At 37.0% G+C, this 63,344-nt stretch overlaps 3 protein-coding genes and 1 non-coding gene across 5 annotated transcripts; 2 read left to right on the top strand and 2 right to left on the bottom strand.

Annotated features, from left to right (window-relative positions):
• Positions 1–15,969: 15,969 nt before the first annotated feature.
• On the bottom strand, positions 15,970–16,042 carry TRNAE-CUC. The gene has a single exon. It is a non-coding gene; the product is annotated as a tRNA-Glu (tRNA).
• Positions 16,043–16,125: 83 nt separating this feature from the next.
• LOC110703807 (peptidyl-tRNA hydrolase 2, mitochondrial-like) lies at positions 16,126–20,440 on the top strand. 2 transcript variants are annotated; one of them, XM_021881588.1, is made up of 8 exons: positions 16,126–16,203; positions 16,290–16,484; positions 17,269–17,329; positions 17,423–17,459; positions 17,995–18,072; positions 18,148–18,220; positions 19,599–19,638; positions 20,035–20,440. In XM_021881588.1, the coding sequence occupies exons 1-8, from the start codon at positions 16,177–16,179 to the stop codon at positions 20,082–20,084; spliced, it is 561 nt and encodes a 186-aa protein (XP_021737280.1). In that variant the 5' UTR covers positions 16,126–16,176; the 3' UTR covers positions 20,085–20,440. The 2 variants fall into 2 exon arrangements, with proteins under 2 accessions (XP_021737280.1, XP_021737282.1); XM_021881590.1 differs by having other exon boundaries at positions 16,143–16,203; positions 16,293–16,484.
• Positions 20,441–21,138: 698 nt separating this feature from the next.
• Positions 21,139–25,915, top strand: LOC110703806 (3-dehydrosphinganine reductase TSC10A-like). The gene is made up of 4 exons (XM_021881587.1): positions 21,139–21,770; positions 23,112–23,259; positions 24,253–24,543; positions 25,473–25,915. The coding sequence occupies exons 1-4, from the start codon at positions 21,234–21,236 to the stop codon at positions 25,478–25,480; spliced, it is 984 nt and encodes a 327-aa protein (XP_021737279.1). The 5' UTR covers positions 21,139–21,233; the 3' UTR covers positions 25,481–25,915.
• A 776-nt stretch (positions 25,916–26,691) lies between these two features.
• Positions 26,692–31,972, bottom strand: LOC110703801 (probable phosphoribosylformylglycinamidine synthase, chloroplastic/mitochondrial; the record flags this gene model as incomplete). The annotated part of the gene is given in 5 exon segments (XM_021881583.1): positions 26,692–27,585; positions 27,587–28,106; positions 28,109–28,472; positions 29,398–29,749; positions 29,751–31,972. Coding segments are annotated over 5 exon segments (3,921 nt in total), but the record flags the coding sequence as incomplete, so codon positions are not given.
• Between the last annotated feature and the right edge of the window lie 31,372 nt (positions 31,973–63,344).

Genomic DNA, 63,344 nt, shown 5'->3' on the forward strand with positions numbered 1-63,344 from the left:
TGCGGGAGAGTTACAATTCCGAGACTGGAACGGACGCCTGTACCTGCAAAATAACGGAGACTCCTGAGAGCTCCGCTCCAACGGTCAAGTTAGTACCTGATTAAGGAGTAATAAATACGGAAATTAAAGTAATAAGATCTCTCTAGGTGAGAGTGTTTAGTGTTGGTAATCTGCGTTGTTAGCGAGATTAGCCGGTTATTAGTGTTCCGTAATGTTTCTGTTCTTCTCTGTTTCTTCAGGTGAGATTAGTTGCTTGATGTTTGCTCTCTCAATTGCCTGATGTTTTCTTGATTTCTTGATCTCTGGATTAATGAGGATTAATTAAGTATTTATAGTCTTGAGAAGCGTGCCACTCTCTAGGTTTAGGGTAAACCTAGGGCTGACCGGGCCTCTAGACAAGGATTGGGCCTTGTTGGCCGGTTTTCCGATTTGGCATGGGTGGACACGTGGCGTGTCTCAATTGGTCCGTAGAGGACGTATCTGTGATTGACACGTGGCAGGCTCCTATTGGCCTACGCGAAGGACACGTGGCGGAACCTGGTTGGTCCACTTGTCAGACGGTGATTGGTGGATAAAAAATCCCCTAATCATTTGCCCCTCACAGGTGGCACGTGACTGGTCACGTGTCGCCTGTGACAGGTGTCGCACGGTGACAGGCGACGGCCTGCTACAGGTGTCACCTTGCAAACGGCCGAGAGATTTTCCCGCCCAAATTTTGAATTTGAAAGCGACCCTTCGCCTTCTCACTTTGCCTATATAAGGAAGTGCTGACTTCGGTCATTTTCACATTTGAGAACTTTGCGAGAACATTCGGACCCCTGAACTTGCTTTGACATTTCGGACCTTTTTCTGCCTACCGCCTGTTCTGACAAGCCGACTGCACCGGATTTCCAGAACTTCATCAACTGTCACTCGTTCAGGTAACTCAGTTCTCTTACTCTTAATTTTCTTTTTATTTTTTGAAATGGCACCACGGAAGCACACGACACGACCTAAGTTAGTGATCAGCCGGTCACCGGGGACGGCTGAATCTAGGACTAGGAGTGCCGCCTGCCCTTTTCTGGACCCATCTTTGCCCTTTATACAAAGTCCGACTGTATCTGTGGTCTATGCAGAACGTGATGGCCAGAACAAAAAAGACTGCTATGATCTCAACTCAGACGGCTCCTCCCAAAGGGTGCTCATTAGTGAAACATCTGACCAGGCGCCAGATGTAGAATTGAAACGAGGCGGCTGCCAAGCCGACAGTTTCTGAGAGAGGGGCCAAGGTGGTCCCTTCCCATCTTACCGTTGATATGTCTAATTTTCCTCCTGCTCCTTCTAAGGGAGAGGAGGCGGGCCCCTCTGGGAGAGGGGAGGAGTCGTCCTCTTCGGACTCGTCAGAGGACGAGTCCGAGTCCAGCTCTTCTGGCCACAGTTCTCCAGGCTCAGAAGAAAGAAAACAGCCGCCTACAAGAGGCGAGACTTTCTCATGCAGTTGAGAAGGGGGACAATTGGGCGGAGCCGTCCGCCTCTTACAGAGAGGAAAAACGCCCCCTACTACTGCATGGTACCCCGGGGCCGGATCGCAACCATGCAAGACAAAGTGGAGAGCTTTATTGCTAACCACAGAATGGGCCCGGAATTTTTACTGTTCGTGCCGGATCCAGAAGACACTGTCGTCTGGCCGGCTGGTACCAGCTATGATGACGGCTGCTTTGGCTGCTATGTGGCGGCCATCAAAGCTGGACTGCGCTTCCCATTACATCCGGCTGTTCAGCGGATTTTAGATGGGTATGATTTGGGGTTATGGCAGTTAGCCCCCAACTCTTGGGTAAACGTACTCGGCTATGTGGCCGGGTGCGAAATGTACGGGGTGGAGCCAAGCTTTGAGGCTTTCGCCCACATGAACTATCTCAGCTGGACCCCTAAGTCGGGAGGTACCGGCTGGTATCAATTAACAAGCCATAGGGGTTACCTCATGACGAGAGGTAAGGCGAACAAATGGAAGGATTGGCGGAACACCTTCCTTATCATTGAGGGTTCAGACACGGAGCTGAACCAACGTTTTAACAAGTGGAATAGGGATCCGCCTCTTCTCGCAGGCGGCCGCAGCATGCCACCTGTTCCCCCAAAGGCTAAAAAAGAGATCCTAGACAAAGGACTCTTCAAAGTAGAGACTAGGGTGAACTCTACTTCAGGGGTACGAGAGCAAGTACCCCTAAACTGCGTCCCGAGCTTCAAGTGGCTCTATGACGAGTACTTTTTGGCCGCCTGTGGCCTCAGCAGTCGGTGCTCTAGAGGTAGCCGGCCTGTCAAATACTCTGTTTTTTCACGCTTTGTTTACTTGGGATTTTACTAACTTTGCTGTTCATTTTTTTGCAGCTGACGCCATGAGTAAAATAACAGCATCCAAGACTGCGGCGGCCATGTTGCGGGCCTCTCTCATGCAACAGTCTTGTGCCGACTCCCCAACAAGGGGGCACCCTTGGTAGGCTTCGAAAACTCTTCTTCTTTTAGGAGTTGTCTTATGCATATACTAACTCTTTTTATTTTCAGTCGGGCACTCCAAGAGCTTCTTCCTCGCAACAGCCGGACCCCAAGGCCCGGAGGACGACTGTTGCAAGCTCTCCTGGGTCTTCCAGGAAAACAGTGGCGGCTGAGAAGCAGCCGGCCACTTCTTCTAAAACCCCGGCGGGGCCGCCTAGAAGTATGGACAATTACTTGTAAAAACTCACTTGCTTCCTTCTTGACTAGGTCTAACTTGCTTTTTTACGCTTGATGCAGCCGGCCCTCAGGGGCTTGACTTGGTTGAGGTAGCCAAGTCCATGATCAAAGTAGTTCCTCCATCTGAAAGGGAGGCGGTCAGGGGTGCCGGCACCCTTGACCTTGATGGGATTGCAGGGGTCCTTGCTGAGGTATACTTTTTGAGTATTTGAATTCCAGGACGCCTGATATCTTTTTTTGTTTGGAAACTGACGCCTGTTTTCTTTTTGTACTTAGGCCCTGCTCCGAGTTAACAGCCTTCGCAAGCCGATTGATCGGAAAAACAAAGAGGTAAAGGCCGCAAAAGCTATGGCCGCCTCCAACTGTGATAAGGCAATGTTTCAAATTGCCCAAAATGAAGTACTGACCATTGATATTCTTTATTATCAGGCGCAGGCTACCGCCGCTGTTCGGGCTCAGTTAGAGGCGGCCCAGAAGAAGAATGACGAGCTGGAGGCGACCGTCACAAATCTTAAGGCCGAGCTGAAACCTCTTCGCCAAAAAAATGCACTCTTACGAAGCCATGGAGAAATCTTTGGCCAACGTAAAAGAACGCCTGGTGAGCCAAGAGAAGAGTCTTACCCAAGAGCTCTCGGAAAAGGCCGAGCAAGAGAAGAAAGAGCTCGTCCGGGCGATGGTGGAAGACTCCGCTCAAATCCAGCGCATGACCTGGGGCCGCCTGTTCCCCAATGCCGACTTTGCCTCATGGGAAAGAACGTACCGCCAGTGTTCGGAAACATATAATCAAGAGATCCTGGCGGCTGCTGAAGAAGAGGCGTTGGGAGATACTTTGGAGGAGGAGGAAGAGCCGGTTGTGGCGCTTGTGCCACTTGGGGGTAAGGCATCAAAAGAGGGTGCAGCTGAAGCCGAGTCCAGCAAGAAGAGTGCTGACCAGGCGGCAGCTGCTAATACTGAACTGCCCCCTTCTTAAGCTTAAAGTATTTTTTTTTCCACGGCCTGCGTGCCGTTTGCTTTGTATTTACCCGGCCAGGGGGCCGGGGCTTTGAATATTTTGCTGGTCTTTAATGACCGGCTTATTTTTAATCAAATTTTGGTTTTGATTGAAATTTGTCTAAGTATTCCATATCTAATATCCCATTGTTCACTAGACCGACTGTTGTACATGGCCGAACGTTGCAGACAGGTACAAATAGTAAGTACGCCGCCTATGCCCCTGGACGACTGGTTGTCTGTTTTCAGGATAGACGATCAGTCGGCCATTTATTCAATCGGTATTCGAACTATTTATTCAATCGGTCTGACCAAGTAAATAGTATTACCTAGTCGCCAAGGAATTAAGTAGGATAACAAGTGGCGGGTACCGGTTGTTTCCCTTTATTGCCAATGTTGGCTTTTAACTCGTAATTTGTTAACCTAGCAAGAGTAGTGGTTGAGAGTCCCTGTTTGTTAAAAACAGGCGGACGACTCATACCTTTTAGGCTCCATACTAAGTTTGAGTGACTATTAAGTTAACATAGGAGTTACTTAGTCTTCGTCACACTCTAGATTGAATAGTAGAGGTACCAGGCGGCGGAGGCCGGCTGATCCTCTTGATTTGCCAATGTTTGTTGGCTATTAACTCAATAGGTTACCTAGTAGGAATAGGGGTTTGAGTGCCCTTGTTTGTTTAAAACAGGCGGACGACTCAAACCTTTTAGGTTCCATACCAAATTTGAAGGAGTGACTATGAGTTAACGTTGGAGTTACTCAGTCGCCGTCACTTTTGTTTGAGAAGTAGAGGTACCAGGCGGCGTAGGCCGGCTAGACCCCTTGATTCGCCAATGTTTGTTGGCTATTAACTCAATAGGTACCCCTGCATTTATCCCAAGTAATACAGGCGGTCATCTGACTCAGATGTCAACTGCTACCACTGGTTTGGTTAGTGATAGAGTTATCCTTGTCTCAAAAAACGGCTACGTGGTTGCCCTTGGGGACAGTCGTATAGGTGCCGTGTAATTAGTTTATAGAACAATGTTCCACCCAAAAGGGAGCTGCTCTCTGCGACGAATTTCATCCGGAGGGATGCTGTCGGACGCCTGCTATGATGTTGGGACAGGTCGTATTAGTTTTGTAGATTTGATCAGGTGGCTTGGCGCCTGGTCTGATCATTCGGCCGGTGGCCTTGGTAAGTTCTTGGTGAACGTAGGTGCTAAGTAAAAGAAGGGTAGCCGCCTGTTAGGCACAGGGTCGGCCAGACCCTAATCTTTTTAGCTAAGTATTGTGAGTAAAATACTCAATGGAGAGTAGCCGACTGTAAAGGAACAGACGGCATGCCCCTCTGAAGATAGAGTGAAAAAACTCAATGGAGAGTAGCCGACTGTAAAGGTACAGACGACATGCCCCTCTGAAGATAGAGTGAAAAAACTCAATGGAGAGTAGCCGACTGTAAAGGTACAGACGGCATGCCCCTCATAATACAAAATTGAATAGTAAGTGCAAACTTTATTAAGTAGCTCTTTACTTTACATCATTCAGAAGAAATATTTTTTAAGGTTATCTACATTCCAAGTTCGAGGCAACGGTTGTCCGTCTGGTGTTTCCAGACGGTAGGTACCGTCCCTGACTTCCTCATAGATTCGGTAGGGTCCTTCCCAGTTGGGAGTTAGTTTTCCAGACTCATTAGCCCTACCAACTGCTTCCATTTTTCTAAGTACAAAGTCCCCTACTTTGAGTGGACGCCTGTGTACTTTCTTGTTGTATGATCTAGTCATTCTCAGGCGATAGATCTCATGGCGCAAAACAGCATTGCCCCTCTTTTCAGGAAGTGAATCTAATGCCAGGCGCATGGCTTCCCAGTTTGCCTCTTCGTCATATAGCATTACTCGAAGAGTCGGCTCGTAGTGTTCTATTGGAAGAACAGCTTCCGCACCATAAGTTAGGAGGAATGGAGTTTCTCCAGTCGCCCCTTTTTCAGTCGTCCTAATGGCCCAGAGAACATGTGGTAGTTCATCCGCCCATAGGCCGCCTGCTCGTTCAATATTTTTCTTGAGACCGTCTGAGATGATTTTATTAAAGGCTTCTACCTGGCCGTTTGCTTGTGGACGGCCGACAGATGCAAAGTAGTGTGCAATTCCTTGGTCTCCCAACCAGCTTTTGAGAACAGGCGTCTCAAATTGGGGACCATTATCAAAAACCATAGACATGGGAACCCCGAACCGAGTGATGACGTTCTTCCAAATGAATGAAATTACATCTTTCGTCTTGATTCCCTTTACAGCCTCCGCCTCTACCCATTTAGTGAAGTAGTCAACGACAACAAGTATATACCTTCTGCCGCCTGTAGCAGGCGTATATGGACCCAGAATGTCCATGCCCCACTTAGCAAACGGTAGTGGGCTGTGAATGGTAGTGAGGTCAGTAGCCGGACGGTGAATTAATTTGCCAAACCTTTGGCACTTGTCACATTTTTTCACCATCTCCATTGCATCTGCTTCCAAAGTAGGCCAAAAGTAGCCCTGCCGCCTTGCCCTTTGGGCAAGCATCCTACCACCTATATGAGAAGCACAGTAACCAGAGTGAAGATCATCTAGTATCTCTCGTCCCTTTTCAGGAGTAACACACTTTAAGAAGGGTTGAAGGTACCCCCTCTTGTGAAGTTCTCCCTGTATCATTTCAAAACAGGAGGCTCGTTTTTTCAGTGCTGCCGCCTGTTGAGGATCATCCGGCAGTGTACCGTTTGTCAGATATGCCCTGATTGAATCCATCCAGGTTGAGCTTCTGTCTAGGATTCCAATAGGGTTTTCCTCGATGCTTCTCTTCTCCATTACTTCCCAAAAAACAGTTCGAGGAGTATCGGAGGAGGCGGATGATGCTAGTTTTGACAGTGCATCCGCCTGGTTGTTTTCTGATCTCGGCACTTGGATCAGATGGAAATCCTCAAGGGAGCCGACTGCTTGTCGGACCGCCTGTAAATACTTGATCATGGCCGGATGGGTTGCTTCGTATTTGCCATTGTACTGACTCACTATCAATTGTGAATCGGAACAGGCGTCTATTTTTCTTGCCCCTGCCGCCTTGCACATGCGGATCCCGGCTAGTAAAGCTTCATATTCTGCCTCATTGTTTGAAGCCTGAAAACTGAAGCGTAGAGCATACTCGAACCTGTCGCCCTCTGGAGATTGACATACGACGCCTGCTCCACAACCATTTGAAGTAGAGCTTCCGTCCACATATACCTTCCATACTTGGTCTGGAACCTGAGAGTCAGGAGGACGAGTCATCTCTACAATAAAGTCAGCAAAGGCTTGCCCCTTCACTGCTTTTCTAGGCTCGAAAGTAACTTCGAGGCTCTGTATTTCTATGGCCCATTTGATCATTCGGCCTGACGACTCCATGATGGTCAGTGGCCGCTTGATAGGTTGGTCTGTATACACGACGACTGCATGTGCCAAAAAGTAGGGCTTCAATTTTTTAACAGCCATGAAGAGTGCAAGACCAAATTTCTCCACTAGGGGATACCTCAACTCGGCATTTTTCAGTACGTGACTGACAAAGTAGACCGGAAGCTGACAGCCGTCCCTTTCAGCAAGGAGCACAGCGCTTAACGCATGATCAGAGACGGCCAGGTACATGTAGAGATCCTCTTTGGGCAAAGGGCTGACCAGCCTCGGCAAGGAATGCAAGTGAACTTTTAATTTCTGGAAGGCGGCCTCAGCATCCGGCCCCCATTCAAACCTTGCCTTTTTCTTAATTGCCTGGAAAAAGTATAGGCATTTGTCGCCTGATCGGCTTAGGAATCTCCCCAAGGCCGCCAGACAACCTGTTAACTTCTGAACCTCTCGGATGGTACGAGGCGACTGCATGTCAATGACCGCCTGCACCTTCTCAGGGTTCGCCTCTATTCCTCTCTGATTGATAAGGAATCCGAGAAATTTCCCAGACTCAACTCCAAATACACATTTCTTGGGATTGAGCATGACATGGTGCCACCTGAGTGTGGCGAAAGTTTCTCGGAGGTCCGTCAGATGATCTTTCTGAAGTTTAGTCTTGACAATCATATCATCAATATATGCCTCGACGTTTCTCCCAATCTGATCAAAGAACACTGTGTTTATCATTCGTTGGAAGGTAGCCGGGGCATTCTTAAGACCAAACGGCATGACCGTGTAACAGTATAACCCCTGATCAGTGACGAAGGCCGTCTTCTCCTGATCTTTCTTCCATAAGGGAATTTGATGGAAACCAGAATAGGCGTCCATAAAACTCATCAAGGCATGACCCGCTGTTGAGTCGACCAGGTTATCAATTTTAGGCAGAGGGTAACTATCTTTGGGGCACGCCTTGTTTAAGTCTGTGTAGTCTACACACATTCGCCAGGTGCCATTCGACTTTTTAACAAGCACCACATTTGCAACCCAGTCTGGGAAGTAACATTGCCGAATGAACCCTGCATCAAGTAATTTTTTAACTTCGGCGGCTGCCGCCTGACTTCTTTCTTCGCCATGGTTCCGCTTCTTTTGCCGTACCGGCTTCTTTTTCGGATCCACAGCGAGTTTATGTACTGCCAGATCAGGACTAATGCCTGGCATTTCATGGACTTCAAATGCAAAGATGTCCTTGTATTCTTTCAATAGATTGTGAAAGTCGTCACCAAGGTTTCTCAGAGCAGTCGTCCCAACTTTGACTGTTCGGTCAGGACGTGAGTCGTCTAAGATCAGGTCTGCATGCTCACCAGCCGGCTGAGGGCGGAACTCATCCGGCCGCTCCTCTGCCAATGATTGCTATTTTCTTGCTTTTCTTGCGGACTCTGTCTGGGACGCCTTTCTCTTTTTGTCGCCTGTTTCTTGAACAGGCGCACTCTCCTTGACTTTGTCAAGGTCTGTTTTTTCTCCACTTGACCCAGTGGCCATAACAGTGGGCTTGACATCCGAGAGATAGCACTCTCGGGCCATCCTCTGATCTCCCCTTAGGGAGCCGACTGTTCCATTATCCCTCTCAAACTTAAGCAGCATAAGAGACGGGATTATAACAGCCTTGGAATTATTCAGGGTTGGTCGACCCAGAATCATGTTGTAGGCTGAGAGTTCCTCTACTACTAGGAACCGGACTACCATGTGTCGTCCTTCCCCTTTTTCGCCCAGGCGAATGGGTAAATCTACTCGTCCCAGTGGGTGGACTCCTCCTCCTCCAAACCCTATTAAAGGGTGGGAGGCCGGATGTATGCAGTCCGTCTGATATTTCAGTTTTGACAGACATTTGTTGCTGATGAGATCTGAAGAGCTCCCGGTATCTATGAGGATTCGGCCAACTCTCTGGTTGGCCACTTTACATTCAATAACGAGAGGGTCGTCATGCGGCCCCCTTATTCCTCCTAGATCCTCTTCAGTGATGACAATCTCAGGAAATGTATATTTGGACGGCCGTTCTTGGTGAACGGAATTTACATCTAACCGCCTTATATTATCTTTGTTGCCCCTAATAGTGGGGCCGCCTCCTGAGAAGCCGCCTGCAATGGTGTAGACGACTGCATCATCTGTATCAGAGCTGTCGGCCTGTTGATTCTTTTTGGCCGACTGCTTTTTTGAGGAAGTGTTCCCCGTAGATTTCTTGACATAAGTGTCAAGATCACCTTGCTCAGCCAAGCAGTCTAGGTACCGCATGAGACTGATGCAGTCATTGGTGTGATGACCAACGTCATCATGATAAGCACAGATTTTATCTTGGTTCCGGTTGTTTGCAGAACCCTTCATGGGGACCGGCTTCTCAATTGAGAACCGTCCCTTTATTTCTTTTAGGATAAACTGGTTATCCTTGTTAAACACATACTTTGGGGAGTATGGTTTGAATTCTTTTTTCTTTTTCTGGGCCGGCTGTTTAGAGGAATCAGCCGCCCAGACCTCTTTTCTTTTCTCATCTTTGTTAGACGACTGTTTCTGTCGTCCTTCTCTTTTGTCGAACCTTTTCCCATCCGACTGTTTTATTGTACACAGATCAGTCGCCTGTATATAGGCTTCTGCTTCAATCAAGGCCTCTTGAAGAGTCGCCACCCTTTTTCGAACTAAATCAAATTTGAAGGTAGACCCGTCTTTGAGACCTCTAAAAAAGTCAGTATAAGCTACCTCATCCGGTAACCCTTGAATCTGTATTCTCATCAGGTTGAACCGCCTGATGTAAGAACGAAGCCCCTCCTTCTCGCCCTGCTGAATTGTTCCCAAATCAAGGGTCGTTTTCTTCGCAGGGATGTTCATGGCGAAGTTGGAGGCAAATAAGTAAGCAAGCGTCCTGAAGCTGTTTACACAACCAGTCGGCAGGTTGCCGAACCATTGCTGTGCGATTCCCTTGAGAGTCGCTGGGAAACACTTGCACCAAGTGGGATCATCCAACCCTTGAAGATACATCAGGTTGGTGAATGCCATCAGATGGTCTTCTGGGTTAGTAGTGCCGTCATAGGCGCCTACTAGTACATTTTTTTACTTTGGCCGGCTGAGCGGCTTCAGTAATTTCCTTGGAGAAGGCTGTCGGCTGTTCACCAAGTCTAAGCAACCGTAGCTGCCAGTCCATAGGTTGGACGTTTTTTGCTGCAGGTCCACCAAATGGAGGTGGCTGCATAAAATACTGTTGTTGCGGCACAAATGGTAAGTTTGGTACCGCCTGGGCACTATGAAAGCCGGACTGACGGGAGGTGCCGCCTGACTGACTCTCATGGTACGACTGAGTATGCCTCATCGAGGCATTTCGCAAACTGTCTTGAAAGTCTGAAGTAGAGGCCGACTCGGACAATCGGTCACTCTTCTTCTGCTCTAGCAGTAGCCGAGCATCTGTGAATGTTTGCTTTGACCCGTCCGCCTGAATATGACAAACCGGTTTCCTATTTCCCGTAGGATAACGGAATTTTGTGAAATCAAGAGCAGGTGGCTCCCGCTTCTTGGATTTAGGATGAGGAGTCGCCTCTCGCCCTTGAACTGGCTTCCTCTTCAGTGAAGTGGAAGGTTTCTTGGCCGACTGCTCTTTGACTGAAGCAGGCGGCTTTTTGTTGATCAACTCTTGGATCTCTCCCTTGAAGTCCCTCATGAAGGTCATGAGTTCGTTCCTTGTGATGGGAGCAGACCCATCAGTCGGCTGTTGCCGAGCAGGCGGTGCGCCTGCTGGCTCGCTTCCTGTTTGAAGATGCTCCCGTTCCCTCCTTTCGGTATGACGGGTACGTCGGGCCCTTAGGGTCATGTCTGGAGCTGTATGAGTTTCAACTTCAAATTCACTTTCGGTGTCATGGTCCGACTGAACTTGAGGGTCGTTTAGGGGACGCCTCTCTTCAGGAGTCGGTACAGACTTGGATGCCATCTCTGAAGTACTCTCCCCACAGACGGCGCCAAATGTTTCGGGGTTTTCTGATGTCCTGCGGGAGAGTTACAATTCCGAGACTGGAACCGGACGCCTGTACCTGCAAAATAACGGAGACTCCTGAGAGCTCCGCCTCCAACGGTCAAGTTAGTACCTGATTAAGGAGTAATAAATACGGAAATTAAAGTAATAAGATCTCTCTAGGTGAGAGTGTTTAATGTTGGTAATCTGCGTTGTTAGCGAGATTAGCCGGTTATTAGTGTTCCGTAATGTTTCTGTTCTTCTCTGTTCTTCAGGTGAGATTAGTTGCTTGATGTTTGCTCTCTCAATTGCCTGATGTTTTCTTGATTTCTTGATCTCTAGATTAATGAGGATTAATTAAGTATTTATAGTCTTGAGAAGCGTGCCACTCTCTAGGTTTAGGGTAAACCTAGGGCTGACCGGGCCTCTAGACAGGATTGGGCCTTGTTGGCCGGTTTTCCCATTTGGCATGGGTGGACACGTGGCGTGTCTCAATTGGTCCGTAGAGGACGTATCTGTGATTGACACGTGGCAGGCTCCTATTGGCCTACGCGAAGGACACGTGGCGGAACCTGGTTGGTCCACTTTTTAGACGGTGATTGGTGGATAAAAATCCCCTAATCAGCAGTGATCAGTCTTCTGAATGGAATAAAGCCATGATTGAAGAGCTTGACTCCATGAAGAAAAATGGTGTTTGGGATTTGGTTGAATTACCCAACGGTGTAAAACCCGTAGGGTGTAAATGGGTCTTCAGAACAAAACTAGATCCGAATGGAAACATTGAACGCTACAAAGCGAGATTGGTTGCAAAGGGATACACTCAGAAAGAGGGAATTGACTATCAAGAGACTTTTTCTCCTGTCTCTCGAAAGGATTCCTTAAGGATCATTATGGCCCTTGTAGCTCATTTTGATTTAGAGCTACATCAGATGGATGTCAAAACCGCTTTTCTTAATGGCGATTTGGATGAAGAAGTGTTCATGAAACAGCCCGACGGTTTCAAATTTGAAGGTCAAGAACACCTAGTCTGTAAGCTGAAAAAATCCATATACGGGTTGAAGCAGGCATCACGTCAATGGTACCTAAAGTTGCATCAAGTCTTGAAGTCAGAAGGTTTCCTAAAGAACCAAGTGGATCAATGCACCTATCTGAAGATGAGTGGGAGCAACTTTACTATACTTGTCCTTTACGTAGATGACATTCTATTGGCAAGTAATAGTTTAGACATGTTGCATGAGTCTAAACGCTTACTCTCGCGTAATTTTGACATGAAAGATCTCGGAGAGGCTTCTTATGTTATTGGCATCGAAATACACCGAGATAGAGTCAATGGTATTTTGGGATTATCTCAAAAGGCATACATCGAGCGTGTTCTTACACGTTATAACATGCAACATTGCTCTCCTTCTGTAGCTCCAGTAGTTAAGGGAGATGTTTTCGGTTTATTTCAAACAGAGGTTGAAAAAGAATAGATGAGAATGATACCTTATGCGTCAGTAGTTGGAAGCCTTATGTATGCACAAGTCTGGAATGTTAGGCCGTTATCAGACTAATCCTGGCCTTGATCATTGGAAAGCAGCTAAGAAAGTTCTTCGATATCTACAAGGGACGAAAGACTATAAACTGACTTACAGAAGAAGTGATAATTTAGAAGTGGTTGGTTATTCTGATTCTGATTTTGCTAAGTGCAAAGATGACAAGAAATCCACTTTCAGAGTATATCTTTATGTTAGCTGGTGGACCTATCTCGTGGAAGAGTCATAAGCAAGAGTTGACTGCAACTTCTACAATGATGGCAGAATACATTGTGGTGTACAACGCAACCTGTCATGGGATGTTGCTTAGAAATCTCATCACTGGACTCAAGGTGGTTAATTCCATCTCTCGACCATTGAAGCTTTACTGTGATAACTCAGCCGTCGTTAGTTTCTCGAACAGTAACAGTTCGACTGGCGCTGCTTTATATCTTGATACAAAGTACTTGTTCGTACGTGAGCGAGTTGAGGAAAATAAACTCTGTATTGAGCATATAAGTACTAAGAATATGCTTGCGGATCCGATGACTAAAGGTCTACCTCCTAAAATTTTCGAAGAACATATTTCGAAGATGGGGTTTTCTAAAGACCTTATTTAGTTGCATATTATACTTACTTACATTTAATAATAAAATTTCCTCATTGTTTTGTTTTGTTCGTCTCTGAATGTGTCTATGCATGCCTAAAGACATGAAGACAACATTTATATACAAATTAATGTTGAGGGCTTAATTGTCAATTTGATCCTTAGCTTATTTAAGTTTTAAATTTGGTATTGTAGCATGATTAATGGGGGTCTTGAGTTGAATATCAATTCAATGACTGTATTTCTCTGCTGCAAGTTCCGGTTTAGAACTAAAATGGGTATTAAAATCTGATCGGACTTATCTAGTACTCATCATAAATGATTACTCGGCTAAGTGGGAGAATGTAGGACACGATTTTATTATGTGGCCTCAGTTATCATTTATCTAATTAATTGATCATTGACCTTATAAATATCCTGCGTATTTAATTGATAATTATTTGATGGACGTAATTATCCTTACGGCCTGATTAGGGTTTCCCCTTGGGTGTATATATATAGAGGTCATGAGACAGAGGTGAATACACCAATTTTACGCTTCCCTTTTCCCTCTCTATTCTAGTGAGTCTCATCCTCACTTTAGCCATCATAACAATACACCCTAAACGGGAACTCGATCTACATCAGAATCATGGTCTCATCACTCACTACGATTTCAGATTTATCAGGTGCACATAATTTAATCTCTAATTTATATCTCATGTTAAAGGATTGATTAACAGTTCATTCCCAATTTAATCTAGTAGTGAGTATTGAAGAAGATTCTCAGGAAACTTCTATGATTCCATTTGTATTTGTTTAACATTTGAATTTAAACCAAGAAGATATCCACATAATTTTTTTTTTTATTATTTATTTATTTTTTTTAAAGAAAATATACATTTAAGTTTTTTTTTTGAATTTATATATATATATATATATGATTAAGTTTAACTATTAGAAAACTAGCAACTTTTAATTAATTCAATCCAAAGTGGTGTCAGTACTCAGTTGCAAAATGAATATTTCCTTCTTTCAATTCAATTTTCATAATGTCAAAATAAAATTAAGGGGGTATTTGGTTAGTGGGAATAGAAGATGGGAATGGGAATTTAAATCCCATTTATCATAAAATTTCATGTTTGTTTGATGGGAATGAGATTGTGAAAAGGGAATGGAATTGGGAATAAAAGGCTTGAATTCCCGTGAAATGGAAGATGGATAAAATGACAATATTGCCATTAATGAAAAGGTGTGTGAAGAAATGTTAATAAGGGTATTCCGGTAAATGAGTTATTTATTGCCTACACATCTATACTAATATTTTATTAAAACAGGAACTTTTACAAGTCATACAAAGTGCCATGTGGCATCTCCCTAATATCCATTTGTAGTTACATATTTTTATATATTTTTAAATTAATTTAAATGAAACCTTTTCATTTATGTCTTTTCATCATATAATTAATTAGTTTTCTATATATTTCCTTGGATAAATGTACTCTTTCAATGTTTATTTATTTATTTATTTATTTAGGAAAACTCTTTCAATGTTTATTATGAATTTTAATAGCCTCCAATAATAGTTACTAAAAACTTCAGTTTCCAACTCTCATCCCAAATGATAGTCATTATAACTTAGAAATTCTCTTCTTTCTCCCCAGTTTTGCATGTCAAAAATTTATTTTCCTTCCTATTTTTCTAATTTGAATTATACAGCCTTACACCGCAATTGAGTTGATTTCCTTTCTTCCTACAAAGTATTTTTTAATTTGAATTATACAACCTTACACCGGAATTGAGTCGATTTTATAAGACAGTTTGGCCAAATTTTGTATCGATCAGTTTCACACTTTCATAAAATTTGTCACAAAAAGGTTTGTTTTCTCTATGTTTAACTTCCTCTTTTTTTTCAATTTGCAATTTTACAATTTATCCCAATTATATATAAATATTGTGATAAATTAAATTATTTGTATGGAGTATAAACCCTTTGTGTGTTTTTTAATATTATTTTTACTAAAATTTTAAATAAATAGGCAAAACCAAATTTTATTTGTTGGCAGAGTTACTTTTTTGCTTAATGCAATTTGTATTACTTAATGTTACATATGATATGATGTATTTTTTTTTTCCTGTTAAGAATATATTGCACTACATTTATGTACGTAGTATTACATATATATTTAATAAAAAAGTGCGTTTTGTATTTACAAATGTTTTTTTATTATCTTTGTAAAAAGATTTTTGATTAAAAAAAAAGTCTAAATACATATATTTAGATAAAAAGATGATTCCGTGCATCGCACGGGCTAAATACTAGTTCCCATTTTATTACCAAACAAGGTAATTGGCATATTTTCACCAATTACCAACCACCAATTCCCACTCTTTATTCTCCCAACTCCCATTCCCACATACCAAATGCCCTGTAAGTATATTACATGATTTTTCCATTGATCCCATTTCCACATACCAAACGCCCCGTAAGAATATGACATGATTTTTCCATTGATAACATTATCATGTATGAGTGATAAATTTTTTAAATATCATCACTTATGCCATAACTTCTACCATCATCCTCACATTCAAATACAGTAACTTCCCGACCCTAAAAATACAATAAATACTAATATAAAATAATACGGAGTAATAAAAATTGAAAATGTATATGATTAACAATCCTGTGCTTTAGCACGAGTATTTTCTAGTTTAAATCAAATATAGAGACTCTGAAATTTGAATAGAGCCTCCAAAAGGCAAATCCCGTTACATTTTATTCCCAAAAATTGTCAAAATTTTAAAAAAAAAACAAAACAATAATTCCGTTGCCGGGACTTGAACCCGGGTCTCTCGGGTGAGAGCCGAGTATCCTGACCAACTAGACTACAACGGATTCATTAGTAATACGTTCGTAACTAATTAATATATACCTTTAAATATAATAGCTCGCTAAATTTCAGTTTTTTATCACTTAATCTTCCTCACTCACACCCTGAAATTGAAACCTGCAAAAACCAAATTGTGAATATGAACTTTTCAATTCCACTTGGAAAAGTAAGAAATTTTTAATTTTTCCCTTAATTGTTTTTATTCGGTAATTAAAATTTAATTTTACTAACAAATTGTGTAATTAATGGCAGCAGCAAAATGATAGAGAGGAGAAAGAAGGGATAGGAGTGAGTTTCAGGCCAGAAAACTTCATCCCAGGTGTTGTTATTGGTTTCATTTTTGGGTTTCTTCTTGATTTAGCTAAACCCTCCAAAAACCCACCTAAATCTTTACACCAAACCAAGAATTCCTTAACTTCAGCCAACCCAGATGAAGAATTTAAGATGGTACTTTCCAGAATACTTTAATTTCTTGCTAAAATGAAATTGTGAATTGTGATTGCTATGTTCTATCCTAGTGTCAAGTTGTGGAGGTATTTCAGTATTCGAATTAGGTTCGGGTTGGGTTATCGTGTCATGTCAATTTTTGTCGGCTCTTATAATGTGTAATATGATGAATTATGAAATGTTTGTTTGTGTTATCAATTTATCATATAGAATGCCTTTTTGGGTCCTTTATTTTTTTTTGCTAATCATGAAGTTTTTCTATTTAGCCCTTTTTGTGGTTAAATTTGTGATTGAAGAGAATTTGGGCTAGTTTAGCAGAAAGGATAGTGCTTGATGTGTATAATGTACTTGAATAGGGGTTTAAAGGTTGTGTGTTAAATTCATGAATTATTTAACAGATTTTCCTAAATAGTTGAACATGGGAGGTGAATTCAGGAAGAGTGTCATGGACTTTACTTTCCACTGTTAAATATATGATATTTTGTATAGAATATAGAGTGAAATTTTTTGGTTGAATTTTAATTTCAGTTTCAGTATCCTATTGTAGACATTTTTTGATATGTGATTCTTCATGGTATTGTTATAGGACATTTTCTGCTTTGGTGGATTCGATAAAAATTCCTTGTAGGAGGATAATCACTAGGCTTAATTATACACCTTCCATAATATCCTGGCATTTGACATTTAAATATGTTTTAGAGACCAAACAGCTAGCATGGGTTCTATATCATGTTCGTTTTGTAATATGTGTATGTTAATTTTATGTTGAGGATGTTGATTACAGGTTTTGGTGGTTAGACAAGATCTGAAAATGGGACATGGGAAGATTGCAGCTCAATGTGCTCGTAAGATTAAATTTTTTTAATTGTAACTGGAGATCAACCCACTTTCTTCCTTTTTTGCCTTTGTCGTCTCCTGATAAGTTTCTGTTATTTCAGATGCTGCCACAGGCATGTATGCTGAGCTGATGCAAAGGTACTGTCCGCTATCTCAAATTATCAGCTGACTAACATCCTTCTTCAGCAGAAAGTTTGATTGTGTTGTTTAACTTTCTAATGTACTTTCATTCCCTTTTCGCCATAATGCCCTATCCTGTTATCATCTCCTATATAAAATCAATTGCACATGTTATCCGAATGTTACTTTTTCTTTTAAACCTAATTCACTGCAAGCCAAAGAGAATTAACAGTATCTTGACCTGCAATTGTTTTTTTACATCTTATACGAGTAACTTGACATATGTTAGTTTCTATTAAATTTATGAGCTGCATTTGTTTAGCTTCTCAGAGCAAAATGTATGATTATTTACATTATACGTAGTATGAAATTATGAATATATTTTGGTGTATTTTGTACTTCGGACTGCTTGTTGCAAGGAGTATTTAAAGGTGAACTCTCCTAGTTCCCTATTGATCTGGAAGATGTAAGCAATGCTTTGATGCTATAGTGTGGTTCTTTAAGCTTTGATGCTATTATTCTCAAAAGTGGGCACTAACTATATCTATTGTAGTCAGCGTTCCCTATTGAGGCAGTGGGAGCAATGTGGGCAGGCTAAAATAGTAGTGACATGCAAAAATCAAAAAGAAATGTAAGTATGTGCTGTTATTCTTTGTCAGGCTTTCATTGTCTCAGCAGCATTTACAAATTTTGTATCTTGATTTAGGAATAAGTTGCAGCAAGATGCTGAGAACATTGGACTTCCAACTTTTGTTGTTGCAGATGCCGGGCGCACACAGGTATGCCTCTTTTATAAGAATTATAGGCTACTATAAATATTCTTAATGTAATAGTTCTTTCGTTAATTATGGTTTTGTAATCCATTCAGTTATTCTGTTGCTTGAAGAAACAGTTCCCAGTATTTGGTCCTCCTTGTCCTCTTCGTATCACTTCTTTCCTATTGTAATTTTTATTGACGCAAGGAGCTTGATTATATACTTCAACCTTTCTTACGTTTTCCTCGTCGTTCCCTTTTTTTTTTTCCAACCCCACTTATAGGATTAAGGCTTTGATTGATTGAATTTATTCTTATGCCACTTTGTGGCTTCAGCTGTCAATTTTCTGGACTGATTTTCTGATGACATACAATATTTAGTTATTTACAGTGCAGGCTTCTTTAGTAGTAGAAGCATGTAAGTAAATGCATCAGTAGGGTTTACACTGAGTTGAAAACAGGAAATACATTAAATTTGTCCAAGTTGCAGTGGCTTTCAACATGTATTTTAAGGAGAAAATTAGGTATTCATGAAGAGATAGAAATTAGGAAATAAGAATCCAATATATAGGGTACTCATAAAGTTTATCACCATTTTAGTATTGCTGCAAACATCAAAAAAATTTAATTTCTACAGGTTTTGACTTTTTGCTTAAATGTAATGAAACTCAAATGGTGATGAACTTTTCGTATAGAGATGATTTTTAGGATTCCTCTCCCAAGCCTTTTCATTATTAATGCCTTTTTCAGTCTAAATCTTCATCTTTTTGTATCCTTCTCCATTTCTGTTGCAATCCCAGGTAGATGCCCACTCTACAATTGATATATGTAGTCTAAGTTACTGAAATCTGAGGGACCATTATATAAGCCTATCTCCTCATTATCTTGGAACTGGATAAGTTGTCTGTCATGTTGCTCAGTTTGGCTGAGAAATGTAACATTTCATACCTGAAGCTTGCTAAAATTGAGAAAGGTAGCACTCTTTTTTTTTTTTGTCCTTGTCAAAACTGAAGCATCATTAACAAAAACTGTCTTAATAGTAGTAAATATACATCCAATTCAGCGATTTCCTGTTCATAGTAACCTATTCTTAATGCTTCCCTGTTCTGAACTAATGTCACTAGTTCACTACATTAAAGGAGCCGGGGGGGGGGGGATCCGTAGAGAAGATAAGAGAGAAGGGAAAGGTAATACAGAGTGTAATTTTCTGTGATAGATTACTCAGCACATATATTCCGAAGGTATCTTCATTTTGTGAGGAATATCGGAGTCTCCTGTTCTTTCATCTTCTCTGGATCTTTTCTTTGAGCAGATAATGCCATTTTGACTTCCTGTAAACAATATCTAAGACTTAGAATGATAGATTCATGTATCACTAATATTTTGATTACTTTTTGCTGAAGGTTGCGGCTGGTTCAAAGACAGTACTTGCAATTGGACCTGGTATGTTTGATTTCCTCTACTTCTGACGGCTTTATTTTAAAAGCTATTTCATTCCCACAATAAGTGTGGCTGCTGTCTATGCATATCTGCACTTAGTACTTAGAGAATAAAGGAATTCTTCATAAACTACTTAACATTAACCATGGTTTCTTGGCAATAGACCAATAGTCCCTGAGTACTTGATTTACATTAAACTCAAATTAAATACACAGAAGCTAGCCCAATTGTTCTGATGATAAGCTTTTCTAGTTTGCCCCTTTATGGGACATCCAAGAATATTATCTCTGTAAAATGCACTGCAGTTGGAATTGCAAAATTTGTTCAGGATGGAAGGAGATTTCAGTTAAAAATTTTGGACTTCTGACTTACGGGACCTTTGTTTGTATCAATTTGCAGGACGAAAGGATTCTGTGGATTCTGTCACTGGGAAACAAAGACTTCTTTGACTGTTTAGCATGCCACTAGTTTCTGCTTAGTTGAGAATCAAGAGGCTGCCTTTCCTTCAGATAAACAAAAAATTTATCAGGGGTTTATCTCTAGTATGAGCTACTCTTGGCACAAGCTTGTGCATGTCATGATTCCGATAAGTATGCTTCCATTAGATTTAATTGTAGATCAGATAGAAGCCAAGATTAAGCATAGGAGGAGAGTCTTATGGTGAAGATTCCGTGGCAACTTATTTTTTTTACCTTTCTAATTCTAATTGTAGTCGATTAAGGCGTTACAGACCTTTTTACAATGTAATTAATGTCATGCTTAAAACAATGATCATAAGCAGTATTCATTTGAATTGAAAGCTTAATTCTGTTTATTTGGAAGTGCAGAATATTTCATTTTACTTAATCTTTATGTCCAAGGTTCTAACAAAAACATGATGCAATAGCAAACAAAGTATGATATCCATCGCACAATAAAAAATAGATAACTAGTCTTAGTGTTTGCTTGACACATGCTGTAATCTTAGAATATTTTTGTGATTGAAAAGAAAAAAATCCAGGTTTATCAGAAGGGGTAAAATCGGCACATTTCAAGTCAAAACCAATTTTACTCCTTGAGTTTTTTTTTTTAAAATTTTTTTTTTTTAATTTTTTCAAATAAATTTTACCCCCTTTGAGATGAATCAGCGGCTTTACCCATTTTTGCACCAACATAGAAAATTTGCCAATTATAACAGGTAAAAGTAGTCATTTTGCGGGTTACAACCATTTTTATTTTTTTCCAAATTACAATCAAAGGAGTCACACAATATTTTAAACTGCAACCAAAATTCGATTTCCGACTACTTTCATCAGAATATAACATCATTATTCATCTACTCCGTTATATAACGGAGTTAAATTTCGGTGAAAGTAGTCGAAAATCGAATTTTAGTTATAGTTTAATATGTTGGATTATTGGGTGACTTTTTTATCGTAATTGCAAAAATCAACTAACATGGTTGTAAACTTGTAACCCGTAAAATATATTTTTTCAGTTGTAATTGGCAATTTTTTCATTATCCCGATTTTAAATGGGGCTTCCAATGAAAAACTTAAGCCACCATTTTTCAAAACAAGCAGTCAAGCGCACTATCAGCAAAAGAAAGCTTTCCAACAATGGCGGATCAAACAACAATCCTCCTCTCTCTCCTCTTCCTCCTCCCATTCTCTCTCCTCCTCATCCTCTACCTCGTCGTTCGCCCTCGCTCAATCACAATCCCAATCAAAAACCGCCACGTCTTCATCACCGGCGGATCAAGCGGCATCGGCTTATCCCTAGCTCACCACTTCGCATCCCACGGTGCACGTGTCTCCATCTTAGCGCGGGACCACCGTAAGCTCGAAGCCGCGAAGGAGGCGATCCAGCTCTCCACCGGCGTTGACGTCAGCATATTCAGTGCTGACGTCAGGGATTTCGATGCCGTCAAGAAGGCGGTTGAAGATGCGGGGCCCATTGATGTTTTGATTTGTAATCAGGGGATTTTTTATCCTCAGGAGTTGGAATTTCAGAGTTTGGATGAAATTAAGTTTATGTTTGATGTCAATGTTATGGGGACTTTTCATTTGATTAAAGCTGCTTTGCCATTGATGAAGAAAGATCGTAAGTCTCGTGGTCCGGCTTCGATTGCTATCATGTCGTCTCAAGCTGGTCAGGTTAGATTATCTTTTCGGGCCGACTATATATATAAGCATTAAATATATTTCTTTAAATGGTACGAGAGTACGAATCACGTGTCGATTGGTGTTGATTTTTAGTTGATGTTGTTCGTGGTTGATTGCAAGATAATTGAAGTTGATAGTGTGGTGTATTGTACTCTGTAATTTGAGGTGCAGGGATGATAATTTAAATTAGATTTACAATTTATTGTCATAAAGTGATATTGACAGTGGAAAAGTTCAGCTTTGGGAAAATGGTACCGAAAAGGATAATGATATAAACGGAATTTGGTATGGGTAGACTATACTAACTAAGCTAGATGGTATCCACGTAATTGCTGCATACAAAATGCTGTATATAAGTACATAAGAAATTAACAATTGACATTGATTGTTAATTTTCATTGTTAAACTCGCACAATATTGATTTGATTTCCTTTTACTGAATTTAGATGAACCTTATTGTTGGTCAATTCTTTGTGAATTGAAGCTATGCAAAGCAATCTGTTAGTGGTGTTGTTACTGTTGACCTTTTCCAGGTGCATAGTGTAATAAATTAACCAGTTTTGTAAGACTTCGAAGTAATTTTGTAAGCCTTATTCTGCCTGTAACACCAGAAATTGACTGATGAAGTTATCCCATTTTTTTAGATAAGGGAAAACAAGCTAGTATATAGATTTAGAAAACAATGTTAGATTATTAGGGTAGAGTGGGTTGTATTACCTACAACATGAACCTTCCTAACTTCAGCTCTATCCACTTTTAGCACAACACACCATTGGAAGATCTTGCCAATGCGTTTGACCTCCTCCACTGGTGCAAGCAGACATCTTTGTTCGCAATCCCCTAAAACATCATTCCTAAACAGCTTACAATTTTGAACCTATGTATTTGCCATAGATTGAGCCAAACTTCAGCATAATGAGCAGATTGAGCAAGGCAATGGTGCCCCCTTTCTTGTTTCGACTCTCGTCTGATTGACAGAAAACCCAAACAATTCCTGGCCAATATTAGCTTGGCACAATCCATCCACCAGTATTATTATGGAAGCGGATCACATTGGCAAATATTAGCTTTAAAAAAACTAGGTGGGTGGGTAAAGATTATCTTCCAGAGGATGCAATAAAACCAGGTTCTGAGTAGTAGCAGCATAAACACTCTGGTGTAAAGTATAGCCTTTGATAGATATACTTCTTTATTAAGGCTTAAAACTCGTACTTGTCATGTTGCTTTTGCTTTGTTTCTAGGTCAATTATATTCTTGCATTATGGTTGTGACATATTGAAGTTAAAATGGCTCATGCTTTGTTTTATAGTTTGTTATTATTCTTTCATCTAGGTGGGTATTTATGGTTACACGGCTTACTCGGCTAGTAAATTTGCACTCCGGGGCCTGGCAGAAGCACTGCAGCATGAAGTGATTGCAGATGATATACATGTGTCACTGATCTTTCCTCCAGACACTGACACTCCTGGTTTGGAAGAAGGTATGATTAGATAGAGTTTTATTTTCTGCTTTAATTTTTCGGATATTTTGCTGAAATTGATTTAGGTGCAGTTCTCTCTTGTTTCAGAAATTAAGGTTTACAGAACTAGTTTGTTATTAATAACTAAAATGTTCTATCCAATAATCCTCTATAATTTTGTGAAGAATATTTTGTTGTCATGATCCATAATCATCGTGCTTCTTTGCATCATGGACTCACCTCAAGTAGTGCTGAATATTCTTTGTTATTTTATTTTTGTGAAACGGTAGCCACATTTGACTTTGTTGTCACGTGTGTGTGCACACGCGTCTCAACTTCCTAAGATTATTCTTCAATTTACAAGTATATTTTAAAATACAGTTTCCTTCCATCTTGTTATCTGTTTCATTTCCAATCCTTACAAAATATAGTGCAGTGCTTGCAAAAATAGTTAGATTATGCTTCTACATCCTTGGACCTAGTTTATTGCATGTATGCATCATGTTCAGCCTCACTTTATATGCTTCTACATCCTTGGACCAAGATAATGGTGTGCAATTTGGTGACCGTTTTTTCGGTTAACTTAAGTAATGCCTGAACATGATGTTAAGAGATATTTCTTCTGTGTCCAACTCCAAGATGGCATCATATCTTGGGCATTTCTTCTATAGTTTTAGACTTTTAGTTATTCACTGAGGCCAGCAAGTGTTTTGACTATTGTTGAAAATTTTGGTTTCCTTTACACTTTGGATCCCTAGCATCCCTAGAAACTACTTTGGAGTTAGGTTTCATATGCTGTGCAAACACTTGGTGGTGAATTTGCATCACTTGTGAAATCCAAAGTATAAGACTGTCATTTGCTTATATAATCCCCCAGTCTAAAATGTAGCATTCAAGAATTGATTTGGTAATAAGGCCTTTCATGTCTAAAACACACTATGGTTCCATTATTGGACATATCGACAACTGTATGTCTAACAACTCACCTTCCTTGCACCTTGAATTCTGTTGCAGAAAACAGAAGGAAGCCTGAGCTGACAAGCATAATAGCAGGTTCTTCAGGAATGATGAAAGCTGATGAAGTTGCAAAGAAAACCATAGATGGCATTAAAAAAGGCAGTTTTATTATCCCTTGCAACATTGAGGGTGAATTATTGTCTATAGCTACTGCTGGTCTATCTCCACAGAGATCATATTTGATGGCATTTCTAGAAGTTATTGCTGCTAGTCCTGTACGCCTTCTTGGTCTGTTTTTTCAATGGAATTGGTATGGAAGCATAGAAAAATGGCACTCCAAAAAAAATAGTAAGTATGCTGTGTTTTGTCTTATTCTTAACATATGCCCTTGAATTGGTGGAGCACAAATCATTAAAAAAAAAAATGTAATTGACTGTATGAAATTATATAATAACCAACATATATATATATATTTTCTGATTTACCTAAATTTTTGGTACTTGAATACTGCATCATATCTACGTGGTATTTGATTTGTATGCTTGTGTGTCAAGTTCCACTCTCACAACTTTAGTCCAAATCCAATTTTCTGTCTGGAGCCTTGAGATTTTTATATAGCTATATTACATGGCTCTGAAGAAAACATGTTGTGTTTTCTGGAATTTATATCTTGTAAGGTCCAACCATTGCCAAACTGAAGGCTTGGCTTAGTTCTGGTCAAAATCAAGATACCTAGCTAGGTCTAGGTCTAGGTCTAGGTCTAGGTCAAGTTATTTTGGGTCGGGGACTCCTAGCGGCATACTCTGTGAGATTTGGAAGTACAATTTTGGTAAGAAAATCACATATTTGTACCAAAATTTATTGGTACCAAAATATGTGGTTTTTGTACCAAATTTTTTGGTGCCAAAATCACATATTTTGTTACCTGTGTCCACACTGTGAGGCGCTGTGACTTACTCCTTTTGGGTCAGCTCAATTTTGCTAAAATAGCTAGACTAGGGGCCCTCTGTGCCTACCAATCAGAAAAGGAGGGTGGTAGATTTAGGTTCCTTTGTGTTTGTCTACTGCAGTTTTATGTATGATTGGTGTTCTAAGGGGGACTCTTAATCTTTGCAATTGTATGAAACTGAAAAGTTGGGTAGAATGGAGAACGCATGGGGCAGTAAGTTATTGTCACATTGTTTAGCCACTCGTACTCATCCATCCTATCTGATGCACTGCTCTAGCCACTAATTGTAAATTCTTGTTTTTTAATTATATATGTTCTCTTGCTTCAGGGACATGAAGTTCGAAATTGATCCATTAGAGCTGATGGAGTCGAGCTCAAGACAAAAAGTTCGAAGCTGAACTAGATTAATATTTTATTCCTTGATGAAGAATTGGTAATGTATTAGAGTTTAGCCATTACCCCAACATCTTGGCATTGTCAGGTTGTATGAATTGTTGCTGCTACATTTCTGGTGTCTTGATTATGCAAGTACTCGATTAATAGATCCAGTGATCAGCTCTTGGGCTTTCATGCTTTCAAGAGATGCAGTGTATGTGAGCTCTGTCCAGAGAGCTTCAGAATATTCATGTTAGGCCGGACTTGTGTGTATGAATTGTATTCTTGTTTCATGTTTACAGTTCTCTCTCAAAGAATTCAAGCTTGTCGTTGATGTAGTTTATAATGTAGTTTTGGAATAAAAACTTTATCCAAACATAGAGATTAAATCGATAATGTTATGGCCTACAACTAGGGATGAGCATAACAGGGTACCCTGTTAAATTTCTTGGAATCGGAATCGAAACCTGTTGCAACAGGTTCCTAAAAATGAGAACCGGAACCTGTTGAACAGGTTCTTGAAAATTGGGAACCAAAACTTCTGGTTCCGATTCGGGGTACACTGTCTTTCACTATATTTCGTACTTTTTTGCAAATTTTTAAAAAAATAAAATTATAGGGTCATAAATTTACAGTTTGCAAATATAACAAACCAAAAATAGTTGTTTACCAAATTTAATACATATAGTTATAACAATTATTTATAGTAAAAATTGGGCTTAAATTGATATATGATTTGGGTTTAAGTAACATTTTTATTAGGTTACAAGGTACCCTACAGGTTTCGGTTCCAAAAAATCGAGAACCTGAACCGGAACCTGTTGCAACTGGTTCTCTATTTTACTACTCGGAACCGGAACATCTGGTACAGGTTCCGGTTTTGATTCAGGGTACCCTGAATTTTTGCTCACCCCTACCTACAACTGCAATTGCATAGCATGTACTTTGCCAGCATCTCTTCTTTTATTTGTCGTAGAATGAAAGTTTTGCCCGTTTCTTCTCTGACAAATGGTTTCAGTCTTCTGCTTTGTATCACAAAGCAAATCGACTAAAGTATGTACTAGGCAGTTTTTTTGCTTGTCACTACCTTATATCCATTCTATATGCACATAACACCAGAAATGGACCAACTTCGAAAATCAAAGAATGTGTATCTGAATGAACTATATCAATGTCAAACTATTTCAAATATTATGAAGACATGTTAGTACTCAAAGATTACAATCTCAACTTTGTAGCTAATTATTACATTCAGAAGTCAAAACATAAACCAGTGTCTAAAGGTGAAAATGTCTCACTGAAATTCCTTTGGGAGATCTAAATTAAGGAATTTAATTCCTCTCTAGGTAAATATTATCTTTGCAAAATTATTCCAAATTTTTAAGGTAACTCAAATCCAACGGTAGTTTAATCATCCGAACAAGTTGAAAAAAATAATTCCCGCTTAAACTGCATGCTTCAATTCCAACCAACAAAAAGCTCCGTGACTCTCATTGGAGAAAGCAGCAGACTGACACCATTCTTGTCCTGCTATTAACCTCCTGGATGCGAGCTAAATGTAGTTGAGAAGCTTGAAACCTATCACAACAGTCAAGATTGCCTATCAAGAACACCACTCCCTTGCATTTTGGAATAAACGCAGCTATGGGCTCGGCCCTTTCTCATCGACATCCCAATGCTTTGGGTACCAGGGATATTGCCACATTAAGAAGCAACGCTCAGGATGAGGCATCATAGCAAGATGCCTTCCATCAGGGGAGCAAATAGCCGCAATCCCAAGAGGTGAACCGTTGAGGTTAAATGGGTAGGTTTCTGTTGGGTTCCCGTGGTCATCACAATACCTCAAAGGGGCTAAATCAGAATCTAGAACACTGTTGAGAACATCGTCATATGGGAAATAAGCCCTTCCCTCACCATGAGCTGCCCATACACCCAGAGTACTACCTGTCATCCCTTTGAACATTATAGCAGGAGAGTCTCCAATTGTCACACTAGTGAAACGACATTCAAATCGCCGTGATTCATTGTGAATGAACCTAGGTTGTGCAGTGTCACCGCCATTCCCGTGCACACCCCAGTAAAGCCATGAGCTGGCACCCATTACAAACCCCAAGACTGAAAGTATCAGGTCGATGGTAGAATTCTTGAAATTGATCTAGAAGAGGTTGGTTAAATCTTATTGAAGCCGACCAACCCTTGGCTGAATCAAGAACATCAGCATAACTAAAACCTCCGACAAATGCAATCCCACGGAAATCTTTTAAAGAGATGGCTCCAATGAGGAGGTCTGACATAGCAACATCCCATGGCTCAAAACCAGCAGCATAGAATGCTGCAGACATTTCTCTATCACCATTGCTACCTTCCTCCCGGAGGATTGCCACCTTTGGTTTTGAGGTTGCTAGCATGTATTTATCATCTGTACAAGCAGGAGTAAAGGACAATGACCAAGACGGTTCTTGCCTGTGCCTTAAACCTTCTTTCTCCAAATCTACACAGGAGGCCAACCTCTGGAATTTCTCTAGGTTAAAACTGGTTTCCTCCCATACGTCCCTCAGGTAAGCCATATCTTCTTTCAAATGATTGACCCATCAACCTTCAAATCAATAGTTTTCTCCTCAGTGACTTGTCCAATGATCTCCAAAGAGATGCCCGCACTCTTCAGTTTCCCCATTACCAATTTCAATTTATTCTTGTCAACTTCAAGAACTAAACCTAGCTCCTCAGCGAAAATAATCTCAAATAGGCTATGACCTTCAGATTTTAGTTCTAAGGAAAGCCCACAATTGCCTGCAAAAGCCATCTCCAAGATGCTGACAAGTATCCCGCCATCACTAATATCATGACCAGCAGAAATGAGATCATCTGCAATAAGCTCTTGAACATTAAATGCTCGCTTGAAGTAGGAGACATCATCAAGATCAGGAGACACACTACCAATTTGATCAAAAGCCTACAAGAAAACAGAGGCCAAAGCAAGAGAATCAGGAATAAAAACAAATAGATCAAGCTATTTTTCGTGGCCATATCTAGAGATGCAATCAATTATTCATAAGATGTGCGACACAAGTCACTCAACCATGTTAACACAACAAAAGAATATGCAAAAATAGAGTGACACTCTTCAACTAATTAATTGCATAATACATAGTATCTCTCTCACATCATGATAACATATCTAAGTTAATTTTTAAAAAAAGGGATCCTCCACATAAAAAAATAAAAATTAAAAATTAAAAAAAAAACACACAATATATGGTTCTAATCATATTTTTCCCAATAAACCTAACCCCCTAAGTCAGCAAAAAAATTGTCTTACATTTCTTTGCATCATAGAATCACACAATACCAAAAAATCAGTTCATAAATCAATTTAAAAGGTAAAGGTGGAGAGAACAGTGATAGGAGCTCTTAGCACATATTATTTATATAAATGTTATCCTTTCATAGGTAGCTGATAATGCACATTACAGCAAATGAGTTGTCTTTTTTTTTTTTTTTCCTAAAGCAGCAGCAATAGACTACTATTTCTTGTATAAGAAAAGATATAACAACTGGGTAGCATTATAAGAGAGTTGATGTTCTAAAACTATTCCAATAACAAAATATTGTAACTGATTTGCTAGTCTGATACAGGCTAGCAGCCTCATGCATGAAAAATGAACACCAAATATGTCATCTTTTTTTTTTTTTTTTTTTTGAAACCAAATATGTCCTCATCTTAAGTAAGAAGAAAGCTACTGAAAAAAAAAATGTAATTAAAGTTATGCACTGGAGTTTCACAGTGTTAAATAAGTGTATATATACTCAATCAAACATCGAGATATCAAACATCGAGATAGCAAACATGAGCCCTTAAAAGAAAGAAAGAAAGAAACCTGGGCAAGAGCGGAACCCCCTAGGCGGCGCTTTCCCTTGGCTAAATCAAAATGAATTAAAATTCCATCTTTGAGCTTTAAATCTGGGGTGACTGTTTTTGTTATATCAGGAGTAGTAACATAAGCACTAATTACTAGATTTCCTGGAGCTTTGACAACCTCACCGCCTGCATTTGCAGCCATGGAAAGACTATCCTTTCCCCCATCTATAGCAATGCCAAGTTCAATCATAGCCTCAGAAAGGGCAGTGGCTGCATCGTACATGTCCGCACCTTCCCCCTCAAGCTTGGCTGCATACATCCAATTGCCACTGGCTTTAACATCAGAAAGAGATGTAATTTTTGCCCAGATGATTTGTGAGTGCTTCACCAACAGCTAATCTGGCCATCGCTTTAGGATCCAACAAACCTTTAATAGGCTGCTCACCAATAGCACATGCACCCCCAGTGAAGTTGGTGTAACTCTGAGCAATAACTGCGACATCAGCTAGAGTAATTTGCAAGGGCCCCACAGTCTGCTGCTGTGCCACCAGGCCAGTGACACACCTATCTACCTTAGTGGTTAGGAAGCGCTTTGAACACACAGATGGGAGTCTCAACACCCTCTTCAAGGAATCCATTACAGTTGTTCCTGGAGCTATATCAAGTGGTTCTTGAGGGTGAGCCACACGCTGGAACTCGAAGGTTTTCTGGGGCATATCACCAAGCACTTTTTCAAGCTCGAGATCAACAGCAGGTAAGGGAGGAGGGACGCCATCAAGACGGCATTTCTCAATAGCAGCACTATCAAACAAAACAACACGCCCTTCACCATTAATTGTTCCAATCACAGCCATTGACAACCTTTCTCTATCACAAATTGATTGTAACATGTTCCGACTCTCAGCTTTCACCAATATGGCATCTTGCTCTTGATACTCTGTGCCCCATATTTCCAATATTGACATTGTGTGATCACCAACCACTATAGCTCTGATATCAATCTGAGCACCCTTTGGATGTATTATCTCCTTGACAACATTGCAGTTACCACCAGCACCTTGGTCATGGATGCTTATAATAGGGTTTTTGTCACCCATTTCAATACAAGCACGTACAACACGATACAATTTCTGTGACATCTCATCATCTCCCCGTTGTACAGCATTAAAGTCAAGTTCAGCATCATTCTGGCCACTCACCATACTAGAAGCAGCATCTCCTCCCATTCCAATGCGATAAGCAGGTACCCCAATCTTTACAACTAACATGCCAATTTCAGGCTCTCCCTTTGTTATATGGGTGTGATCAATTTGCCCTATTCCAGCACTAAACATAATCGGCTTCAACCATTCCCGTCTCTCACCATTTGGAAGCCTCATTCCAAAGGTCCTAGTATACCCCTGAATCAAGGGCTCCCCAAATTTATTCCCATAATCTGAAGCACCGTTACTGGCATCAATAAGAATCCGCAAAGGAGAAGCCAAGTTTGATGGATAGGTAAAAGATACATCTTCCCAGGGAGCATAAGACTCTTCCATATTCAAGTTTCCAACACAATAACCAGCTGTAGCAGCAACAACAAATGAACCTCTTCCTGTTGCATGTGTATCTCTAATCCAGCCACCAGCACCTGTTTCGGCTCCAGGGTAAGATGCAACAGCACATGGGAAATTGTGGGTCTCAGCAGTAAAAAGAATGTCAAGATCACGTATGTGAGCATCTAACGGGCTGGTTAAACCTGGAAGAAGAGGGCACAATTGATTTACCGGAAACCCTCTTATTACACTAGAATAATCCTTGAACCCAATCATTGAATTGTTAGGGTTTGCCTTTAGCGTACTCTTCACTATCTGCATAAGAGTTCTTTCAACTGGTTTCCCATCAATCACTAATTTACCACTAAAAAACCAATGCCTACTGTGTTCGCTGTTAGACTGCGCGATATCAAATAATTCAACATTAGTTGGGTCCCGCTTAATGTCTTCCTTAAAAAGCCAAGTATAATATTGAAGATCTTGCTCGTCAAAAGCCAAACCCATTTTTGCATTAATTTCTTCGAGGGCCTTCCTACCCTGCTCCATTACTGGCACATACAGAACTTCCTCTGGAACCAAACTTGTCTTGAAGCTTGTAAGTCTTTGAGTATACAAACATTCAGTCATTCGATCATGAACCATGGCAGCAAAGTCATGTATCTGCTGCTCCTGCAATGGATTCTTAGAAGAAAAAAACATGTACCTTCTGGAACGTTCCAGACGATTTACCTCAGTTAGACCGCATGATCGACAAATTGATACAGCATTAGTAGACCATGCTGTTGTAAAGGATAATCTAGGTCCTACCTCAACAACTGCGGCTGCACAACCTTCCCTCACCTCCTTATCAAGAAAGCTCTCGGTACCTAAATTTACAGGTTCATAAGTCTCACCCAGAAGCCACCTAAGTGCCAAAAGTTTTTCACCAGAAAGCTCAGTGTCCAGCCCAATGTTGAAACATTGTTCAGTTCTCAAACCAACTATCTCATTTGATATCTTCGTCTGAACTGTCCTTAGTAGCTCATCAGCTGCACTATCTTGAATCAGTGGAACACGGAAGAAAAATGGAAACCTTGTCCACCGATTGCAGTTTTTCTTCACCTAATGCAACACTCACATCTCCTGAAACAATAGCATTCAGCATCCCCAATCCTGAACATCTCCATCCAACACCATTGCTGTGCAAACTTGGCAATCGAGTAAAGCATCAACCTAGCCCCTGACCCAAATGTCTCCGAATACTAATTGAATGTCAAGACAGAATTAATTTACGCTGTGCATAACCCTGTAAAATGAACCCAGACAAAAATCTGAAGCTGTCAGATATAAAGAATATTGAGAAAAAGTACACAAGACCCTAAAAGGGACCACCCTAGTTCTAACATATGTTCCTCCGAGTCTGTAATTTACACTTTGAACAGGTATCTGTAATTTACACTACTAGCCGAGCATAAGTAACATAGGCACTGATAAATAAAAGTCCATACCTTAAAGATTCAGAGTTAAGTAATTTGGAACCCATAAAATCAGACTGAGCTGCCATTTCTGTGATGTATAAGAAGTGAAGAATCAATCAGTTTCTTTGGCACAAACTAAACATAACCCAAAATTTTGAGCACTCAAAAACTAGACAAAATCATAGTGGCATATAGGCGGATGCTACATGGGTTTGGAGTTGTTAAAATAAAAAGACCAAATAAAATTGATCATAACATCTAATCATAAACTCAAATTCAAAATTACAACCAATATCAAGGTAATCAACCCCGTCGGATTGCATAAAAATAATAAATTCACAAATGCATGCTGCGAGTTTTTTCTAATTTTGAAAGCATTCTAGTATAATATCTCTAACTTTAAAAGAAATCTCTCAATAAATGTCTATACTAGTGGAGTAGTGGTACCATTTAAAAGTTGATTAACCATACTAACAATTACAAATGCATCATAACTAATTATAAACTTCATTAACAATTCTATCAATCAACAAATAAATTAACGCAACTAAAAATGTAGTCTCAATCAACGCAACTACATTTCATTTAATCGATGAATAAAAACCCTATCAAAATTATGATTAATCAGAAATATAATAATCTATATCAATCACATAAAATACAACATGAAATTTAAATTCTTAACAAAAAAAAAAAAAAAAAAAAAACAAACCTGGCGCATTGAAGTTATAACAAAAACCATCAATAAACAAACAGATAAATAATAATCATAAATAAATAAAAACTAAAAATTTGAACAAAATAATAAATTATTAAGCAAATTAGTGATATAGGTTTACTAGGGAGAATGAATTAAGAGATAAAAGCAAAAGGTGGTGGCGGGTGCGGCGGTCGACGGTCGATGGTGGTGAAGCGGTGATGAGGTCGCCGGTGTGCCGCCGCGGTGAAGCAGAGTGAGCAGCAGCAGGTAGCGTGAAAATGGAGCAGACACACAAGTGTAGGAATATAGGAGTGACTGAGTGTTTGGGTTTGAGTTTAGTCAAAACTGCTGTAGTTTCAAGTTAAGTCAAACTTTTTTGAAAAATAAAATAAAATCGATTTATCTTATGCCCCCTTTGTATTTTATTACTTGCTCCAATTTTCTATACACGGTGTTTTGGAAATAGTTGAAACTTGAAAGTTATAAAATACTCCCTCCATTTTAAAATACTTGCTCTATTTTTCCATGCGCAGAGTTTTAGGAGAAATTGGAAAAAGTAATAAAATATGGAGGTAGTACGATAGGTGAAATAATAAAAAAAAATTGTAAAAAGCAAAAGTAGTTAAGAGAATTGGAGAAGATAGAATATGAAATTAATAAAATATGATTTATGTTGGGTCCACTAGTTGAGAGAAATGAATTAAATATTGTAAAAGCTTTCTAATAAGGAAATGAGGCAAGTATTCAAGAACGAACGAAAATGAAAAGTGGAACAAGTATTTAAAAATGGAGGGTGTATGATGGAAGTGGCGTTGGTGAAAGAATAAAAATTTTAAAAAGCAAAAGTAAATATAAGTGGAGAGGAGAGAAAATATGAACAATATTAAAATATGATATGAGAGATCAATAGTGGGGAGAAAATAGTAAAATATTGTTAAAAGTTTACAATAAAGAAAATGAAGCAAGTAATAAAATACGGCCGCAAAAGGAAAGTGGAGCAAGTAATAAAATACGGAGGGAGTAAAATTCAAATTTGATAATAGTGAAAAATAAATATGAAATAAATTACTTGTTAGATAGAGGACATACGCTAAGATTGGACTTCAAAAAGAGGTTTGGAAGGCCTTACCGCCTTAGTAGTTTAGTGAAAGTGTCCAAATAGATATCGTGTAGGAACATGTAGGACTCGAATTTAACTCAATGCAACATTTTCTCAAACTAGTCGTGCTCGCGGCGCGCGATAGTTCAATATGTAAAATACCGGGTGTGGATATTATCGAGTGTACTTGTAGGTTTTTTAAAAAATAAAATAAATAAATGAAAGTTAAATGTGAAATTTGTAGCGTTAAATCGAATATTGAATTTTTGGAAAAATAAGGATTTTAATTTATGTAAAGTTGGAATGAATTATTTTGTTTGGTTGTGAAGGTAATTCTATTATAGTGATTTTTTTTTTATATAAATTTTTAAAAGAAATGATATGTATGCTAAGTATTTTTTGGATGAAATATATGCATGTGTATGTGTTTTGTTTTCCACAAATAAGGTAATCGATTGCTTAAGTTAAAGAATTAGGTATTGGTACATTTTTATTTTTTGGTATTTTTTTTATTTTTTTGGTTTTACGTGTTAAATTGTGTTGTTATAATTAGTCTATATTTTAAAAAAGTTACGTGATAAAAAGGATATTTTGCATTGTTAATCTAATTACATGAAAACAAAATGTGGAAAACTGTAAACCATTTATTAGATATGAACCATTTAATAACGAAAAAAACAAAAAGTTGTAATATTTTTTTAAAAAAAAAATTAAAAATTCTCAGGTGAGATTGCGGCGGGAATGTTTTTTGGTGCGGAGATTTTGTACTAATAAGAAGTATATATATTATACTTTCTATTTTTAGAATATTCTTATGTAGTACGTTGTAGTGTTATTACAATGAGAATATGAAGTTTTCTCTTGCAAAACGTGCATTGTGGTTTCCAATGACACCATTTCACTGTAGCGTTTCGCAGATGAAGAGACATAGAAGTGAGGGAATGAGTTTTGTTTGGTATTTATTTCTTCTGATCAAGTGGTTTTCTTTCTCAAATACTCTCACTGTAGCGTTTTGCAGATGAAGAGACATAGAAGTGAGGGAATGAGTTTTGTTTCGTATTTATTTCTTCTGATCAAGTGGTTTTCTTGTCTCTTACACCGTTTTATTCAAAATAAGGTTTTATGTTCTCCTGAATTTTAATCTTTTGTTATAAATGGCCGGATTTAATGGTGCTTCTTCATCTAAGTTTCCTGCTGTTCACATCGAACATCAAAACACGTATCTTTAGTCGTTGGCTAAGAGAAAATCTAATCTTGAAGATCAATTAACCGTAAATATGCATGTGTATACAGAGGCTGATCAGAAAATGTCATGAATTACACCAGGAATTGGCTGAATTGGAGGCCGAATTATCTCAGTGTAAGGAAGTTGAACAAAAAAAAACAGGGCATAAGAGGGTAAGGGCTTATAGTGATTGTGTTGTTGTCATTGGAATTGATAGTGACAGTGATGATGGGGTGGAAATTGGTTCTAAGTTTAGGGTGTTTTTGTCGGAGGTTGTCGTAGACGAGACGTCTGCGGTGAAGGCTAAGATTGAGGGTGGAAGGGTTGCTAATGTCGAGGGTGGTGTAGTTGCTATGGAGATCAGCTCGGATAAAGAAGAAGTTCAATTTATTACGGAGGTACGTGGTCAAGTTGTTGAGTAGGTGCAAGGGGGAATTGCTGATCAGGAACCTGTGGTGGTTCATCAGGAACCACTGGTGGTTCAGTAGGAGGTGCAGCCTGAAGAAGAAGAGAAAGAGGAGGAGGATAAAGTCAAAGATGAGGAGGACGAGGAGGAAGATGAAGAAGAACAGGATGAGGAGGAGGAGGAGGAGAATAAAGTACAAGAGGATGAGGAGGAGGATGAAGTACAAGAGGATGAGGTGGAGGAGGAGGATGAAGAAGAAGAGGATGAGGAGGAGGAGAAAGAGGATGATAAAGAAGAAGAGGTGGAACCACGGGAATGGGATGTCAGCTCCGAAGAAGATGATGGTTACCCATATCATCATCGTTCTCTTGAAGTATCTAATGAAGATTCTGATGCTTACGGATTTGATTGATTCAGATTAGGGATAGTTGGGATATTAGGTTTAGGTAGTTCGGATAGTATTTGTGTATGTTTTTGTTTGGGGGTTTCTGATGAGTTAGAAGTTCTGCTTAAGGAAATTTATATTAGTTTTTTGGTGTTAGTATGTTGTAAATAAATTAGTAGTTTAATGTATCTAGTTATATAAAGCAATAGTATGTAATGATAAAGTTAATGAAATCATATTTTCTATAATATTTTGGTTTATGTTTTTAGATTCTTGTTTTATTTTAAGTTTTTTTTTTTTTTTTTTTGGTGTCTTGCAATATTATATCTTTTGATAACTTATTATGATCAGTTGTTGGTGTTATCAGATTCTTATTCATGATAAGCTCTCATTGTTATTGGATGCTTAATTATGTTGTTTGAATTGGCCATCTGTTTCTTTCTAACTTGTTTATTGACTTATTAAGTTTGCTGGTTACTATTTATGTGCTGCAAATCGAATTGGTTAGTGAAAATTTTGATAACTTCATGAATTTAAGTGTAATTTTAATTTAATACTTTTAAAGTTGTTAGTGGTTAAACTTATGTTCCGGTATGTGTGAAAGGTTTTATTGTATCACTTAATAATAATGGGGGGGAGTATGAAGAAAGAAATCTGATAGAATTGATTATTAGCGTAGGAATATTGGAAGTAGTGTTGTTGGGTGGAATTGTGGCAAGGTTAGTGGTGATACCAGTTGTGGTGGCTGTGTTGTTGGTAACGCCAATGGTGATGGTGTTTTTGGCTCTTTCGATCTGAAAAGGAAGGCGGATAGAAATATTGGAAGTAGTGTTGATGGGTGGAGTTCCGGCTAGGTAAATGGATATATCAATTTTGGTGTCTATGGCACTGGTAAAGCCAATTAAGTTGGTGTTTGCTTGGGAACATTCGGCAATTAAGGTGAACCAGATCATCTTGAGAGGAAACGTGTTCTAAATACATCCTTGTCAAAGTTGTCAATATCTTCACCTAAGTCCCTTCTATCAATCTTGCCTTATTGTGCTACTACTTATCAGATGAAGGTAGTTGTAAATCTCTGTTTTTTGAGGGAGTGGGACTACAGAGAGATAGAGAGATCTAAAGAGAAAGAGGTGTGAGAAAGATAAAAGAGAGGGATCAGGATAGAGAAAGAGAGAGATATAGAGATGAGTTAGGACGTAGTACCAATTAAGGGCTAACCAGATCCTCTTAAGAGGAATCGTGTTCCTAATACATCCTTATCAAAGTTGTCAATATCTTCACCTAAGCCCCTTCTATCAATTGCCTTATTTGAGTTGCAGGTAGGTGGAAGTCAGAGAAGGAAAGTGGAGCTACTGGTGTGGATGTTGGTGCTTTTGGAATAAAGAGAACAATGCAAATTTTTTTGGGGATAACGAAAGAGTAATGCTGGAAGTGCTAGTGAGTGGATAATGGATAAGGTCTTTGCGGAAGATGGTCTAAGTAACAGGGATGGTAAAAAAGGAGGGGGACAGTCTGAATCTTTATGGAGATTGCCAAGTGATTCAATTCTGAAGAAGCTTGCACTAACTGGTAATCAATGGAGTTCTGATAAGTCAAAGCAGTGATTGTGGAATTGGTAAATTCAATGGAGATGGTGTCTTTAGCTCTTGGGTGCCTCTAAAGGAAAGTAGGGGGTACAGGATGGTGCAAATAAGAGAAGGAAAGTGGAGCTAGCGAGTGTGGATGATGAGTCTTTTAGAATTTAGAGAACAATGCAAAATCTTCTTGGGGGCAACTAAAAGAGTAATGCTGAAAGTGTTGTTGACAATGTATTGGATAAGGTTTTTGCAAAAGATGATCTGAGTAACTGCGATGCTAAAAAAGGAGAGTGACAGTCTCAATTTAATGGGAATAGCTGTAACACCCCCAAATCTCCCTCTACGTAGATTGTAGAAAAATACGTATAAATACCGTAGAGATAGATTTGGGCGTATTACCGCCGCGTATAACGCAAGGCTTATACAAAATACTTTTGCAGCGGAAAACTTTATTCTTTATTAAATAACCATAATAAAAATTCATTCATAATTCGTGACACAAAAATGACTCAAACTTTTCCTAGTTAGGTGAAATTTCCCGTGGACTCCCGTATGCATCAATCAATTTCCACCTGAAAAATTCACCTGTTTACCATAAATGATAAACAGGGAAAAGCCAAAACAAAAGCACGTATTAGCAAGTATGCTAAGTAAGTCATGTGTAAGATAAGTAAAACGTAATTTAAATCATTTACGTTTAATTAATAAAAGAAATACCAATGCCGTATTCAAATAGAACTTTTTCAATCCAATTCTTTTAATTCAAGTAAAACTCAATCGATTCATACCAAACCAATTCCTCACTAAGTGTGCACACCCCCCCCCCCCCCAAGTGGTTTACTTTATAATCAAAGGCCAAACTTGAGGAAAGACTAGGTCATGCAAAGTCCATAGTCTTCTCTAAACCATTCCCTAAGTGGGATTCAACATATCGATTGATTTGTTTAAAAACTCTTCTTTAAAAATCCATCACACTTACATAACTTGCAAATCATTTCCAATAATTTCCAATCACAATTTAAGGCCCTTTTGATTTAAATCCAAATCATTTAATTCAATCCGACATAATTTCATAATTTAATACGGAACATAATATCATAAATTCATACGAAACATAAAACATGATTTAATACGGAATGTAATAAAATATGATTTTATACGGAACATAATAATTTATAGTCTCATAATAAATCATAGTTTTATACGGAACATGAATTATAGTTTCACAAATAAAATTTCATACGGAATAATTATAATTTCATACGATCATAAAATGTAGTTTCATAATCAACTTTCGAATGTATCAAACCACATAACGTACCTTGATCAATCACGAGCGATTTCACAACTACTTCTCTAAATCACGAGCACCCTACACATAATTATAACCTTAATTAATATAAGGTTATCAAATAAACACAACAATTTAATTAAACTACCCTATATGTGCATGAATTAATTATCATTATATAAAATAATTTTCTATTTATAATTTAAAGAATTTTCTGTTTTTATAAAATTAATTTGTATAAGAAATAATATTTAGAAAATGGTTAATAAAATAAGTTTAAGAGAAAATGAGGGATTGAAGGAAGGTGGAGGAACTAATGCAAGGGTGGTTGTGGCCGGCTGGAGTGGCGGCTGCTGGTGGCTGCTGGTGGCAGCAGGTGGTCGCCGGTGGCCGGAAAAATGGAAGGAGGGAGAGGAGGAAAACCGTGAGAAAGAGGGGGAAAGAAGAAGAGAATTCTTGAGGTTTTTGGTGTGATTTTTGGGGTGTATGAAAGGGGTATTTATAGGTGTTTAGGGGATGGATTTATGGCATTTTAGGGTTTATAAATTATGGAAGTTTTTGATCATGAAATTCCATTTGGTAGTTTTTAAGCTTAGGGTGCAAGGATGACATAGAATCAAATATTTTTAGGTTTAAGAATGGAAGTAAGGAATTTAAAAGATTTTACTTTTAATAAAATAATTTAAAATCTTTGTAGAAAAACCATGAATGGCCGAAAATATTGAGCAAAATATTACTCAATATTTTCGGACCTATCATGTTAGTTTAGGGATTTTATAAAATAATTTATTTGTCAAAAATTAATAAGTTTATAGGTATTTGGAAGAATAAAATCAATTTTTCTTGCTAGATTATTAGGGTGGCCGAATTTGGACTATACTAAGGTATAAAAATCAGATTTTTATTATATAAAGTTTAAAATATTATTTGATAAATTTTGGAAATCATTTTATTTCATAAAAATAATTAATTTAGCAAATAATTAATAAAAATCAGATTTTTAATATATAAAATCCGAAAATGTGTTTCATTAGTTTAGGAATTGATTTTTATTTTATGAAAATACTTTTACTTAGGGTAAAAATCAGATTTTTAATTGTAAAAATGCGAAAATGATATTTATTTAGTTTTAGGAAATTTATTTCATGAAAATAATTAGTTTAGCAAGATATTAAGTAAAATTGGATTTTATTGGGAAAATCCGAAAATATATTTATAAAAATCAGATTTTTAAATTCGAAAATGCCTCTAATTTTATTAATTAATATAGTTTTGTTTTATTGTTTATTTAATCAAAATACTATTTATAAAATTTTTAGTTTATCCATTTAATTAAAATAAATGGTTTAGGCGCCAAAATTCAAATATCATTTTGGCTCCAAAACCGAGATACTCTTAAGTTAGAAAATACGTCAAAAATACGAGACTAAATACTCTATAATTTAGAAAATACCTTTCAAAAATACGGGGTATTACAATAGCTAAGTGATTTGATTCTAAAGAACTCTGTACTAAATGTTAATCATTAAAGTTTTGATAAGTCAAAGCAATCTGGGAATTCATTTGGTTGTGGTTCTGAAGAGATCAATTTTGGAAAGGACAGTGAAAAGCAGAACTCTAGGGGGAAACCAAATTCTTCAACTTGGAAGAAGGAATTGTGACAAGCTTCATGGTTCTAATGATTTACAATCACCTTGGGGACAGCTTGGAGGATTTAGATGGAATAAAGAAGGGTCTGAATGTGATTATGGCTGAGGCTTCTATACTGGTAAGTTATTGAGGTATACAGCTTTCTTCATCTGATGATTAGTGTAAATAAGGCGAGATCGATAGTAGAGGGTTAGGTAAAGATATTGAAAAATTTTACAATGATGAGTTCATGTAATAAGGTTGGTAAGGATGGATAGAGAAAATTTGTGCATAACAATGGAATTCAGAAAGGTTGTAAGAAGATTATGGTTTTTTGAAGAAGGTTGGAAAAGGGATTTAAGTTTGCAAAGTCAAACTGGATTATACATCAGTGGTATGTAGGTTGTGAAGATAATGAGAAAGAGTTGAATTTGGTGGCTTCATTTTCTATTTTTCCTCTAGAACTCTCATTTGTAAGGAATATCACTGATTTTGATTGTAATCAGTGATATGCATGTACATATGCTTACAATTAAAATAAAGGAAATGCATTGTACTTTCAAACATCTATGTGAACAATGTGATTAATATTTTTAACATTTATGTTTATTTGGATTTTTCTTTACTTTTGAAGTATTTTACTTACTTACATAATTTTTTTAAGGAGCCTTATCTTTTTTGCAGTTCCCAGCACCTATAGCATCATTCTTTTGTGTGAATGTGTTTAAAAGTTGTTTGACTTAATGAAACTAAATCATATTTTAGCAGCCTTGATTTTGTTATTATTAGTTTTGTTTTATAAATTGAAAGTTTAAGTAATATAGATTATGGCATTTATTTTTTGTTGTTAGAATTGGAATAATATTTAAGTAGATTGCATTATCTTATAGTATAGATTAAATGCAATAGTAGTAACATTCTTTTTTGGAACATTGTAAGGAATAAATAAATGCTATTAATAATGACTGTTATGACACTTGTTTGACTTGCTATTTTTATTATTGATGATATTGAATCTTAGGTCAGAATTGAATTGTCAAGGTTAGTTGTCAAAGTGTTAGATGTATGTGCAATGTTGTTTTAATTAGTAAAATCTAATTAATGATATAATAGTTTCAAAGTGTTATCTTTGCCTATATATAAAATTCCTTTGGTAAGGATAGTAGGCGTATTGAAATTTGCTGTTTTATAAAGTATCATTTTTAATTCCTTTAAAGATTAGCAATTTTTTTCGTAAGGAAATTTTATGGCTGAGTTTCCAGCTTCGTTTACTGCCCGCTATGAAAACGATAATGAGCAGCATGAAAAGTTGGTATGAATGTATTTTCTTTGTGGTGTTGCTGCTATTTTGTGTTCAACAAAATTCTGTATATTAAGTGTATTTTTGTAAATATGTTCTTTTCTTCATTTGTGGTTAAATGTTTGTTGATGATTAGTTATTTTTTGTGTGATCTATAATTTTGTACTTGCTTTTTAATATGTGGTTTTTTATGTATAAATAGAGTATCCCTGATGGCTTTAGAGATGTGCTGGATGACGGATTTTTAAACATTGAATTGTCATTACATGGTGATGGTAAATCCTGGTTTGTTACTTTAGTGCATGAAGAGTGTGGTAGTGGATGGGGAACATATTTTGATGCAGGATGGTCGGATTTTGTGGAAGATAATGGTTTAGATATTGGGGATGCTTTGAGATTTACTTATTTAGGGGATAGTTCATTCAATGTTGAAATTCATACTGCTAGGGAAAGTAGGAAGCTGAAAAGAACAGGACATAACAAAGGTTCTCGTAGTTTGGGGAAAAGACGTGGGCGCAAGCCTGCTATTCAAGGACTGTCACCTAAAATGATCGAGACTAATGTTTGGCTTGCTAAGCTTGCAGCTTCCTGTCATGAAGATCATTTTTCTGTTTACTTTTTCTAAAGCTTATGCTGAACAAGGAATTATAGTATGTTTCTCATTAACTAACTTTAAGTTTATTTTTTTCATTCCTTTCTGTGTTTCTGTAGCATTTATTTGGTCTTGTGTTGGCGTTTTTCTTTTGGCAGAATGTTCCTTTCGATTTTGCTAAATAGCATTGCAGTGATTTTCATGAGACAACCAATGTCATTCTCCAGAATTTTGATACACAATTCAATGTGCAGCTGAAAGTCTTGAACTCAATGTGCCATAAAGAATGGTGTTAAACAGTTCATTGATCGCTATATAATGTTCAAGTAGATGAAGGTGCTTTGATTAAATACAGAAAAGGAGATTCTATTGTGTTAACTTTTCTGTTTAAGAATTTATGTTAGTAGGATGGAATTTCTCTTTACTTAGCTATGTCTTTGTAAAGAGCTTAATAAGGTTAGTGTGGTGTGTAAGGTTGTTGTTTTAAGGTGGTGACTTGTGAATCTGTTCTTTTGTTTTCTTCTGAGATTGATTGTAAGAGGATTGTGCAGTGATTGTGCTGAACTATATGTATGATCCTGCACTTATTTTCTGTTGGAATTTTATTGTTTAAAATTTAATGAAGAGATTTGTTACAAGTAATGGAATGAATTTGCTGTCAGTTTAAGGAATTGTGTGTCACAGGTATTCATTGTAAGATTAACAGTTTATTTGATATTGGCTAACCATAATTGAAAAATGATTGTCATCTTAAAGATACTTTGCAAGAGTGTAGGAAAGTTTGATAATTCATTAGCTTTCTATTTTAGCATACTGGATTTTTGTTTTAGTTTTAAAGTATATCGAATTTCCAGTCTTTAACACTTTTAGAATTATTTGTCTGTGTCACGCTGCAGATAAACCAGCTCCATTTTGTTTATCTGACTTTCAGTTTGATGTTTGATATCTGATTAGCATACTTTTTTTGCTTTTTTGGTCTTACATTGTCTATTGTATCTTAGATTCTTTTTTAGATCTTTAAAAGTTAAAAAAGCTTTCTATATATTTCTCAGACACATAAAATATATATTTTCAAAGAACTCACCTATAATATGAGTTTGTTATAGAATATGGATCCACATGATAAAAATGTATTGGACTTTAGCTTTGGTTGTAGCTCGATTATGATAGGTTGCACTCCTGACTTGTGTCTTTGAGAGGCCATGAAAAGAATTGTTTTCAGAAGGCAATGGATCTGTGCCTACCTCTATGCTTCAATGAGCTATATTTTACAGTCCTATGATTTAATGAGTAATACTTGCAGTGTGCTTTCCCTTACGTTATTATTTTTTCTTGGAAGCACACTGCAAGTGTCACTCATTGAATCATGGAGTTGTTCTTGATAGCTCCATTTCTACTAGTTTTTGTTTGTGGAATTTGAAGATATTTCAGCCAGGAGTAAAGTGTATATACCTATATTTCGGCTTTTATACAAATTTGAAATTGCTATTTTAATTGCTAATAAAACAAGTTTTGTTGGGAAAAGTATTTAACTAATTTTCTTTTTACAGATTTAACTATTTAAATTAGTCAAATGTAAGTTTTAGTAAAAATAGAATATATCTGCTTTTGGTCAAAATGCATTGAAGTTTGAAATAAGATAAGACTGTTTTGGTCATAATGGACTGAGGAATATTATGGATCTTTAATTTTAGTTATATTTTACTTTAAATCTAATCAAATATGTTTGAATATAATTAAGATACTTTAACAATAAATTATATACTCATTGCTAATAGGATGTGTCTGATCAGTAAGTATTTGACATATTTTGTTTGTGCTAAAGATCTATAGTAACTTTCCAGGTTATCTTGTTTCCTTTGCTTGAAATCAGATTATGATTGCATAGACAAATTAATGCAAGTTAATATTTAAACTTGATAAATGAAATATCAGTAGTGTCTTTTGAATTAAACTAATGTAAATCCAGAGCATAGATTCTAGACCGCAACCTATAAATGTTGAATTCGAAGAATGTATATAGTTAGAATATGCCAATCCTATGTGCGTTATTTAAATGCATAACATATATATATATATATATATATATATATATATATATTTAAAGTTGAAAACGAAATACGATAAACCGAGCATACATATTTATATAAGATAAACCATGTCTTACCCCTTTAAGCATACTATGTACATAACTGCTTAGTTTCACATGGTTACTTCTTAACACAATAGATGGTTACCTATTTACATATATGGCTTACTACGTAGCCATTATGACAGACTTGATATCCAAAAACATTGTATGTTTGAGTTACTTCCTAGCCGGTTGCAAAAAATTTAGGTATTTAGCTAAGGCTAATACCTTAATAAGTGGTGTTAGTTAGGAACAAGTAATTATAGTATACTTGTTCCTAACTAATGCCACATATTACAAAATATGATTAGTTTAACTTTAATATTTTATAGATTGTTGATAGTTCTTGAAGTTGTTATTGACTTGATCTGGTGAGACAATAGTTTCATGATTCTAGAAATTATTTTGATCATCATCTTGAAATTTAACTGACCGACGTTTGCTTTCCTTCTCCTGCTTGACTACGCGTGGCATAGTATCAACACTTACCAGCTCCTCAAACCTAATAGCCTTGCCCTTTATTGCATCTAGAGAGCCTGTTTAGTTTCTTTTGCATTAGCAATGGCTATTTTGGTAGATGTAACTTGGACTGATAGTTCCATCACATCTTCTAACGGTTTATTGACATCTGATTCTGTTTCAATTTCAAATCTCTTTCGTTTCTTGCTGAAATCTCCAACGTTGTTTTGGGTGTTCTGATTTGCTGCATCCAAATCTTCAGCAATAACACAGGCATCTTCTCCCTCTTGGCTGAAGTATATAAGATCAACCTTTTACAGCACTTCCTTTTTAATGGTTTTGCTTATATGTTCCTTTGACTGAGCTGAAGTTTGATCACTCACTTCGACATTAGCAGCTTCTGTGCTGGTGATTGTTGCTGCATTTTTGGTTCCAGATCCTGAATCAGCATTTATTGAGCTACTCTGTCCATTGGTAGTTGTTATTGTGTCCTCCATTTCCACACTCTTAAGGCCCCATTGCAAGACCTTGTTCTTTGCCAGTTCAGTTGTAAGTCCAACTTTGATTAGAAAATGCGTTGTTGCTAATTGATAAGCAATCTTCTGGAATTTGTCAGTTTGTTCCTAATCACATACAAGATAAAATTAAAGTGGAGAACACATTTCTAAATTATAGTGAACGCGGAGTTAAGCAATAAGTTCATAATTCATGTAAATTATGTTGTATACCATCATCTTCATTTCGTATATGGCCTCAACCGGCATGCTAAAGAGCTTTTCACAAACATCTGTAAAAGCAGTGAGCTCTAATGCTCTAGTTTCGTCAGAGACGTTGAAAGTAATTGTTGCCCTGTACATTGTAAGTAACAAAATTAGCTTTGTTTCATATCTGACAATACATAAATTCGGATGTTCAGCGGTGTGACTAATTTTATGGTACCTATAAGCAGCATATATCTCTTTTCTTGAGCATGCTATGCAATCGTAGACTGTTTCAAGAGCAAGCTGTGTTCATTTACCACAATAAGAGCATCTTATGTATGCTCTTAATCTTTCAAACTCTACATCATTAGTAACAACTTTCAACCAGAAAACTTGCTGTGGAAGTGTACCTATTGACTGTATTGTATATACTGTCATAGTGCTAGTTGTGTGTGTTGATGCTATAAATCAATTCGATGTGTGTGTTGATGCTATAAATCAATTCGATGTTATATTCCAGAAATGTACCTTCTTTGCCTTTAGTTGTTAGAGTTCTTTCTACTGTTGGATTGCAAGCAGCCTTGACTCTATGCTGTTGATAAATTAGCATATATTGATGTTTCTTTGCCCTATTTATTATTAGGGAAAAGAAAATGTTAGAAGTTTATGGCATTATCAATAATTATGTATACATCGCTATACAATTAGCGAAAGCAATTCTGTAGAACTTTACCATTTAGCTATAGCTTCTGCCTTGTCACCTTTAGGGTCCTTCATTATAAAAGTAGACATGGTTGATTCAAGCAAAAATCCTACAATTTGTAGGATGTCAATATTTGTGTTCTGATTTTGTTATTTTATACATGTGTTACATTGTGGAATAAAAAAATGAATTAACCTGTTGTCTTACCTTGGCGGGTAATAGGATGCAAAGCTATGATACCAATTACTTTAAAAGATTCACTGTCTGAAACAGTCATTTCAAATTGTTCTCCAGCAAGATCATTCCAAGTACATACTTTCATCGGCTGATCAGTACTGAAATTAGGATATTTATAATACTTAGTTTGTATTGATAACATGAAAAGTTATTAATGCAGAAATACTTGCTAGATTGTAACTGCAATTACCTGTGGTCTATCACCATGAGGTCTCGAATAGATGTCTCTTTGTTCGATGAAGTCACAATTTTCCTTGGTTCCTCTGATACATAGAGGACTATCACAAGAATATCTATAACACAAAAAAAAAAATGTGTATATGTATATATATATATATATATATATATATATATATATATATATATATATATATATATATATATAATTTGTTATGTGCTTCTTTAATGCATTTGGCATATTCGATGGATATATTTGTAGTTCATATGGACTGTTTACCATGTCTTTCATCATCAACAAAAATGCTTGGGATAAAAGCAAGTGATTGATATCTAGGGTAACTGATTCTCCTTTGGGATCTAAAGACCGAATGACAGTTTTGCTTCCTAATGCCAAATGGAATGGAAGATCATCTTCCCTAGCTCTCCATTGTGCATCCAGGTGCCTTGCTACATCATCAGCTATTTCATAATTACCTCACAAGCTAATAACATCCCAGTATGCTTGAATTTAGTCACCAAAAAATGTCATCTTCATTCGATTTCTCTGTAAAAAGCAAGAATATGTACACTTTCTTAGATTATTGATTAAGCTGTGCAGTTTTAAAATTAAACTTTTTTATGTATGATGAATCAAATTGATATACCTTGTCATCATGCAGAAACATATACTAGTATCGTATATTTTTTTTTTCTGATGTTTGCGGACGACCTTTTTCTGAAACCCTAACTTTCACCTTATAATTTTTTGTTGTTTTGTCGATTTCGTCTAGAAATTTTCGTTGAAGCGCCATGAAAATGTCCTCTGTGTAACATATTTCAAACATAATCAGAGAAAATCATATTCAATTTGCAACCACATTAGTAACTAATATGGTAATAATGTAGAAAGTGTGCTGTAAACAATGATATCTATATAAGAATCCAATTGTAACATAAATTTTAAATTGATATGATAGGGAAGAAACTAAATTACATGCATCTCTGTCATAATTGATATTATTATTGAAATAGTAGTAAGAAAGAGTCTAAATTTCATGCATGTCTTATTAGATCTATAGATATTATTATCACACAAAAAATAACCTGTTTTTTTAAGCACTTTCACAATTCATATGTGTAATGAAGGCAATAAATAGAATGTTTTAAGATGTAGATAGCACTCTGATATAACCTGTTCTAATTAACTTCTAATTTTGTAGAATCTCTATAATATGTCAAGCCTTTAATGGTTTAGATATATAAGTTTCATACTGCATACCTTAAATAGATGTTGATTAAGCTAAAATCAGTAATAATTATGCATGCAACATGTTAAAATTCAAGATATTATCAGTCTATAATTCATATTCTACAGTATCTAACTTCTATAATTTGCTAAGAATTTAGTGGTACAAGTAAATAAGTTTTATTACTGCATGACTTGAATAGATTTTGATTGAGCTTAAATCAATAATATTTGTGCATATATAATCTGAAACTTATAGATAGCATTAAACTTAAGCTCATATCATGCAAAATCAAACTGTCTGTAACAAATACAAAATTTACCATTGGTTCGATAATAGCAACATATGTAGATCTTTAAGATGTAAACATGAATTGACTGAACATAATTTATGCACTAATCATACCTGTGAAAGAGCAGATGACTAAATGCTTAGAGTAGAATCTGGTACAACTTAGCTAATGCTTAATGTGTTTTTTTTTTTTTTTTTTTTTTTTTTTTTTTGTGTAGCATAAGTCTAAATTTGGATATTTAGGTATGAGAATGAAACTGAAGCTTAGCACTGCTTTTATATTAAGAATTAAGTAATGACTATGTAATTATTTTCCTCTTTTTTCTATATTTTTTTTTTAAAAAAAAAAAAGAAAGAAAAACGATGCATGCAAAGCTACTGTAGTCTGTAACAGTGATTTTCACTTTTTTTTTTTTTTTTTGAGAACATGCATGCATGCATAGTTATTTCTGCATATAACAGTTAATTTTGTCTCCTCTTTTTTTTTTTTTTTTTTTTTTTTTTTTTTTTTTAAAGAGACACTTATTTTAGAGAGATTTTTGTTCCATTTAAAAAGAATTAAATTGTACACTGAAATTTTTTTATAGATAAAATGTCTACAATTTACTTTTACAATTATTAATTGAGGAAATGCAAAACAAGCTGACTATTTATTTTGCTTTTTTTTTTTTGTTTTTGGATGTGTTGCTGATGTAAATTACTTTAACTAACAAATAACCTAGGAATTTACTACTTATACTGATAAGCTAAATTTCAAGCTGCTGTATCACTGCAAAAACATAATAGTACAAGGTAGCAGTTGTTAGAGTTTTTTGTCAAATATAAACAATATCAACATAGAACAACATATTTCTAAATCAAAATAGTCTTGTAGTTTGAAGTAGTATATAAATCATTGAAGAAAAGAATACTTACAGAATGATTACTTTTTTGAACTTCCTTGTTTTGCAATTTTTTTTTCCCAAAAAAACTAAATTCAGATCATTTTGAACACCCCAAAGTTGTTTATAAGAAGACATACATATTATCTAAACTGATATGTATCAAAAAACTGATGATGAATTACCTATCCATACAGCTAAATAATGCCTTCCATTCGAAGAATATCATAAGATATTATATTTTTCACATGAGTCGAATTTTGTTGCTAAGTTTTAGCCTCTACACTGACATTAGCTGACTAACGAGCTCAGGAAAGTGCAACATATAATTGACCATGTGAAAAACACGATCGTGGAAGATAAATCACAACCTTACTAAGTGTTTACCCCTGAGATTTATTGATTCTCATTGCAAAATTGAGTTTCAAAGGAAATTGTTTCCTTTGAAACTGAAAAGGATAACCCGTAGATTCAGATGGACATAGGTTTATTCTTGGAATTAATACATGCAGTCTTTTGTTATGACCAACAGCAATTACGCACTCAATGAGATTAGGAAAGAACCGTTTGCATAAAAGTCTTGTTCCATTGCATAAGCCAGATGATGGCAGAATGTTCCTCAAAAAGAATAACAAAACTGTTAACTTTTAGCACGAGCTCATGAGGACTCATAACACCGGGGCTTAGCTTGTTCAGAAATTCAATAGGGTAAATGGCACAATTATCAACAATAATTGTATCATAGCTTTTATATACCACTACGTCACCAGGAAATTTGTCAATCAAGCTTAAATTAATGGCATTAACATCCTCATTTATCGGTGTCAATATAGCTCTTGTAGTAAAAATATCCGAATTGAATGGAGGCATATCCATCTCTGGAAATGCTACAGCAGTAAGATGCACATCGTCAGCTGTACCAGTATCACAAGGCTTAATAATGTCAGATGGAAGCTCAACTAATGCATCTTCACTATTTTGCAATTCACTGTTTCCCAGTGCCAACAAAAAAGCAGCATATGAAGGATCATGTTTGGCTCTTAAGTTTTCAGTTAGTCTAAACTTCAATAGTTGTGGCCATAAAGCAGAACTAACTAAACTCGCAACAACTGCTTCTCGTTGTGTCTTGTGTGGAACAATAGGAAGAACCTACCTGAAATACCCACCAAAAACAACTAATTTGCCTCCAAAAAACACATTTGGATTGCAAATATCTCTAAGTAATAAATCAAGAGACTCAATATTTTCTTTCTTAGCCATTGAAGCTTCATCCCAAATGGTAAGGTTGTTTCCCTTAAAAGTGCAGCAAGACTTCCCTGCTTAGGAACATTAAAAACAAGAGAGCCAAAAGGATCTAAAGGTATTTTAAAGCGTGAATGTGCAGTTCTACCAGAAGGAATATTAGCTGTAGCAATGCCTAAAGTTGCAGTCGGTAAAACAATCTTATTCGTTGATCTTATTTCTTCATACAGAGCATTGTATAAAAAAGCTTTCCCTGTTTTACCAGGACCATCTATAAAAAAAAGGCACCAGGCTTTTGTCTTGTAACATGATCCATTATGACATCAAATGCAATTCGTTGAGCCAGATTCAGCTTATCTTTACATTCCAGACATTCTGGTGGTATTGGTGCATTAAATGCATCTTCAATGTCTTTTGTTACATGTATAGCATCACCATCATCTTCCACTAAATTATCTAACCCAAAAGCTTTCAAAGAACTTCCCATTGACTCAATATACTGCTTAATTGATTTGATAGTAAGTTGTTTCACTCTTACTGCATCTATAGGATATTTATATTAAAAATCTTCTGACAAAGAAACATAATATTTTAACCATAGAGACAAAGGATTACTAGGTTGATAGAAGATGAGCAATGTGGAAAACAATTTTCGAATTACATGGGGCATTTTAATAGCACATCCTTTAGTTAAGCAAAGCTCAATTGCATCATCTTCTTCCAATAATCGAAGCTTAAGTGCTGCCTGTTGAAAAGTGTCACACAAGTGACCATCGACTATTCACAGATCTTCAAAACGATTTAGGACTTCTGACATTGTGAAGCAACAGCCGCAAATAATATCTTTCACCTTCAGAAGGTCCCACAAATGCTAACCTTCTAATCTGTATTTTTTTGTGTTCTGAAAATTCATTGTACAACCAACCTGTTCCCAGAGCTGATTTACAGTTCATTTTTAAAAAAACTCCGTTAGATAAGTTCTGGAACGCTTATTATTTGAAACAATTGTCGTAAGCTGTTCATGAGGTCTCATTTGTATCAGCTGTAAGTTAGGCAAATGAACAGGAAGAGGTAAAATCGGAGGATACATTTCTATAAATCAAAACCAAAAATACGCCATGCAACCTCACAAGGTGAAACCCATCGACCAAATTGATATTGTTCAATTTCATCCTGCACAAGTAACCCATATTTTGTCTGAACAATATTGAAAGATATTCTATCATGGCCTTTATAAACATATTTATACAGATATTTGACCGCCTCAATAGTAGATCAAACTTCAACATTTAAGTGACAATTGAAATATGCTAAAAGATACGGATTATATGTAATCACCCATCTGTTATCCACTTCAACTCTCCGAACTTTAACAGTATCACATGTAGCTCTTTTTCGATACAGAGGATATCCATCATTGTTATTTCTTGTTTCATCACAGTTTTGTTTTGGATAACCATACTTACAATGCCCACGATACTCTTTATGTTTCATGCAAGGGCATTCTGGATTTAAATGACCACATGGACCATGCATCATATGCTTGATCACAATTTGCCTTAAGTATGCATTTTCAGCTGACGGTATTTCAGCACAAACATATTTATCAAAGTCATTAGGGGACTTGATTTTGAACTCTGATTTCAATATAACCAGAAAATGAGCATGAGGTAAACCTCTTTTCTAGAATTCAATAACATAAATTATTGTAGCCACTTCTCCAAACACTTTTTTCGTTCGAATTAAATGTTTTAAAGCAAGTACCTTTAATTTGCTGTGAAAATTCTTGCAATGATATCTGGCCTATTTTGTGCTTCTTCTCCAACAGCAAGTTCTTGTTTTATTTCTAGCCAATTGGGATTGCATGTCATTGTTATAAATAAATCAGGCTTGCCAAACCTCTGAACCAATGACATCGCATTTAGATATCTCTTCTTAAGATCACGAGGGCCACCTATAAATGTTGTAGGTAATATGACTCTTTTACTAACATTTGCTGCACAATCTTCTCCACAGTCAATAGTATCAAGAAGTCCTTGATAAAGATCAGCCCTTATTGTCTGTTAATTCTTACGGAAGAAATCCAAGCATGTATTCTCTACCTTGACATACATATTGATGATTAACTTTGTTATTTATGTTTTTTTTTTTTTTTTTTTTTTTTTTTTTTTTTTTTTGACATTACTTATTGATAACTTGTTATTTGGCATGATTTTAGGGTACTTTTGAACCTTGTTTTCGTTATTAATCGACATCAAAGTTCATTTTTTATCCTATTTTTATGCAAATTTTGTACCATCCATGCTTCACCGGTTGTTTGTGTTTTTGATGTAATGTAGCTATTTTTAGCACTATGGACATGATCAAGCATGATTGAGTAAGGATAAGGGCAAGCTTGGTTGATAGAGCCATGGAGGAAGAAGGAGGAATGCCTTAAAGGGAAATGAAAAGCTTTTGGAGAACCTTGAAAGGTCGTTTGCGTAAGCGTCAACTTCAGCCAACCATAACTTTTGATCTTATCAACCTTTTGAAGCGATTCAAATTGGAGATTAAAGTTCGTCTCAAGAGCTTTCCAACGACTGGTCACAAGTCCATTTCCGACAAGAAATGTAGAAGTTATAGCTTCCCAAAGTTAAGCAGTCTAGGCAGGGCATCCTGCACGGACGTGCAAGATGATAGCACGTCCGTGCAAGTCTGCACGTCCGTGCCAAAAGCTGCACGTCCGTGCAGACCTTGGCAGAAGCTTCTGCCTCCATTTTGGCCCTCCTGTACGTCTGTGCCAAACTTGGCACGGCCGTGCTTATCCTTGCACGTCCGTGCCAAATCTGGCACGTCCGTGCAGACCTGCAGTCGAACTCCTTCCTTGTTTTCTCCGTCCTTTTTATTTGGGGGTCATATAAATACCCCTTTAGAGCTCATTTGTACGGGGAGGCAGTTTTTTTAGAGCTTTCCTCTTAGTTTGTAGTCTTAGAACATTAAATTCTCAAATCATTAGTTAGTTCTTAATTTTTAGCTTGGAAGCATTCAAATTCAATCATTGTAGAAGACAAAATCCACTATTGTTGCTGACTTTGAAGCTTCATAGTAACCATTTCTTACTCATCTTTTCTACTTCTCTTTACTTTGTTGTTGATTACTTGCTTAATTCTTGCATGCTTAGATTGTTAATTAGCTTAATCCTTAGTTTGAACTTGTTCATGAATTGCTTGAAACCTCTAATTGCTTTAACCTCCATGGATTGTGAGTAGTCTAAATTCTAGGGTTTGGGTAAAACCCTCAATGTAGTCACTAATTACTTGTTGCATGTGCTAATTTGGTTGTTGTGGGATGATGATTAGTTGAGCTTAAGTGGTTTAATTGCTTAGTTCTTGTATATGGCCATTGCTAGAACTATTTATCCAAGCTTTCTCAACGAAGGATCGAGAGATGAACTTGAGTTAGCTCCCTTATGCTTAATTGACCCGAAATGCCATGAGAATAGGGATTACCGGTCAAGGGAATGTTTATGTCATCGTGATTATGCTTTAACACTTGTTTTATGCTATGTAACCACGAGAGTAGGTTGTATTCACGATTCAAGTAATCCCTCTAGCTTGAGAGAGTAGTTGGGTGCTTTAGATGACTTCCCCTAATTTGTCCCATTAATTTACCTTGATTGTAGCATGCTAATTGTGATTTGTGATGAAGTTGAGTGGTATAACCCGAGCCCTAGATTCCTCTTAATATTGTTAATCTCCTCTTAGCTTTAGTTGAGTTGAATTAGAAGAAGTTACTCAAAACCAACCCAATTTAGAATTCATTTAGCTTATTTAAACGGTAGTACTCGGTGGTTGATTCAACGCCTCTCTTGGGTTCGACCCTTTCTTACCCTTACTATTGTTAGTGAGACCAAGATAGGAATCATTATCTTTGGTAGGATCGACGACGGCCTATCACTTATCAACGATATATTGCTGAAAACATCTACCAGCTCTGAATAATAAATTACCCGATTGACATTGAAGCTTATATGTATAGTATTCTCAAGCTGAAATATGTTTATCTGCCTTATGTGAACTGCCATTTGCACCTACAAGTCCACATTTGAAAAGAAAACAACAAATAGTATTAAGTAATAAGACCATATATATGTGATAAATAAAACCATATACTTAAAAACAAAAAGATATACACTATTAGAAAACAGGTCATTTCCGACGGAAAAATTCCATCAAAAACACCCTGAATTCCGTCTTAAAACCCGTTTCTGACGGAATTTCCGTTGGAACCGGTTGTCGGAAAAGATTTTGTAGGAAAGACGACCTTTTTCGACGGAATTTCCGTCGGAAACACTTTACCGACGAAATTCCTTCGTCTGAAGAGATTTTGCAGCCCGGAAAAATCCGTTGGAAATTTCCATCAGAAAATTCTACCAAAAAAAAAACAAAAAATCACCCCACACCACCACCCACCACCACCACGTCCACCCTTTTCCCACCAAACCACCTGCCAACCCATTTTCCAACCAAACCACCTGCTCGAAAAACCCTCCCACCACCCTAACCCTAACCCATATCCTCAACCCACCACCCAAACAATCTCTTATCTCCACCTCGCCGCTTAGATCTACCAACCACCACCACCCACCTCACCATCCGAACCACCAAAATAAAAAACAACCACCCAAAATGTAATCAGAATACAAAAATAGCCACCCACCACCACCATAAACATTCACAAACATCCGAAAAAAAACAAACAATAAAAATTGAAATCAAACAAAATAAATAAATATACAATTATTATCTTCTGAAATTAATAAAATAACATTAAATTACATCAAAAATTAATTATAATTAGAATTATTTTTTAAAAAAAATAAAATTAGCTCTACAATCTAACCTAGATCTACAGAAAAACCTTCAAAGTGGGTGACGGGCCGCCGCGTTTAATGTTGTTGTTGTTGTTGCTGCTGCTGTGCCACCGTAGAACCACCACAAAAAATTGTTAGTTGTTGTTGTGCGATGGTAGTGTCATTGTTGTTGCGGTGGTGTCGCCGTTTGAGGTGGTCAGAAAAAGGGGAAAGAAGAGGAGAGAAGGAGGAGATCGAAGAAGAGGAAAGAAGGAGGAGATCGAAGAAGAGAGAGAAGGAGAATGAGAGGACCAGAGAAAAGGGAAGAGGAAAGAACGAGAGAAGGGGAAAGAACGAGAAAAGGAGAAGAGGAAAGAGAAAGAGAAATGACAGAAGGATGAGGCAGAAAAGAGAAATGGGAAATCCGTCGGAAGTCACTAAAATTCCGTCGGAAATTTTCGACGGATTGGAAATTAATTATTTTTCGACGGAAAATCCATCGGAAATTTTGTCTTTTCCGACGGATTTTCGTGTCCGGAACACATCCGTCGGAAATTGACCTTTTTCTTGTAGTGTATAGATCCCATACGCCTAGCCTCCTCATCTAATAAATCTTCAGTAGTATGCACACTACAGGAAGAAACCGGATTCGGCTGAGATTGTAACTGCTGCCTTCCACCCATAGACATTTTCTTAAGACCTTGAGTCCACCCATAGTCACCATATGGAAATAGTAATGGATACTGCAAAGGATCATAGCAACCATAATAATGTTTGATCCTGTGAGAAGAATCAGTTTGACCAGTGACTAGTATGTGTGGACTCTCAGATTCACTGGAAGATCGAAGTAGTCTCTGGCCAAATAATAGCAACCTCATCTAAAGTAGGAGCATTGTAAGCATGCTGATCTAGAACCATAGTCTTATTCAACAGAATTTGTGTTGAATCACTAATTGAAACTCCCCTTAAAGATCGAAAGAATTTGGCATAAGGGTTTATACCAGCAACCTCCATCAGTATTGCTAAAACATCCTCCCTTAATTCAGGAAAACATCTAAGACGATTAGCCATTTCATGTTTTCCATCATAAAAATAGAGCTGCATATATTTTGGCCCTTATCTCCATGAACTAAATTAGAAATATAATGATAAATCTGGCCATGTAACTTAAAAACATAAATTCCTTTCTTTGTTTTAGCATCAAAATTTCCACCTAATAAAGTAAAAGCAAACATATTGTTGTATAGTCGCACATACTGCCTAAAATGTTTTGCATCTTCATCTGTAGAAGTAAATAACCTCACAAGTTGTGGAGGATACTCATTGACAGCAACTTTAACTTTCCCATCATCATAGCAAAAGTGAAGTGCTTCAAAGACAATTTTTTTTGCCATACACCTATGACAGTAAGTAGGTGCAAGAAGCTGAAAAGCCTCATAAGGGATTTTTTTTTCCCAATTTGTTCCCGTGACCTTTAAAATAGTAATAAAAAGACATTTAGACAAATTTTAACAGCGAAAAATAATTACGATAATATAGCACGATTTTATATATTTTAGTTTGTTTCCAAAGTAATCAACCTTTCAATACCTTTGCATCTCATCACTACATACATTCACCTTGAAAATCTCTACAACGTGCATCTCATCACTTCATACATTCACCTTGAAAATCTCTACAACGTTTAGTTTTGTAACTTCTTGATGACGAAGGTGCTTGTAATAATAAACATAAAATTCATAAGCCATAATCCTCAAATCACTTGAATATAAATTAATGGAAATGAGCATATTAATGCTGTTAAATTGCTAGAACTGACAAAAATATGTAACACCAAAAATAAGGATACTGTAATGACTTGTCACTTTAAGTCTAGTCTTTGTTTTTTTTATGAGATACGTCTCCAGCTTGTGTTTCGTTACGTTCACCTTGCAAACCTCTAAGATGTTTAGTTCTGTAACTTTTTTACGACGAAGGTGCTTGTAATAATCGATCTAGATGATCAATAATCAACATCAAATTAATAAGTCTTAATCCTCAAACCACTTGAATGTAAATTAAACTTTTCTGAATCTAAATCTTTAAATGCATGATAAGACTCACCCATATCCTGCAACATTTTACAAATTCCACGGCACTTTATCCTTGCAATTCTCGTTATATCAGTTAATTAATCAATTTAATACACGTAACTCGTGATCTAAGACACCTGAATTCCCATAACAAAATATACAGTAAGCTTTTGGTCTAAATAAGAACAGATAACAAACTGCAGATTATAACGAAGTAGAAAAAACAAAAGCTAATATGAAATATTTATTTCTCCAAAATAAAAGTACCACATATTCATTACCATAGGATATATTAAATCGATTACAACAATTACATATTCATACATCTAAATTCGAACTCCTATCTATTTACTACAAAGAGTTCAATACACAAGCATCACAAAAACTAACAACTACAACATACATTCACAAAACAACAATACATTTCTGTTATAGCATAAACTAGCTTAGTTGAAGGAAAAAGCGAAAAGGCTAGGCAGTATGTAGACAATACTCCTACAACCCGATTTCAAACTAAAAACATCTAGTCTTTTGAAAACCTTATACGCTTAAAACGACCATGTAAATCTTCTGAGCCTACCACCTCTGGAAACACTTCACTGCCAGAATCAGCAATAGCAGATGATTCTGCTACTTGAGACCTTAGATCAGTCTTATTGAAAGTTATGACAGGTGGAATAGGCACTGGAACCTAAAACTCCTTCCCAGCCAGAGCTATGCAATCTTGCTCTACAAGAACTGTAGAAGGTTCCAACTGTTCTTTAACTCCCAACACACGTTCCTTTACACTTAAATAACTCTCTCTTTCCAAAACACATAACACAACATCAAACCTACAAGTCATTGCCCTATAATTAGCATCCACTATCTCAAGATTACACACATTAATGAGATAATCAACAGCCTTTCTAGCGAGGTTTTGCTTCGCTGCAACTAGACTTGAACAATAATCACTAAACAGACACCGTAATCCTGAACTATTCCTATGATGAATGACAGTAAACCAAGCATACTGATTAAGGAATTGCTCAATAATTTCAATTGAAGTGCACCTTATATCAACACACCTGAAAATAGCCCTCAACACTTCAAGGAAATCTATAACAATCTTCCTATGATTATTCCCAAATTCAGTAGAAACATCTCCATGAAAACAAACCTTTGACTCTCCTTTTGCAATTCGTTCTAGTTCCTCTTTCTTAAAACCATACAATCGACCACAACGTTCATACATCTATTTTTGTTAGGCTGTTACATCCTCAATAACTATCTCATATTTCTTCATGAGATCATACACAGCTATTCTAGCGGCAATTTCACACGATTCATTTACACTAACCGTATCTCCACCAAGATAAACAGTGGGAACAACACCACTATCACTCCTAACAACCACACAAGCAATGCTCCTACGGACTTCGAGATATTGGTATCCGGATCAGGGAAATTCAAACAGCTGGTAATTTGCTTCAACAAAGGACGAAATGATATCACTACTTGTGTGAGCGATGCATCCATAACCTGTAATTTACGTATAATCAGCCAACTTAGACTAAGGTCAACCCAAAAGTTAGCAAGAAAATAATACTTCACAGCCAAGCCACATCTCTAACAAAAAACACACAAAAAAAAAAAAAAAAAAAAAAAAAAAAAAAAAAAAAAACATGAAAGCAACAAAAGCCTAAAGTAACAATAAACCAATTTAACAGATGAAACCTTATTTTTTTTTCTCTCAAACCATGGAATTTATATTCATGACATTGTTACGCTAAGATCTTAAATATGATAGCAATATAAACTTCATGCAACAATCAGAGGAATCTAAACCATTTCAAACCCTTATATGCATACCATACAACAATAGACTCAAATCAAAACTTTCAAACGCTTACATGCATGGCATACCACAACAATCTCACAGCATACAACACCAGTTACACAGCATACAAACAAATATAATCAAACAATTAACAACAAACATTCAACAAATGACTTAATTCAAACATAATTTCATCCTTAAGCTCCTTAATTAATGGTCATGTTCATTGTCATGGAAAGGTATCATGTTGATCCAGTCGATACTAGGAAGTTCTTATACATGCACTTGTCATCCTCACAAAATAAATGACTGAAAATTACCTGAGTTCTTGCCAATAACGAATACTTTCTAAGCTCAAACAAATAGAAACTGTGTGAAAATTAACTCACAATGAATAGCTTTTTATAGTCTACATTTTGGAAAATAAAATTCTACTAAACAAATACCTAACCCACCCAAAAAACACATGCCTTAATACAAGGAAAAAACAAAGTTTCTCATGCAATTAAACAAAGAAGGCTACGACCCATGCAATTAAGCACAATAGCTCACCACCTCATTATTCTTAACACATAAACCCGAATTATCCAAGAAAGTCAACAAAAGCAATGGCATTTTTGCAATAAGAAATAAAAAGTGAGTAAAATGTCGTCAAGTCACTATTCCTTTTGAAAAACACTGTACATTTGAGCTAATATGTGCGTTCTTCTGGCTTTTAGGGGTTGGAGACAAGATGAAAATTCATCTCCACATGTGATGGTGCGTTAATGTTGACATGGGTTGCTATAAATATAAATTGCATTGTCACATAAAAAAACCAAAGTAGGCTTGTGAAAGAGGACAATAAAACTCAAGTAAGACATTGTGTTGTAGCTAACAAGCCTCAAAGACAATAGTTGTGACGCCTTGATATATTCAAGGTCTACACTCGATTTCGATAAAGTAGGGTGACACTTAGATAACTAAGAAATAAGATTGTTCCTAAGAAAACAACACTAACCTAAAGTCAAATAACAAATGTCGCGATAACCACCCTAGTTTGCATCAATGTAAGTTATCAATTGAGTAGCGGAGTAGGGGCAGATATATATAAATTTAAGTATGTAACCCATGAATATTGGTGCCCTAAAAATAACACATGATGCGCTTTAATGCAACATAATTTTTTTTTTCTTTTTTGTTTTTTGATTCATAAGAGGAACAAGCCAATGAAAAGAAAACAAAAAACACAAACAAATTACAATACTACGGAGGTACTAGATGTGGAAAAGCCACACCCCTGGTATCCTCTTCTAAAATACGATTAAGTTCTAAAGGGACAAAATTTAAAATCGAAAGACGAAAGTCTTGAACGACACCGCAGTTGGTCAACCAATCCGCCGCACAATTGTCTTCCCTGTATGTAAATATGTGCAACCTAATGTGAATCCTTGTGATTATGCGTAAAAACTAAAAACACACGTAGTATATCATATAATAAGCAATAATAAAATGAGACATGACTCCATGAGTAATACCAAGTGATGCATCTAAAAACACAAGAATAAAAAGACAATAAAGATATGGATTACATTTTTTTTCCCAACTAACGCGTACTCTTATGATAAACCCTCGCTCAAATTGCAATAAAACATAAACCCTAGAATTCCATCATCAACCCTTGTTCCACCTTCTCCCTTCTCTCCAATGGCTTCCCGTTATCGATCCCTCTCAAGACCAACAATCAATCTTCTCAAAACTACTTTTGCCCAAAAACCCACTTCAAATTCCATCCCCTCTGTTCGTGCTTCTCTCTCCTCCCCTTCATTTCCCAGGTAATTTCCTCTCAAATCAAGAAAACCCCATTTCAATTTTCTATCAAGTTTTAATTTTGTCGCAGAAATTGTGTAATTTGACAATTGATTTTGAATATTCAGGGTATTATCTCAAATGGGTGCAATGCAATCTCTTCTCCCACTTCACTCAGCAGTGTCATCAGCTCGACTCACATCATGTCTTGGCATAGATTCAAGCAGTTCTAGATCGTTGTCTCAGGGTATGATCTGCAGTGCCAACCCAGGAGTTTGATAGATATATTCTCTCTCCAAAAAATTATCTGTTTTTTTCAATTCATCTTGTAAGCAACTTGATCTTTGCCATGTTTAAGTTCTTTCTTTGTTTCATCAATCAATTTGCATTGCATTATAAGAATAGAAGTCGCTGAATTTTTTTGTATGTTTGCTGTGTTATCATCATCTGTGCCTAGATTTTGTGACCTTTGTGGCTTTGTTTCAATATATTAGGTTATTTGTAACTTGATAATGTCCTTTGAAGCGAAACTGAGACTTCCTCTTGTATGTGGGGTAACAATTTATTACTTCCCTGAGCAGATAGGGCATGTTTATAATTGATAGCAACGTTATATTGAATGAAATGGACCGATATCTGCTGTTTTGTTCCTTGTCAATTCGTAATGCTGCTTGTTAAAAGATGAGGTAAGGGGGATATTTGTGGTTGGTAGAGTGTAACATGGAAATATCGAGGGATTAGAGAAGGCAGTAGCCAGAAAGGGTACTTTTTTGACATATTGGAAGTTTTAGATGAAGTGTTAGTAGTCATTCACGGGTTTTGACTAAGGATATAGTGTTTATGGATAATTCCACTATGTACTCAACTTAAATCGGGGGTTGGATTAGATACACTGATACAGGTTTTATAGCTTACAAGACAACAATGCAAGGGTGGTGACAAAGGGACAAATTGCATGAGACATATCTTGATGCTTTAGTTTAGCCAATTCTCCTTATTACCTCTAAGTGTCTCATGTCCCAAGTGAGAATAATGTGTGGAGTTGGAAGATAGACTGAATGCCATATGTTATGTCCAGTTTTTTACATTTTTATGAAATTTGAACAAGAGGACCTGCTTGCTAGACATTTCTTCTTTCAAACCTCTAGGCTTTGAATACGATAGCTACTAAAAGTCTTGGTTTTTATTTTCTCGATTATATAGCTCTGAACTTTTTCCTGAGATGTGGCAAAGGGAGTATTGAGGCTATATTCTATTCACCTTATTTCAAGTACCTGTTACTCATTCTTATTACAACCACACTAAACCAGAAAGTTCTAGACTATATTGATATTGTATGTCTATAAACAAAATTTATGAAAGTTAGATATTTGTAAAATACACATTAAGATGAATCTAACAAGACCCCACTTAATAATGTTTTTTTTCTTATATATTATTTTACAAACAGTAAAATCAGAAAACACCAGGCCAAAAATATTCAGACTAGACCTTAGAATAATCATGTTTGAACACCTTTTTTCAGTTGAAGCGAGCCTAGCTGCATTGTCATGTTGGTGGACATGGTTTTTCTAAAGTGGAATCAATCATAGTTAAATTGGAAACAATATAGTAGAAGAAATTTCAATAAGCTTGAGAAGAAATTAATAGTTTAGAAGCAACTAATATATTTGTCAAATAAATCCTGTTGAGTGAAATCCTTGAGCAAATTTTATGCATTGCATCAATCTTGAGTGAATTTCTTGTCGGATCAACAAAATTAAAATAAAGAGAACTTGCAGACCAAGGAAAATAAAGTATTGTTGGAGCATATATATTTCAGTTCGCAAAGTGAGTGCTCATTATGTAAAGGATAACAGGTGGTGTTTTTGTAAAAATCTTCTAAATCTGGTTGCTTGGTGGATCTTTTGGATGGTTCAGTAATTTTCCGATAATTAGGGTTGTTTATGGGGGTGAATAGGTTGGTTTTCAGGGTGGTGAAGTGATTTTTCAAGTTGGTGAAGCTAATTTCAGGTTGGGTGGGGGTTGATTCAGGTGTGTGTGTGGTGGTTTTTGGGTGGCTTTCGGGTGGGTGAGGATTGGTTAGGTTTATGGTGGTGGTGGTGGGTTTAGTTATAGGATGGTGGTGGTTGGAGTTGTGGTGGTGTTGACTGTAGTGTAGGAGGCTTGAGGAAAGGTAACATTCAACTCTTGTGGGGAGAGGGGGGGG

This window comes from Chenopodium quinoa, unplaced genomic scaffold (genome assembly GCF_001683475.1).
Source record: "Chenopodium quinoa cultivar QQ74 unplaced genomic scaffold, ASM168347v1, whole genome shotgun sequence".
NCBI lineage: Eukaryota > Viridiplantae > Streptophyta > Magnoliopsida > Caryophyllales > Amaranthaceae > Chenopodium > Chenopodium quinoa.

Coding starts and splice junctions, on each gene's coding strand:
- LOC110703807 (XM_021881588.1), top strand. CDS start 16,177: ATGAACTTTTCAATTCCACTTGGAAAA. Junction 16,485..17,268: donor CAGATGAAGAATTTAAGATG/GTACTTTCCAGA, acceptor TGTTGATTACAG/GTTTTGGTGGTTAGACAAGA. Junction 17,460..17,994: donor TATGCTGAGCTGATGCAAAG/GTACTGTCCGCT, acceptor TATCTATTGTAG/TCAGCGTTCCCTATTGAGGC.
- LOC110703806 (XM_021881587.1), top strand. CDS start 21,234: ATGGCGGATCAAACAACAATCCTCCTCTCTCTCCTCTTCCTCCTCCCA. Junction 21,771..23,111: donor TGTCGTCTCAAGCTGGTCAG/GTTAGATTATCT, acceptor TCTTTCATCTAG/GTGGGTATTTATGGTTACAC. Junction 23,260..24,252: donor CACTCCTGGTTTGGAAGAAG/GTATGATTAGAT, acceptor ATTCTGTTGCAG/AAAACAGAAGGAAGCCTGAG.